Consider the following 69,930-nt stretch of genomic DNA (forward strand, 5'->3'; position numbering starts at 1 on the left):
GAGTTCAATAACATAAAATATTGACACTATTTTCAATCAAAAACCTTAAAATAATAAATTTACGTGTCTTCATCCTTCATCCTTGTATGATACTCAACTTTTTCGTTTTTATCCGATATAAAATTTAGACTTGGAATTAAATTTTTTATTATATATCAGTAAAATCTGAAGTGTGTAACTGGTGCACCACGACAACACAGCAAAAGTAAACCCAAAGTTTGATGGCAAAAAGACTCTTGAAGAGACTTTTTGTAAATTAGGCAGCTTTGTCGGCAAGTTGGGCATAACAGACCCCACTTTTGATTAATGGGAGAGAAATGGTACTTAATGTAGTATTTTTTGGACAGAACTTTTCTATATAAACATTTTGGATGAACAGGGTGTTTTAAGTACAGTTAAAGACTGGTTTTTTCAGAACTGAAATGTATAGACAAAATATTTTAACACACATTTTTTTTCTCCCTATACATACAGAAGAGAGAAAAGACCAGAGAATTTGAACTTCTCACTGCATAAAAAAATTATCTACCAATCATTTCACAGCAATGACACTTTTGTGATAAACACAAGCACTAGGTAACACCACCACCTAAAAACCATTATTAAAAAGCCTTGTACAAGAGTTGGGCCTTCCAACCACTCTTTGTTTTTCTCTGCAGGGTTCATAGTCCCCAATATTCTGTCTTACTCTGCTGAGAACTATATATATATATATATATATATATATATATATATATATATAATACTAAGTTATACTATAGGTAGGTGAAGTAAACAAGATGTGGCGTGTTCTAGCAGCAGTGAGAAGAAACTTTCAGAGCACAAGAAAGAGTTCAAAGGTTGCAGATGAGAGCATGTTTGAAGCAGGAAACGGTGTTGAGTTATTTGGAGATGACAGAAGCAGAAGACAACATGGTTGGGGGTTTGTGTGCAGCATTCTTCAAGCACCAATTTCAATACTCTCATGTGTTTCTCACCCTCAGGTTAATGGTTCTGATGGGGTTTGGGTAACTGGGGAATTCTCACAGGTTTCTGAAATGAACCATCTCATGGTAAGTGATAGCATGAGATATGCAATTTTGATGTAGTAAATATTGTGAATACCAATTTCTGCACCTTCTTTCCAAGGATCATTTTTCTCTTTTCTTCTTTCTTCTGTTCACAGTTTGGATCATATATGTAATACTACTACAACACTAGGTGATTTAATGGATCAGCCAGAGTTATGATATGACCTACTTTTCGTGTTAATCAATGTTTCATTTTGCTTTTCACCGTTTTTTCCATTATATGGCTGTTAAAAGTTGATACCTTTTGTCCATTTTCTTTTGTTTCTCTTGATTATGCTTAAAATAAGAACAAGAAAAGTGTTTTTGTTCTGTCAGCATAGAACAACATATGACTAGGTTCATGTCCTGCAAAGAAAGAGAAAAATATTGAAAGATTTTAGCTTTAAACAGTTGATGCCTTTTCCCTTTTGCTCATTCATCACTAAATGTTGATGTAAAAAGCACACAACACAACACACTTTGTATTAATTTGGTCACTGTTCTTTGTTGTGAAAGCAAAGCTTCTGAGATCTAAGGAGCAGTTTTCACGCTGGTATTGTAAATTTAGTATTTGATGAAGATACTATGAAAAGTGGAATTGTCAGTGTTCTTCTGTCTGATATAGTGATGTCAGATTGAGGAGAAAAAGAATATAAAAAGCAATTACTCTGAGTTTTCACTTTGATTAACCATTTACACTGTTTTTTTTGTGCTCACTATTTTAATTACGAATAAGGAGAAGTGAAAGATCCTCTCTGACAAATAAAGAGAAATGGTCGGTCACAATTTTTAACATATTTTTTTATTATTGTTTAAAATTAATTGAAAAATCACATTTTTTTAGGTCTTGTCTTACCCAAAAAAAAAATGCATGAATGAGTAAATGCATATAGTGTTTGTGAGGTAATGAAGATAAAAATAAATTGGGAAGAGTAATGATTGATTTAGGGTTGAAAATATAATTGCAATATTAAATTACTCGAACATTTATCATTTTGTTTAAGGTGGTGGTGATAGTGAGGCGGCGCAAGAGACACCAACTTTTCTAGAATAATAATTCATAGAAAGCCACATTCAAAATATTCAAATTATTAGTGCCAATGTGTTGTGGATTTTAACATTTTATTTTCTCACGAATAAAGAAATATTAAGGGAAATTCTAACTTTAATTTTCACGCTTCTTTAAAATCATCCAACTAAAGGAACTTTAATATTAAATCTCTCAAGTAAAAGAAATTAATCTAAATTATATAACCATACACTAAATTTGAATACCATTTTTTTTAATCTAATTTTTACCATCTATTTTTATTATATGATAAAAAAATAAAAAATCTTGTGATGTTATGTGTGTATGTGATATTTTGGCGTGTGAGAGCCATTTTCATTACAAAAACGCGTGACCTTACTCATTTCTCCACTATTAAAACTACCTAAGTTCGAAATAGGTGTAACTTTATTTTTCAATAGTGCTAAGATTGCACTTTTTACTAAATTTTCAAAAAACAAAAATTCGTAGTGTTCAATGTATTTTTCTAATTGTCCACATGCGGGTCACTAACTAATGCAAGACAATGAAAATCTATGTGTATTGATTTAGTTAGATGAATAGGCACTACTAAACAAATATGTAGGATACTTTATGTTTTCTCCCTAATATTGAGTTTAAAATTTTAAATATGTTAATTATGATACTAAAAGAAATCATCATTTATCTTGATCACACTAGTGAAGAATTCATGTGCTTCATAAAAATGCTCGGTAAGATTCAAGTTTCTTAATCATGTAATAATATATTTTTCATCAAAAAAAAAAATCTTACGAAACATTTTTTTTTTTGAGAAATATGCATGCTTTTTAATACAAGATAGAGACACATTTGGGTTGAATTTTCTCTTCCTATAACATTACATGTTCTTATATTTTAAACTTTATATTCATTGTGTTTCAATCAAGAATTGAGAGTATGAGTGTTTGTCTCTCAAGACACTTTGATGACTTATAAGTCATTCCGACACTCAAGACGTACGACACTTTGATGACTTATAAAACAATATAAATAACTGAAATACAATCCTAAAATACGTACGAAACATTAAATAAACCTAACAAAATTTCTTTAAAATGACTAAATCTACGTATTTTGAAAGATAAATGACTAAATTGGTCCAAAATTTTGAAATAGATTAATTCCAAAATTCACTGAAAGTTAAAGGATAAAAACATATCTAACCCTAAAATTAATTAAAGAACAAATGTGTATTTAATAAGCAATGCATATTTTAAAATTATCATGTTTATAATAATTTTATCAAATTCTTACTAGTGTGTAATTTTAATATTAATACGTCTATTTTTTAGGTTTAACAATGATGTATACAATCTTTACTTCTAACCTAACACATTTACTTAGCAACATAATATAAATGAAGTTATCATTTTGTCTTATTGTTGGTACATCCCTACAACATATTCTCATCATGAACATTCTAGAAAATTATTTTCACATAATTAGATTTTGTTAACACAAACTTAAATTATATATACAAAAGATAATGGATAAAAGAAAGTCTTACATTAATCAAAGATTATCTATAATGGTAGCTTATAGGCACATTTGCAAAGGTCTCCCATGTTATTGAATAGTTATGAAAAGCACTATGATTTGTAGAGACACATATCTACATAGTCCCATTGATGATCTCCACTTTGATGGTAATGAGTGGTAATGACTACTATGAAGTGATGAAGGACACTTTGATTTTACACATTCACCATCAATAGTAGAAGCTTAGGTGGACATGGTTTTGTGGTCTTCACCCTTTGCTCTCACAATTTATTCAAATTGAAATGTTGTTTGTGGTATGTGTTCATCATAGCAAAAGAAGAAGAGTTATTTTCCACAACAATTTTGGCCACTTATATTTCACATCAACTCTTGCTAATTGTTTGGGCAATAATGGGGGTTGGGAGAAAAATGAAGCAATAGAGCAAAAGAGGAATATGAGATTGGTTGGTAATTTTCTTGTCAACATAATAAAGTGGGAAACAATGAAAAAATAGTCAACCATTATGCCTTTTTTCTTTCTCAATTTTTTTTCTTAGTTTTAATTTCATGCCAAAGTGAATTTGGAAATGATATATCTATGTCGTATCATATTGTATATGTTTTATTACATTATTGACCAATTAAGATTAGTTATATCATATTATTAATTTTAAACTATCATTGATGGTTAATTCAATATAATTAAATATATGAAAACTTGTAAATTACACTAAAATTACAGATTTTTTAGAAAGAAAAATACTAAAATTCAGAAGAAAAAAAACTAAGAGACCATAATCTTGGATAAAAAAAAAATATTAAATGAGAAATAGAGCTATAAATTAGGTATTGATGTATTGATGTTCTTAGTTGGTAAGTACTATTACCCGTACAAATACTGTTATATATATATATATATATATATATATATATATATATATGTAATGATTGGGTTATTGACCTTAATTGGTTTAATTTTATAAATATTAAAATAATTGAAATTCTTATAAATTTCATTGGACAGAACATAATCCTGTTGGATGTGCCATACATATAATAACAAGTTTGAATTTTCAATGAAGGAAAAAAAGAATTAACCGTTATGTTATGGCACTTAGAAGCCACTTTTTCTTTGAAGGGAATTATGAATTATGGAATTATATAATATTTGAATTTAATATTGTTTATGATATTTTTATAAATAACTTGAAATTATTGTTTTAATTTGTATTTTTTTAAAATTAAAGCATGGCAGAATTAAAAACTCTTATCAGTTTTTCAATTATATTAAAATTTATAAATGCCGATAAAAATGTTAAATTTATAAATTTAATTAAGTTTGACATAACTAATTTATGATAATATATTTAAATTGTTGACTTTTTTAACAAGATAAAAAATATACATAAAACATTAAAATTATAGTAAATAAACTAAAAGTTAGATATAAACATATGTATTTCAAAATTATTAGTTTCTGAATTATATTCAAATTTATAAACGCCGATAAAAATGTTAAATTTATAAATTCAATTAAGTTTGACATAACTAATTTATCATAAAATATTTAAATTGTTGATTTTTTTACATGATAAAAATGATACATAAAAAATTATTATAGTAAATAAACTAAAAGTTAGATACAAACATATGTAAATCATAATGTTAAGTGATTAATACCGAGTCTTTTTTGAAATTTATTATTTTGATATGTTCTTACTATTTTAAAAACCACAGCTTACATACATTACTTCTCTAACTTGTATACAATTTTTATGGAGGCTGTTAAAGTCATGCGAGACATTTAGTGTACAATGAAATGTTCTGTTCTAAAAATATAGCCACATATATATTAAGATGAAATATTGATAAATAGAGTATAATTATTCTTTTTGATTAATTTATAACATATGTCGCACTCTACTTTAATATATTTACATTATTCACTTAATTATTACAATTTAGAAGTCAAACCATAAAAAAAAAATCAATGTATATAATGTGATTTTAATATAATTATTCTTTTGCAGTATAATATCAAATTTGAATTTTATGTTTGATTTTTTTTTTTTGTAATATTTCTCTGTTTTTCAAAACACATTTATAATCACTGATTTTTAAAATTTAAAATATATTATATTAAGTTTTTATCCTGAAAATACAATATTTTAATAAGTCCTATTCATCGCATGTGAAATATAAGGTTTTCAAATATTATATTATCGTAAGTAAAATATGTTTTGATACCTTAATGGTTAATGAGAAGTAAAATTAGTTCATTTTAAAAGAAAAAATTTAACTTAATTTATTAGTTTAGTCTCTAAATTTAAAGAATGTGTAAATTTAATTTTTTTAAATTTAGTAAAAATTTTAAATATATTTATTTGTAATATTTGAGTGGTTTATATTTTTTGTTATATATATATATATATATTTTAATGTTATTTGAAAAACATATTTAAAATATTTAATAAATTTATTAAAATTAGGTTAAAAATGATTAAATTTACATATTCTATAAAAAGAGATAAAATTAATCTAAAATTTTAATAAAAAGATAATCTAATTTTTAACCATAAATTAAAAAAAAAACATATTTAATCATGTTATTAATATAATAGTATTAAAAAATGTGATTTAAAAATGGCATTTCTTTAATAAATAACTATTTTTCAGTCTGCGGATTTTCTTTTTGTGTCCCTCTTTTATTTTTATTCTTTGAAAGTGGCATTCCTCACTTTTCCAAAATCACTCTTCCCAGTACACTCACTTCCAATCCCCTTGCCCTTTTGTCGCTTTCGAAATTCTCGAAAGAACACATTCCCTCCAAATCCTGCCGTGGACTCATTTTCCTGTTGTTCTTTCGTGTTCACTGGTTTAGTGTTCTTTGTTCACTGATTTAGGGTTCATTCAAGGTAAAATGACCCAATTACGGGTTTTAGGGTTTTTAAATTCAAGAATTTTTTTGTTTTGTTTTTTAGTTTTCCACTTTGGTGCCTTATATAACCATCAAAGTTCTGTTTGCTGCAGGGAAAACTAGAGATAGTTAAGAAGGGTTGTGACGTTTTGAAGAAGTAATTGTTCCCTAGAGGACGTCGGATTAAACAATTTGGATGTTTGGTATGATTTTGCAGCAAAAACCCATATTTTACCATTGTCTCAAATGAATTCCTTTGTCTTAATTTTTTATGGCTTTTCAATCTGTTGTCTTAAGAGTCTTTTGACCTAGCTAGAAGATTAGCATTGGTGAATTTTGTCGCCAGAAATAAAACCAAGACCTTTTAGACCCAGTAGAATAGTGGCGGGATGCATTTTCTAGAACCATCCAATGGGCAAGGGGAATCACCAATGATGTATATCTTGAGATTTAAGGCATGGCATTTTAGTTAGGATGAGATTATCCATTTGGTTGCAGAGGAAAAAAAGATGTATGGAAAGGTCTTCCTCAGAACAGGAACAAAGAGAGGAGAAACTTAAAGTACGTGTGCTTCCTCTTGTGAGCATCAACATCAGTGAGATTGAGAATTTAGCATAGATATTGAAAAGATTTCAAGTTGGACAAAAGGCCAGAAGTTTAGTACTTGAAGCATTTAATGATGGATGGAAGATTTACTTGAGATGCTTTGTTTGGTCAGAGAGATTCTTTGAAACCTATAACTCATCATCAAATCTAGGCAAAATGTGCCATAATTCTGCTTCGTGCTTCTTCAGTTTACCTGCACCTTGACTTTAACCAGCCACATCTTTCCTTCTACTTTTTTTTCTCTGCCATTTCCTTGGTGAAAACAAAGACCAGTAGTTTAATTAGTCATAATCCTTGCTGCATTCCTGATATTTAACATTACCTATGCGTACCTAGAAAATGAAAGAGGGTAAGCAATATAATAAATTTGTTGATATTACAAAACACTTATCATTGCTAATATACCCAATACCCTCCAAGAGGTAAAAACCATCTTCCACTACTCTATATCTAGATATCATTTTGGATAATTGTTTGAAAAATTATACTTTGACACTATAAAATAAAATAAATTCACTTTAACCTATTCTAAAAATATAAAAAATATGATTCGAATAATATATATTTATAGACAGATATTTGTCAAGGGTTGTATCTTTTAAGGAATGTCAACCTATTATCTCCCTAATGTTGTATGTACCACTGAAAAGTCTCATGGAGAAACAAAAGCCTTGTTGTAACAGTTGTTCAGAGCTTGGTTGTAAATTGGGTTAGCCTTTCTATTTCAATTTTACTGGTATTCCCTCGGCTGGCTTTTCTTGTCCTCACTCCATAACAGTGTGCATTGTTTGCTTCCTTTTTCTTAACAACTGAAAAAACAATCTTTGCATTAAATATCAGGGTGTGTTGTCAGTTAAGTTAGTTAAGATGCAGTTATTGTTTAGCAGTTAAATTAGTTGATTGTCAGTTAATAAGCAGTTATTTTTTATTACTGGAGGTTTGAATTCATTATCAAGTTTATATGTTTAATAGTGAGCTATATACATAGATTCAAGTTTTCTTTTTTCTGAATATTGATGCAAGTTAGTTACCCATAACAATTTAACAAGTTAGTTTCTGAACATTGATCTGGCGAGATTCATATCATGCAAGGCCCTTGAACACGTGCCCTTGACAAAGCAATAAGTGGTCTATTGACAGAAATGACTCCCATTATTCTAATCTATCTTCAACTACTAGTACATGCATACATTTCAGAGTGCTACTCGCAATTGTCCTAATCTTGTTGACGAATTACTAACCAGGGATCACTGTGTAACAGATGTTTGTTGGAAGTTCACAGTGAGTAGGTACCCTCGTTTGTTTCAGATTCCATTGGTGAAAGTGGAGTGGGCACTGGAGTTCTGCTGGCATAGATGGGTTTTGGGACACTGAATTTATCCACGGTTGTCCGATTTGAGGCGACGAATTTCAATGGTTTGCCCCCATCTCGGTCATCTACACCGTCTCCTCATCTATCGTTCTCGAAGCCGTGTTGGGTTGTGAAAACGGAGTCAAATGTTCGGAGGAAAAGGAGGAAGAAGCCGGATCCACATTGTGTGGTATGTGAGGGCAGTGGAAGGGTTGATTGCTTCCAGTGTTGTGGAAGGGGAAGGACAAACCAGACTCATTTGGAAATGCTCCCGAAAGGTGAATGGCCAATATGGTGTAGGACTTGTGGTGGGAGCGGTCTTGATTATTGCTCCCGTTGCCTTGGGACTGGAGAGTATAGGTATATCATGGGCTTCCAGTTCATGAACCACGATGATAATCAATCTCAAGAAAACAAGTCTTAGCCTTTTTTGTCTGGGTTGATGGTTACTAGATTCAAGGTATTAGAGAATGTCTAGGTGCAATAGCTTTACTTGTAATTGCTGAATGACAATCACAGTATGAAAAACCTTGATTTATAGATTGTTTCCAAGTCTCACATCCCAGTACAATTTTATCTTGACTTGTAGGTAATATCATTTAAATATTTTCTTCTTGCTTCTTAGTTTTAGGAGAGCTTTGAAGGATGTCTCTAATCTTCGTCCACTTTTAATGCTACTGTTACTTTCTCTTATAGTTCTCATATGATTAAGAATGGAAATAAATGAAGCACACAACACACCCTGCTTTGCAAACCCAGTTTTACAGTGGAGTCAATGGCAGTTGCTTGATTCTCTTCTACCTACCGGTGGATTTGCTCATTCGTTTGGCCTTGAAGCAGCAATTCAGACTCGCTTAGTGTCTGATTCCAATGATCTTAAGACATTTATCATCCATATATTGGAGAATACAGGAAGCTTACTGCTTCCATTTGTGCACTCAGCTTGCATTTTGCCCAATTTGGAAAACTGGCATAAGCTTGACAAAATATTGGATGCTACCCTAACAAATGAAGTGGGTCGGAAGGCATCAATCTCGCAAGGAACTGCACTAATGAGGGTGGCTTCAGCTGTGTTTTCTGAGGTTCCCTCCCTCAAAACCATGAGAGATGCTTCTCTGGGTTTAGGTACTGTGTCGTTTCACCATGCTCCTGTCTTTGGACTTGTATGTGGAGCACTAGGATTTGATAGTACTAGTTCTCAGAGAGCTTACATGTTCATCACAATTAGAGATGTGATTTCTGCTGCCACTCGGTTAAATTTGATAGGACCCCTTGGTGCAGCACTGTTGCAGCATCAGGTTGCTTCTATTGCGGAAGTTATATTAGAAAAATGGATGAATCGTGCCGCTGAGGAAGCATGCCAAACAATGCCTCTGCTAGATACTGTGCAGGGTTGCCATGGTTACTTGTTTTCAAGACTCTTTTCATCTTAGAAGGCAAAAAGTTGAATATTGCATTTCGTATTCTGTTCAGTTATATCAGTTTCTTGTTTTAGAACTTCAGTGTTACCCACACTTTGATGCGGATTATGTGATTTGGGAATTATTTGTTAGTTAATAGTTATCATGTGTGTATGACACAAAGGTGTGTTCTGTTTTCTTCATTACTTGGCATTCAACGACAAAAAATGTGGCCATTTTTGAAATTTTACGAGACTAATTTGGTAACAAGGATATTGGTGGTGGGTCATTCAATTTTTGAAACTGTGTGAGACTAATATGGTAACATTCAAAGAAACAAGACAATGCTGGATATAGATATATTTTTAAATTTACGCATAAAACATTATTACTAAGATTTTTTTTTTAACTTTAAAAATATTTTTATCTTCTACTGCCCATATGATTTTATTTAAGTAGAAGTTCTGCAGAAAGAAAACAAGCCTTTTCTTTGGAAGGGTTCTGACTGCATTGTTGTTTTATTTTCTTAGTTCTATGACTCTTAGTTTAGACTTTATTTGATATAATAGAATGTTTAATAAAATTCCTTGTATTCAGTTGTTGTTTTGCATTTAAATAACCATTTCTTTTGTTGATTTTAGAGTAGAAATCAATCTAGCTTTGGTTAATCCATAGAAATTTTGGGTTTTGGAGAAAAAGAAATTTCCGCATAACTAACTCGCCAATTTTGGGGAGTATATGCGATTTGCAGAAACTAAAGAAAATTCAAATTATTATTTATTCAAACGATTTTTTTTAAGGACCAATGTTAATATTGAAGATGTAGGATCAACATCACAATTGACGTAAGTTTAAGAAATTTCATATTCGTAAGATAAAAAAATTTGTATTGGTCAAGGGCAGTGGATTTAGAAGTTCGTGAAATAATGGTATCCAAATCACAAATTATAACTCAATAACGAGTAAATAATTGAAATTTAAATCAATATATAATTTATAATAATACTTTAATATCACAATCAACCAGCTTTATTTTGAGTTTTTTTTTTCTTTGTAAAATAATAACATTAAGAATTATTTATTTATTTTCTTTCTTTAATATACTTTATTTTCAGCCTTTTAGTTTTCCCTGTATCTTTTATCTTTTTTGGATAAATTTTATTTTTCATATTCTTTATCGGGAATAACTATATTTTTGTAAGATAAATTACTTACTAATATTTATCTTTTTATTACTTTTCATAAGTCATGGTTGTTTTAAAGTTATAACTAATTTATTGACCTTTTAAAATTAGTTTAATTATAAATTTGAGAATTAAATATCTATTATTATTTACCTTCTGCCAAACAAACCTTTTATTTATTGAGGCAATGTTTTACCTATGATAATCTTAATCTTTTCCAAAGTGACATGTAAAAGAAGAAAATAAGATAAATGAAATGAATCAAAAGTTGATTTATAAAGATTCTCCAATTTGAAAGAGCTCTCCTACGTTACTTATCCAAGATTATGAGAAGCTTTTTACCTTTATCTTTTTGTATAAAATGAATATAAGTAAAGAAAACATAACATAAATTTGGGACAATGTTTTACTTTCTCTGTCCCGTAAATTTGGAACAATGTTTTACCTTCTCTGTCTCTTGAAGGAATTGGTACAAAATTCAAGCAACAAGAAATACAATTCAGTGCAGAAAATACAGAATTCAAGGATTGCATCTTTCTTAGCACCCTAAGCAAAGCATATATTTCACAATGCAATGCAATTAAGAAACATCATAATGAGAATTTTTTTTCAGAAAAGGGTTTGAAAAACTTGCAAATAGCATCTAAACATAGCATTTAACAGTTTATGGTTCTATGTCCAACACAACAAAAATATAGGTCAAGGATTCCCAGATAAAGCCATCCAATTTTGACCACATATTGTAAGATTGGCACAAGTTTTGGCTGATTTAGCATACAAACCCACATACAAGAGAAATAAATACTATATCATCTCAGTTTAACTTCAGCTTTCCACCATTAATCTGACAATGGAACTATTACTTGGGACCAATGTCGTTAAGGGCACAAATCTGCTCCTCTCCTATAGCAGACATAACAGACACAACCAGATCTTTCGCCTCAACAAATCCATCCTTGATCTGCATGATGCAGATTAAAATTAGTATAAGAAGGAGCAAATTATGAAAGCTTAACAGATAATCAAGATCATGCCAGTTTCCTCACTTTGTAAGGACAAATAATGACATCACCAAATATTCATTCTTCATAACCATAATGTCAATTTTGTGCAAATTTCAACATAAAAAGCAGAATAGGTATCAAACAATCTAACCTGCGTAAGCAGATTTTCATCGGTTGGAAGTCTAAGGTCATTTTCTTAGTACCAGGGTCTTAGTCAGCAGACTCACCTAACATATTCAATGAAAGGGTAACAAACATTATTAACCAATTGTATAACTATATTAACCACAATATCAGAAAGACGGTGAAAAACGAAACCAAAAAATCATATGGATATGATAAAGATGAAATTTCAATCATATATATGGATATGATAAAGTTGAAATTTCAATCATATATAGTTTATTCACTACACATGCATCAATCATTGATCTGGCTACTTTAATCATTTGGTCTGATTCTGCAACTTTTAAGAAATTTGATCATGAAATAAAGTAATCCAAACATGCAATCAAAGAAAATCAAATAACCATTTGACCTACCAAAACAACTTTATTTACATCACATCAAAAATCACGTTGGGGTATCAATAGAAAAGGGGAAGGAGTAACAGATAAGTGTAATTGAAATCTTACAAATCCATCATCTGATATATCAATGCGCTGGTAATCAGTACGATTGACATGAGGAACCTGTTGTAACCACAAAAACACATAAATCAAACCATAATAAACATATTAGTGTTCTAATTAAAAAGGTAAAACCCAAATCCAAAAGACACTCATGCATGCATCACAGTTATGGGAAGATGGCACAATATCCTCAAGCTTTTTGCCAGTGAAGATGTCAATTCTAACAAAGTGACACTTTCAGTGTCCATGCTTGCCAGTTTTGGAAGTTGAAACCTCCACAACGTGTCCAGCCAACACAACGTGTCCATGCTCATAGATTTTGGAATTTAGAAAAGCAGCCAATAACATGTAAGAAAAGGTTAGAATAAATACTTACTTCCATTAGAATAAATAACATGTAAGAAAACCCACTTCTGTTTAAAGTTCTCAAGAGCAGTTGTCTGTTGCTGTTGTTTTAACTGAACCGGCATTTTCTTTGGCTTCTAACACGTTGGCAGCAGCAGCAACAAAATTTTGATAGGCATTATTCAGAGAATCAATACGCTGTCCTTTGGGCTGCTTGTGTTAACCAAATAAATTCTAAGATTCTTGTAACTACAGATCCTAAGGAAAAGTAACACCAATGAAATTAAAGCTCAAGAACAGTAGCTACTAATATTTCAAAGCTATTTGTCTCCTATCTTGATACTGTTCACGGAAAATACACGTCATATTTATATGCAAGACGAAAACATCACTATGAAACAAAGCACGGTACGAATTGTTGAATTATCAAAAAGAGAAATGTGGTAGGAGAAACACTGCTATACCAAGCATCTATAAATTGGGGATATAAATATTATAACCAAAAAAAAGTATCGGATCAGGAATAGAAATATTATAAAGTAAAACAGAATTGCTGGTTATGAGTCTAATACAGTAAAACTAAAACCTGCCAAACTCTGATTATATAAATTACTCAATTAAGAACATTTTGATTCAACTTACAATTGTTTAAGGCACAGTGAACATGTTCCACAATAACCATTCAACATAAATTTTAATTGATTGAGGCAGATTCTTATGACATAGACATTGAACTATATTTCTTCTCAAGAAAGGCATTCAGATTGATACCACTGTTATCACCAGATTGATCAGCAGCATTCTTAGGATATACACATGCTTAAGAAATCCACTTAATCATTGAATCTCATTGGCCTATTTCAGATGATGAGGTGCAAATACGACTTTTAACTTAGAAGGCCACCGGAAAACAAACCAATGGACAAGCACACCTTGGATTAGTTTAGTTTATCTGACCGAGCATCGGGGAAACAAAATTCAATTAAACACTGTTTAATATTTCTATATTTGAGACAATGCTAATAAAAATGTATCATACACAACCCCAATTTGCAGTGACAGACAAATAATCCTTACCCTACCTCTAATTCACACCAAGAAAACATATATCATTGGCAATTCATGATGCAGAACACAAATCTGCTGAAGAGAAACCGTTTCGCTTTGGCGACTGGTGCAGGACCGAAGGCATTGTTCCACTCCATCCTTAGTACCCTTATTCATGTGACCAGTTTATCATTTGTAACATTGTCAATCAATACCTTCAAATTAAGGACAAGTTCTTTTTCAACAATACAGCATGGAGAATAAGGTGATGTATAAAAGCTATGTCAAATATCATAGCTAATGTCAATCCAGTGTGATAAATAATACAAGGTGGAAACATAATTTATTTTCCAATGCTTCCACAAGAAAAAAGGGGGAGGAGAATAAAAGGTACAAGGATTGTTTAAGAATAACAATTTAACAGAAAAACTAAAATTAATGTAGCCCATTTTCCAATAAATGGTTAAAAATCATAATATCCTTACCAAAATTGGGTAAACCATGTTACATCTTCAACACATTGATTGAACACAGACCAATTGTCCTTAAATGAATATTCTATTAGATTCTATCCTCAAATCAAGAAAGTCCTGTTCGGAACATTTCTTCGCTCCATCGCTTAGCCTCGTCTTTCCTTCCATGATTTAAGAAACCACGTACCATGATATCATACGTCCAACCATTAGGTTCATAACCCTTTTGACATATCCGAGCGAACAACAAACGAGCTTTGTCCATATCACTCTTGGATAATTCTTTAAGCAACAGATTGTAGGTGAAAATATCAGGCGGAAAGCATGTCTCTATTAATCGTTCCAAGTCCGAAATATAATGGGTCACTCTGAGACAACCAGAAAATGCACCAATCACCAAGTTAAGTGTTGAATTACCAGAAAATCCCTCCTCTTCCACTCCTCTTAAATAAACGCATGTATCGTAGAGTTTTGGTGAAATCAAAGAATGTTGAAGAAGTACATTGCCGATAAAAGAACTAATTGGGCGTCCCATTTCCTCATATGCTTTAACAATACGTATTGCTTCCTGATATCTTTGCAATGAGCAAAGCTTCTGCACAAGAAGCTCATAGCATTCAAGACTTGGATTCAATCCAACTCTGAGCATGCTCAAAAAGAATCCAAGTGACATGTCTATCCTATTGGACTTGCAAAGACCAACAACCAAGGTAGTATACAACGTCTTGCGTGCCAAACCCTGGCTCCGGACAACATTAAAAAAACTCAGAGCATCAGAAAGTCTCCCACTGAGCAAATAACCTCGCAACACAAAAACACGAGAGAGCAAGTTGGGTTCAACACCATTTCTTTGCATCAATTCAAATACTTCCCTACACAAGTCAGGCTTCAGGGCACGTCCAGCTCCTTCGATGAAAAAGTTATAAGCGTGACGAGGAAGTTCGCAACGAGTGAGCATCTCCAGTAAATTGAAAAAGCGCCCTCTTGAATTATCCATGTTAAGTAAGCAGCAAATTACAGCTGTACACAATGGATAGTTCAGCTTATGACCCTTCATTTTCATTTCAACAAGAAGCCGAGCAGCAATATCTCCCCTACCCAACTTAACAAAACCCTTAATCATCTTAACATACGAAGCCCTGGCAGCAACAGTCTTAAGTTCCCCATGTACCAAATAACCATCTTCCACTCTCCCAGCCTGGCACAGAGCAGATATGAACTGATCATACATTGAAGCAGGAGGCACGATATTCCGCCCGACAGAAAGATTCATCAACTCTTTCATCTCATCAATCTTGCACTCCCTACACAATGCACTCCCAAGCGTGCGAAGTGTCTGCGCATCAGGAAAATAACTCTTGTCAACCAAGCTTCTGAGAACGTTGTACGCCTCCACAACACCTCCATCCCAACACAAAGTAAGTATCAAATACTTGCATGCCAAGTGATTGAGAGACAGACCAAACTCAGACCGCGAATTGTACAACTCCCGCGCAACATCAGCCATCCCCACTTTGCAAAAAAAGCACAAAACAGCATTCATGGTAACCGCATCAGGGGGAATGCAACTTTCATTCATATCCATCAACAAATCATGTACCTGATGAAGCCGATTCTCCCGCAAAAGCCTATAAATCAAAATATTATACCTAAAAGTGGACATACAATACCCTTCAGAATCCTTCTTCTGAGAGAAAAACTCCAATGCTTCATCCACCCTACCACCTTGAACAAGACCCTTTACCCAAGCCCCATAAGCATGATCCAATGGAACCAACCCCGAGCTCCCAAATTGCTTAACCAACTCAACCGCACGCTCAAACCTAAAACTCTCACACAGAGCACCAACCAAAAAACTCACTTCAGGCCCTTTTAACCCCTCCCCACGACACATCAAATCGTTGAGAAAACCCTCAGCCTCCTCCAACCTTCTCTGTTTGCACAAATGCTTAAGAACAACGATATTGGTAGCGTGATTCTCGAAACCCCTGGCGCGAATTTGCCTCAAAATGATGTCAAAAGCGTTGAGGTAGTTTTTCTCAACGAGGGAGCCTAAAAGGACGTGATAAGCAAAGGAGTCGAGGTCCAAGCCGATGAAGCGCATTTTGGCGTACGCGTGGAGCGCGTTTTGGGGCTTCCCGGCGATAGCATAGCCCACGACAAGAATGTCATGGAAACGGACGTTGTGGAGGAACGAGCGGCGGCGGAAGGCGTCGAGGAAGTCGAGGACGATGGGTTTGTGGTTGGCACGCACGAGGATGTGGAAGATGGCGACGAAGGTGATGCGCGTGTGGTGGAAGTTCGGTTGGCGGCCGGCCCAGTCGAAGAACTTGAGGCAGGAGAGGATGTCGCGGTGCGTGGCGGTGTAACGGAGGACGCGGAGGACGAGGCACTCGGAGAGCGGGAGGGAGAGCGCGGAGAGTGCGGCGGATAAGTCGTCGTCGTCGGCGGAGGTGGTGAGGAGTTGGTAGATGCGGTTGACGAGGGGGTCCAGCTGGAACTTTCGCGTCGCGAACCACGTCTTGAAGGAGGACGCCACGTCTTTTTTCGTGACCAGAACTGAATTTGAAGTTGAAGGCGTTGATGGAGAAGGTGATGCTGCGAGAGAAGCGCATGCAGCATGGGATGAGCAAGGGTTGATAATGGAGGAGACCAACGATTTGGATCTGAGACGGTGTTTGGTCACATGTTTGATTGGTAGCATAATGGTCATGGATCAATGGGGTTGAATTCTTCTTCTTCTTCTTCCCCTTCTCTCAGGGTACCTCCAAGTGTTTGTGTATATGTCTGTGTGAAACTCCCCGTAACATGAAAAACCTCAATTTCCTAGTTCTGGGTTTAGTGGAGGTTTCACCTTCTCTGAGTAAACAAAATTAACACTAACTAGGTTTACCTCAGCTACACCAAACTTTTAGAATCTACTCACTCTGCTTTTTTACTCCATCCACCAAAACCTCTAATGTCAATATTTGTTTCAAATTTCGCTAATAATATTGGTGGAACGAATATATTAGTCCTAAGGTTATTTGACACTGTAAGAATTAATACTGTGACACTGCTGTGGCAATTTTATTATATTTAAAGTATAATTTTATTATTATTTAAACTATAATTTTATTATTATTATTACCTATACAATTTTTATTTAAGTAGAAGTTTTACAAACAGAAAACCAAGGCTTTTTTTGGAAGGCTTCTATGATCTCACATAAACAACCTTCACATTCCAATTGACGCTTACAATTATATAAGATAAATTATGTTTTAACTAATTAACCATTTTACAATCCACTTTTTAAAAAAAAAAGAAAAAAAATATTAATAAATGATAAAATAATATAGGGTTAAATATGTTTTTGATATTTTAATTTTCAGTAAATTCTGGAATTAATCTATTTCGAAACTTTAGACCAATTTAGTCTTTTATATCTTGAAATATGTGGAATTTGAGTTGTTTTTACTGTTTGACACATTTTTGCTTTAATGCTAAGTCAAATACAATTATAAAACGCGCTTGAAATATCAAATAAACTTAACAAAATTTGATTAAAAGAACTAAATTTATGTATTTCAAAAGAGAAAGGATTAAATTTGTCTGAAGTTTCGAAATAGACTAATTTCAAAATTAACTTAAAATTACCAAAAACATATTTAATCCAATAACATATGTACAAGAATTTCACTTTGTGTTTTTTTCTCTCAAAATCATTCATTTTTATTTTTATAAATTGATCGTCTAATCCAAACACATGCTGACCGTTTTCACTACTTTTTGTTATTTAAAAGTTATAAAATTTATATCTTATTTTCATTTTTATCAAGTTCATAAGCATCTTACTCTTTATTGTTTCATTTTGATCTAGTTACATGTATATCATATTATACATGCTGGGTTAAACTTTTTTTATAAAAAAAAATATTATTAATAATTTAATAATAAAAAGATACATATTTCCTACTTTTTTATTAGCTAACAAAGAAAGTTATAAATTAAATTATGTATATATATTTTGTTTATATACTTAATCTAATATAACTTTTGATAAACTATTTTGCATATGATTTTCACGACCTAATTCAGTTTATCTAAGAGAGGTTCAAATTTAGATTTTGGAGAAAAAGAAGTTTCAGCATAATTCATAGATCAAATAGTTTTTATTTATGTTTACGAGTTTATGCAACTAGGAGTGATGATTGATTGAAATTTTAAAGAGGTATAAAACTGTTTTCTCTTTTTAATTTGGTGAAGAAGCATGAATTCTGGTAGAACCTCTTTGTTAAAGTGTGATATCTTGATTCAAAGTGTTTAAATTTGCAGATTTCAAGAACACCTGGATACAATTTAATAATTCTACTGAGAATAACAGTTGATAAAATAGATTTAAAGAAGAATAGGATCTATTAACACAAATGTGGAATGAATATAGGTATAAATTTGAAACTAGTTCCTTACATGAAAATTACTCAAACTGAAATATTGTTCACACACTGTGTATTCTTCGGCCTTTCCAAGAAAAAAGTTTTTAGCACCACCAAGAGATGAGGACCTTTCTTCTTTCTGTTTTCTTTCCCTGTTGCTACCACCACAAGTTATGTCACAGTTTTCCTCTTTTAACTTCAGTTCAGGTTTTAGGTCCTTCTCCCTATTACCATGATTTCTGCTTGCTTTTTGTTCTTCATGTGTTTGATTAACCCTTTGCTCACTGCTCTTTCTTTCTGTGCTCTGATCAGGAGTTGAATACCATACTTCATCATGAGGACTCTTTTGTCCCTGTGGTTGTTTCTGGTTCATTGAATAATCTGTTACTGTACCTGCACAGGTAGTTGGTACAAGGCACAATTCTTTAACATGTTAACCCACATGTGAATGCAGAAATGAAAAGTTTAGAAGATGATAAAGAACACAAGTTAATATCATGTGTACATGCAACCAGAGGAAGTATGAGAGTATTGGAGTATTTACTGTGCGGAGAAGTCTCAGTGCTGAAGAGGTAAACATGTTCAGCTGAAATGTCTGGTAGTGGGATACTCTCGGTGTTTGTTTCATTAGTGCTGCTACTGGGGCGTGATTCATGGGGGAGGTGTAGTGGTCCTCTTAAACGTGTAATTTTATTGAAACGCCTTACTCTTAATATACCACACGAAAGCTTCTTGAGGAAATACTCCTCATCATTCTTCATTTTCCTGTCACCAGGTTTTAGCAAGATCATTCACTAAAAAAAGTTTCCATTTTACAAACTATATATCAGATTTAACAGTCTTCAGATGAAAAGTTTCAAAAGGGTTATGCTGTTCTTGCATATCTAGTCAATGTATAATTTCACATATAGTTTCTGATAGCAAGTTTAAATTAATCTTATTACCTGTCTAGTATAAGCCATGTTGCCTTTAACTTCAAGGCTGATTTCAGTGCAACTGCCTTCAATGACGACCCTAAAGCCATTTCTATCTTAAATCCAACCTGAAAATATGGTGTGCAAAGTTAACAAGATTAAAAAATAGAGGGTTTATGGTTTTCTTCACTAGTATTTATAAATCATATCACCTTTTCTGATTTGTATTGCTGAAAAATACGAGCAATGTCTTCATTGTTCATATACTGTTCCTTCTTCCTTGCAACTTGTGCCTCTACCATCTTCTGGTTTGCTCCAATCATTAATCTGCAATCCACACTGCTTTTGTACCCCACTACAAAAAATCACGTGTTAAAAAGTGAACTTCAAACCTAATCGACTTATAAGATAAGGTTTGCATCCATTTATCCATTTATATACTGTAAATTGATCTTTATCATCAGTAGATGCAAGACTTTCAACCCATCAGAACCAGAAAAAAGGATTAATATGCTTTAGAGAAACAGACAGATTAATCAACCCAACAAAACACTTATTGACTCATGGTGCTTTGGTTTTCCATTTTCTTTCTTCCAAAAACCATTTCAAGGGGTGAATAGAACAACATCATAAGAAGCTCCCTGCAATCTGAGGAAGATTACTCACTGGGAGTCACAACTTGATGCATGACTGCAATCAGTGTGAGAACATCTCCTGGCAAAAGAGACAAGCTACGCAGAGACCATTCCAAAATTCTTACATTGATTTCTCGAGATGCATCATGAATCACTACCACACTTTGCCCCTCCATTGCCCTACCCTTGTTGAGGAACTCCACCTTTATTTTTTCACTTTTATTGCAGTGTTGTGTAGCAAAGTAAGTTTCAGCAGCTTAATAAGTACGAGTTTATCACCTTCACAAGGTGCTGAAGACAGTGTGTGTCCAAATTCAGATGATATCTTATGACATCATTTCTTGTGCTTATCGAGCATCCTAAGTAACCCCTTCAAAGTTGTTATTCATGATTGGCCTTAATGGCGCAGCTTTGGTAAAATCTAAGCCAATTCCCCTAACCATTGTCCTTCAAGAATTGTCACATAAGTAGGACAAGAAATTTGACCAAACGTTCGATGAGAACGAATGGTTTTTTGGTGAGGTAACGAAATTACCAAGCCTGATTCTTCTGCATGATTATGCTCTGCAGCTGTAGAAGCTTCAGGCTTGTGTACAAATTTGTGTCTTTGACATACATGAAATGTGGGAAATCGTAATGAAAAGGGTTGGACCAAAACTCAAGTTGAATCTGAACCTATGTGATTGTACTATTCACCAAAGGTTCATTCCAGAGACAGCAACATAGCTAGGTAGGGGTATTGTAAGTTCCGTTTTATCTATGTTTTATATAGATTACAAGATTTTGACTGGTTTGATACTTTTATATCAGATCAATACATCAAAAGGTCTTTTTTACCTTATTTAAAATAAAATAAAACCATGATATTAACTTTTAAAATTAAGTTAGTCCATAAACTTGCAAATTGTTCTTATCTTGAAAAAACAAAGAGTGACTTTAATTTAGACAACTTTTCTTTTCCAACTTAATTCAACTGCATTGATCAAACCTACTTTACCATTTACCATTTGTGTATAAAAGTTTGGATGGTCACTGTGATTAAAGATTCTAGCAAAATGAAAAATATTGATGTGTTTTTTACTTAATCCCTTCATTTTTTTTTAATTTTCAATTTCTATAACTACTAAATTTATGGTTTGTTCATACAAATTTTGATTTTTTTTAAATGGGAAGAATCATGCATGTGTGGAAAATGAATACCTATCTAATTTTTAAAACAGAAAGTACTTGTACTCTATGAAAAATCTTTTGGTAACACCTCAATTCAAAGAGCACAAATCACAAATGTATGCTTTGTAGTAATTCAATTTGTTATGTTTTTTAATTAGTAAATTTGTCTTTTATACTTGTCTAGCTTTTGGCATATATATATATATATATATATATAGGTATAATTGAGTGTAATGTATAGTTTCTGGAGAGTATGTGCACAAGATTCAGCATGATCTAGAACGTTTATTATGTATTATGATGGGTGTAAATTGTTTTTTCAATATCTTCTAAAGTTAAAGGACCATAATATTTATTTTACTTTGATCTTTAAAATTAAGGGTCTTAATCATCTAACAAATTACAATTAAGAAACTGAAAACAAAAATTGTTAAAAAAAATCAAAGAATTAACAACTATCAGGTCATCTTGAACAATACTCACAGCAGCAGAGTCATTATATTGTTTTATAAAAATTACCCTTTCGAGTTAAAAAAAGTAATTTTTGAAGGGAAAAGAAATAATTCTATGAGTAACCTTGAATTTTCATTTTAACGAATAGATTTATTTGTTTGAAAATAACTCATTTTGTTATAAATTTTATCTTTTAAAAATATATATATTTTAATGCCTTTTAGTCTTTATAACTTTAAAAGTTAAAGACTTAAAAAATTAGAAAGTATAATTACAAGAATTAGAAAAAGATTAAACAAATAATTAAAATCTACGTGAATTTCAGTTCAGAAGTCTAAGGTTGGGACTGATCTAGGGTTTGTGACTATGCAGACTATAAATATCAATCTTTGAACAAAGACAGAGGCTTTTTCTACTCTTACCACTCCTCACTCTGCACTGCCACTCTTCAATTCAATCACACCGATGGCCGTCACCTTCTCAGATCTACACACCGAAGAGGGTATCAAATCCCTCGATCAATTCCTTTCTGGGAAAACCTATATTTCTGGGTAACACTTATACCATTCATTCATTTTCCATTAAAAAACCAATCTTTTACTGTTTCTGATATTTGGGTGATTGAATCTGTATGTGGCTTATTTTTTGTTTGAGTTCAGGGATCTATTCACAAAGGATGATATCAAAGTGTATGCAGCTGTTTTGGAAAAGCCTGGGAACTCTTTCCCCAATGCTGCCAAGTGGTACGAAGTTGTCTCTTCTCATCTTGCCTCAAGGTTTGTTCCTCTCTCACTTCATTTCCTCTTTTTTTTTTTTTCTGTTGCAAATTCTGCATCTTTTTCTTTGTCGGATTTTGCCATTTTTGTTAATATTAAATTTTATTTGAGTAGCTTCCCTGGGAAGGCTCAAGGGGTTAGATTCAGTGCTGTAGGTGCTCCAGCTGAAGCTGCACCTGCCAAAGCGGTATGTGTTTTCTCTAATCTTATATTTGTGTTGTCTCAGTGTAATTTTCTTTTGAAAAAATCGTTTCTTATATTGAAAATGCATAAATAATTTAGTCGTAAATCGTGAATTTTGTTTATGGGAATGAGAGGCATGGCACTAAGGGACCTGGATTCCCTTCTGTCTGAAATGTAATTGCAGAGGATCTTTAATTGAGCCATTGGATTATGCTGCAGGACCTTGCACTTGCAGTTGCTTTTTGTCACTGCTGGGAATTTGGGTCCTATTTCATAGAAGAGTTAGGAAGTGGCTTGCATGCACTCACAGAGTGTGTGTGAAAGTATAATCTTACCAGTTTTTTTGTTTTGTTTTTCAGACTTTATAAGGTTAATAGAATATAAATGAAAGGACCATCTTGGGATTATGTTTGTAGGGTTGGCTGAATGAAATTTGAATGTAGAGAATCCAGGTCTGAAAGAAATGGAGGATGCTGACAATCATTATCTCCAAAACACCCTCTTTCTAAGGATGGGATATAGCTGGTGTGATAGCGAGGGATACAATAAGTTCAATAAATCTCAATAAAATAGGTTTTGAATCATCTTAAAAATGGAAAATATAAAAAAAAAAATGTCTAAAACAGTTTAATTGCCTCTTAGCTGATTCATTCATAATTTTTACATCAGTTAAGTTAACCCCTCACACTAGTTAAGCAATTCTGACACTATTAAAACTATCTTGATTGGGTTCATCAAGATGTGTCTATTAAGTGAACTCGTTATCTAGGATAACAATATTAGAATCAGTACACGTATTCTAGAATTCTAGAATATAAACTTTTGGCTTTGTAGTATTCTGATACTTATTGTGAAATGCTATATATTATTGTGGCTGTGCAGTAGCTGCTAAGTGGACTTATTCAACTGATGTAATCATTGGGATTTATTTGAATTGTCAGGCTGCTGCTGAAGAAGATGATGATGATCTTGATCTCTTTGGTGACGAGACAGAGGAGGATAAGAAGGCAGCAGAGGAAAGGGAGGCTGCTAAAAAGTCTGCCAAGAAAAAAGAGAGTAAGCTTTCTTAAGAGCATACAACATTGATAGAAGCTGTTCTTGACTTTGTTTAATTCACGTAAAATTCTCTTGCTATTTGGGAAAGGTAGAAGCTAGGCATGTTGCTATACAGTACAATAATAGGTTGAAATTTATGAGAACTTGTCACATACAGGGACTTTTTCTTATCTCTATATTTTACTTTATTGCTGAAATTGTTGGAAACTGTAACTAAATGACATTGTATAGGTGGCAAGTCTTCTGTCCTACTCGATGTTAAGCCTTGGGATGATGAGACCGACATGAAGAAGCTGGAAGAGGCTGTCCGCAGTATTGAGATGCCTGGTTTATTGTGGGGAGCATGTATGTTCAAAGTTTCATAAACTTTTCTCATGCAAATTTGATGCATTCACTATAATGGCTATGAACTGTCTGTAAATTTTCGTATCCTATCAGTCAATCAGAAATCAGTGTTAACATGATTTTTAAGATAATTATTGTTTAAGTCCAAAGAAAGCTACTTTACATAGTAGTTTGTGATTGGATGACATTATCTTTTTGTTGAAAACATTAGAATGTGTATCTAAAATGGCTTGTTTGAATTGATACAGCCAAACTGGTGCCAGTGGGATATGGAATCAAGAAGTTGCAGATCATGATGACTATTGTGGATGACCTTGTGTCTGTGGACACCCTCATCGAAGAACGCCTTACAGTTGAACCATGCAATGAGTATATCCAAAGTTGTGACATTGTTGCATTCAACAAAATTTAAGTTTTCTTGTTGGACTTTGAGTTTGGCCATTTTCAAGCGGCTGATATGTTTGGTCTGTTTCGGTAGTGGTTTTGTTGCAAGAATTGTGAGAAGGAAAAAAACAGATAGATATATCGAGTATCCATGTTATGGTGTAACTTTGAATATTACTTATTTATTTAGATATTAAGATAAATGAACGATGTTCTTGCATTTAATTGTTTATAAGTTTCTCAACTCTAGTTTCATTGAATCTGCTTCTTCAGGGTGTGTAGCATGAAACAGGTTTGGTTCTGACACGTTGTAACGATTATATACTTTCTTTTTAAGCTATTTTGTTGGTGCTTAATTGTTCTTGGAACCAACCAAGAATATTCCCTTCACCAAAGCCAAATTTGCTGACTTTGGCTTTATCAACTTCACCGATTACAGCCACCACTGCAACTGCAGAATTGTGATTTCATTCTTCTGTAGTATATTTCTAGAATTCTTCATACTAAAGTATATTATTATGTAGATTTTACCTTCGACTAAGATTGTAGTTTGGTTGGAATTCAATTTTGGTTTAGTATTTAATAACTAAAATTTTGGTGTTTGAAAAAGTTGGATGACAGATTAATTTATATTATTTGAATTTGAATTTATTTCAAATGAGTACAAATAATGTTTGATATTTTAAATTGAAGATGAGATGAACATACCGTTTTAAATGAGTAAAATATCATTAATTTGTTATGTCATCTTAAAACACAACTTCTTTTTTATATATTTATTTTATTTGTTTATTTCTATTTAATTAATGTTTGATGTTTTTATTTTATATTTATATAGTTATAATTTTTGAGATTTTTTATATTAAATATTTGAGAATATTACTTTTTATTGTGATTTTTATTTTCTATAAAATTATATAATTAATATTTAGAAAAGTAAAACATGATATAAAAGTTTGAGTATATCTGTTTTCTAAAAAAGTTAGAATATATATATATATATATATATTCTAACTTTTTTAGAAAACAGATATACTCAAACTTTTATATCATGTTTTACTTTTCTAAATATTAATTATATAATTTTATATATATATATATATATATAGATCAAAATTAATTTTTATTTCAAAATTAAAATGATCAAATCTAAGCCCCCTCTGTCTCTGATATTTGATGAGTGACAAAATGCTTAAACAAATGTGATTAATGCATTAATAAGGCACTGTTGGATCCATTCATAATTGATGTAGGTCACTTCTATATTATATTATCTGTCTCTTCTACGTGTCTTTCTGGAATTTTTTTTTAATAATAAAATAAATAGTTGAGTTTGAGAGAAATGAAAGTAACCAAACAAATTTAACAAAGTTGGTAAACAGTTGACTTTCTTAAATTTATTATTGTTTAATTTTTTTATTATGTGTACGAAGAAAATTTTGTTTAAGAACAGTTTACTTTGTGATTCGAAGATTATTTATTACTCTCAAGTGTCAATTAAAAATATTTTGATGTAAAAAAAAAAAGAAATAAATGTTAGTAAAGTATTGTTCACATTATTGTTTTAACGTTTTTATAATGAAACTTTATGATGATTTTGTCAAATAACTGCCGAGTTCATTATTTATCAGTGAAATTTTAAAATAAATCCCAGACATATTTGCAGGAAATATATAAAAATATGCTGCTTATGTTTTTAATGTGAATTTTATTTAAATACATTTAAGTATTCACTAAAAAGAATTGGTTGCACAATATTCATAAAATACAATGCATCACATTTTTATTTTCAATTCTAACTTACTTAAGAGTAAAAATGGTAAATGTTTGGTGTTTTTGAATTAAATGTTATTTTAAATGATTTCATCATTTAAAAAAATTCAAAAAATATTAATTGTTAATTTTTATTATTGAAGAGAGTTAACCCATAATTTTTTATTTATTTTTTATAGACAAAACAAAAAAAATATATTAAAATGATATTTTTGATATTAAAAATAAACAAAAAGTATATATTTTTCTGAACTTAGAACTTTATCAGTGATTTCTAAATTCATTCGATTAAAGATCAATTTATAAACTTATTTTAATTTCTTCGGTAATTTAGTACTTAGTTCCAATCCTATGTTCAAACACAATGAAATCTACACCATCCACGTTGTTCTCTTAACAAATTTCTGTCTCATTTTATCAGTTTTTTTTTTAATTATATGTACTTTCAACTATAAAAATGTATTAAAGTTGCAGCTTTTTTAATAATAATATTTTTATTTAGATATTTCAATTTACATTGTACAGTCATTTTCGCTATAAATTTATATTTTTTTATAAATATTAAATTTTACCGGTACCTATTTGACATTGGATATTAAATATAATTTCACATTTAGACTCAATCATATTACTGTAGTAATAGTAGTCAATCTTCTCAAATTTGTGAGTCAACTTCCTATGGTAAGTTGACTGATATATTTAAAAATATTAAAAAATAAATAAACAAGTTGGCCAATTAGTTGAATGAAAAAATATAAAAGTTAGATACTTAGTACAACAATAACACAAATATTAAAAGAATTACATTTTAAAATATTTAAATTTATGAGATACTTGCAACTTAAATCAGACATTTATCTATAAAAAAACAAAGAAAATAGGTTACATAGTATGTATTATTGACACATTAGTTTGATCTAACATATTTATTGTCACTATAATATATGATTTTTTTACACTAAATTAATATTTTAGCATTTTTTAAAAGTCCCTTCCTTAGTATTTTTATTTGGTTTATTATGTTGAAAATAACGTGGAAATAAGAAAATCAAAACCAAATAACACTTACCCCTAAATTAAAAGATATAGTCTATAGTTAAGACACTTAAGCAATTCGGAAATTGAATTCATAATCTTAGCTTTTAATATCAATAAATAGAATCAAACACTTATCACTGAGTCAAAAACTATAACTTATAATTAAGACATAACAATTTTTACTTAAGAGTGTAAACATTTTTCTTGTACAATTGCTCCTCGTTTTCTTCTTAATTATTTCAAAAATTGTTAATAAATGCTTCCATATTTGAGTTTTTAATTAAGGTTTGATGTTCGATTTTTAACTTGAAATTGTAATAGGAGGTACCATTTTATTATATACAAAGAAATAAAAAAAATTTAATCTAATGAGAATAAAATTATGTTTTTATCAATACTATATTTCTTCTTCTTTTTTAACTACAGAATTGTATATCTGCATTTTAAGAGTGTACATATCTAACCCAATTCACTTAATTTTATTGTGTTGTGTTGAAATATATTAGATATTCAAATTTGTTTTATACTTTATTATCCTATAAAATTACAGAGAAGGAATAGAGAAGGAATGTTGAGTTTATATTTTTCATATGAAAAATTGTAGTCATCGAAAGATCATATATATATATATATATATAACATTAATTTTACATACATAAAATTTTTAATATTATTTTAAATCAAAAATTTTAAACAATGAAGTTATGTTTTACTTTTATATAATTTTTTATTTATACTTGAATTATTCTCAAAAAGAAATAAGTGTTTAGATTGAAAATAATATTTTTTATTTAATTAAAATGATTTCTCTTTGGGATCAAGTATTTTTCTTTAAATAAGATACATAGTAAATTAGTCATACTATTTTAAGTTATCTTTTTTATCTGCATTACTAATTTTTATGCTGATTAATTTTTTAATTTTTTTGTTTTTATATTTACTTTTAACTCAATTGATTTTTATATTTGTTAAATATAATTAATGTGATGATTTTCTTAAATTAATATTAATATTGTTTGAAATGTATTATTTGTGTTAAAATTTGAAAAATATCATATGTTAAACTAGGAATCTTAAGTTGAAAGATAATCTAAATTTTAATATTTAATATTTTCTAAACAACGTTAAATATTAATCTATCTGAAAAAATTAAATTGACTATATTGTATACAAGTTTAATTAAATAAAAGATAAATATTAGAAATAAAAACAAAACAAATCAAATCAAATACTTATTATCAAATTATTAATTAATTTTAATTTTAATTTCTTAAAATATTAAGCCATTTTTATTACTTAAATGGACATTATGCCATCACATCACATTATGCAAAAAATGTCGATTTTTATGATAAAAAAATTTATAGAGTAACAAAAAAAATTGAAATAATTTCCAAATATCTAATATATAATTGATTTTTACTTTAAGTACCATAATTTTTTAAGTTGGGTATCAACTAATAAATAACACATTTTAATTTGAGTATTTTTTTTGCGATTTGTGTCATTTTTACTGTTCATAAATCATTAAAGTTAAAATATATGTCATATTATTTAAATTTGAAGTGCTAAAAATTGGTATACATTAAGTCGCTTAAAACCATATTGATTATTACGATAAAATATAAGTTGAGACTGCACAAACATTAAAATATTTTAAAATTATCCAGCATGGATAATATAATATTATATATTATAGACAAAATATAAATAAACAATTTTTTTCATGAATTTAAACCAAAAAGTAAAATATTTGATTTAATAGACACTTAATTAAAAAAAATCACTAAATTTTAAAGAAAAGATAATTATGTCTAAGAAATTTAAATCTTTTTAAGAAAAATGTGTGTTTAAAATGTTATAATTTTGTAAGAAGCTAAATCATATCTTATCATAGTATTCAAAAGAAAATACTTTCTTGGTGTTTCTTGTTAATCCTTACTCTATTCTCAGTATTCAAAACAAAATACTAATTAAAATAAAAAAAATTAAATAAACAAGAATTATATTATTTTACTTAAACGTGAAACAATTTTTTATACTATTTAAAGTTTTTCCTGTCAACAAATTCAACTCATTCATGTTAGATTATTATAAGGTAACAAATAATTTCGTATTTAAACATAGGATTCACAATTGTTACTTATGTCTATGAAGATATTTGTCTTTGCCAAAAATGTTACCCTCGATTTAAGATAGAATCATAGAATGAACTCACAAAAACGCAATAGGAATGTTCTAAAATGATATTAGCAATAAAAAAAGTTTATAAATTGATGACAAAATCAAACCAGATCACCAAATAAATAGTTCCGTGTTGTGTTTAAATTTGATTCATAAGGTTGTACAAGATAACTCGTGTAACTGCAATTCTGCAACAAACACGGTAAAAAAAAAATGGCTGTTTCATGAACTATTCCATGGAAACTGCTGATAGTTTGTGTTGGAAATTCCACTATGTTTCTTTTCTTCCACTAGGAATTTTACTTTAGTTTATTGTATAAAAGAAAGAGTCCCAACACAAATTCTGAAGTGGTAAAAACAAGACTTTTGCATCATTGGAACAAACCTCAGAAGCATAAAAGGTCATCTTCTCTCTCCCTCTCTCTCTACTTTCTCTCTCTTTTCCTAAAACTCGGAATCTTTAGGTACTAACCTTTGAGTTCTTGCTTCTTCTTTTTCCCTTTGATAAGTTCACTATGATGAATTCTGAACCTTTCTGAACTGATGCAATTTTTTTGGGTTTATACCTCTTTTTTGTGGTTGATTATGTATGATTTCGAGCTTAATTTGGCCATTATAGTAACTGGGTATTGATAAATTGAATCCCCATTTGAAAAAAACCTCTTCTTTTTTAACAAGTTTGTTGCTATCTTCTTAATTTAACTTGGGGTTTAGGTATGCTTTCTCTCCACTGTTACTGTTTCTCACGATAAGTGCTCTCTGAATCATGGATGAGTTTTGTTGTTCCTTTATTCATCTTTGATAATTGTTGTAAATCCTTCTAGGAAAACCTTGATTTCATTTCAACTTTTCTATTATGATTGATATGCGAGCATTTCCCCCTTGTTACTGTTGGACCTGATTCCTTAAACTGTTCTTTGTTGTGTTGAAGGATGGAAGCATGGCTTCTCTAGAAAGCAGATTGTTTCTGCAATTGTTCTTTCTGTGAAATTTTACACTGATATCTAGCATCTGGTTTTGATGATTACAATTTGTGATTTGTAAACTGTTGTGAAATTTAGGTGCACTTGCAACAAAATTTCTGTTACATTATATAATTATGGTTAAAATATATTGAAAATCTCTACATTATGAGAGTAAGCCATTAAAAAGGTGTGACCAGCACCCTTTCTTGAGCCCAATAAACTTCAGTTTTTTTTGCAAAAACAATCAAAGAATATGTGGCTAGCTTTTCTTTCATCAAATTTGTTCTAGTGTTTCATATTTTGATCCGAATGTATATGTATAACTCTGGATCAACAACTCCTTTGTTCAGATTAGTCTTGACTGTTGACTTGTCCTTGGTTCAAATTTTAGTGACAGGACAATTTAATGTGCTTCTATGTACTGCATGATTGACTTGGCCTTGACTTGTTCCTATGAGTTACCAAGTTATTCTATAATACTAGCATAGTTAATTGGTGTATTGAATCTTGTTTACTGATTTCAACTTTGTAGCTATTGTTGTGATTAATCAAATCAATGTTATTCATTTCTGAATATGAGGGTGTCTTTCACACAAAACGTTGAATCTTGGTGCAGATTTTACAGACTAAAAAATCGTGTTAAAAAGAAAGATGTCAAGTGGAGCAACACACTGGTGTTATGCATGCAGACAACCAATTGTGCTTGATGGGGGAGACACTCTCTGTCCTTACTGTGATGGAGGTTTTATACAAGAACTTGATGAGTTGCGAGGAGCAGCGCCGGCACCCCAGCACACATATTCTTCATCACAGTCCGGAGAGTTTCATCAAATGCCCGACCTTTTTGATGCCATACATGCTTTCATGGGGCAGAGAGGTTCTGACCAGAGATTCGGGCTTATGGATGCTGTTGATAACTTCATGAGGCATAGAATGGCTGGAAGAAACTCAAACTTTGATGTTAGAGCAAGGTCAGGTTCTTTCCCAGTTCCTGAACAACAGGGTTGGGGTGTTTTCAGTTCTGGTCCTTATTTGATATTTCATGGCCAAGTTCCTGGATTCACCTTGGCCACTGGCAGCCCTAGAGGTGGTCCTAGGCGTGTTGATTTTGGTGATTACTTCATGGGTCCTGGACTGGAAGAACTCATTGAGCAACTCACCATGAATGACCGGCGAGGTCCACCGCCGGCGGCACGATCTTCGATCGATGCTATGCCTACTATTAGGATCACACAGGCACATCTTCGCTTGGATTCTCACTGTCCAGTTTGTAAAGATAAATTTGAACTTGGCACTGAAGCCAGAGAGATGCCATGCAATCATATCTACCATTCTGACTGCATTGTTCCTTGGTTGGTTCAGCATAACTCGTGTCCTGTTTGCCGTGTTGAGTTGCCACCTCAAGGACAGGTTAGTTCCCGCGGTGCTCGAAGTTTGGGAGGAAGGAATGCCAGCACCAGCACCACCAGCGGCGGTGGTGGTGGCAGTGACAGCAGCTCCAGGAGCAGGGAGAACAACAATAACAACAACAACAACCCTCAGAACCATGGAAGGAGAAACCCCTTATCATTTTTGTGGCCATTTCGCTCCTCTTCTAGCTCAAACAATAGTCATTATTCTGAGAATGGTGGAAGCAGCTCTTCAACCACTCCTGATCAGAATAATGGAACAAGTTATAGTGGCTGGCCTTTTGATCACTAGAAGTGTACCATTTCTTCTCCTGGATAAGTATATTTTCCTGTCTAATAATGCTTGTAATTTAAAATGCCTTAAGAGTTTATTAATATTGTATTTCAAACTTAAGCTCATGTAAGGAAGATAAGATAGAGGCTTCTTAAAATCTTTGTACATGAAATTGTCTGCTCAGTTGAATCTCTTTGAAACTTCAACGTTTCACCTGTCATTATGCAGTTTGATTGTTTCTTGCTGTTTAGTTTGTTTGTTTGGTTTCTTTAGGGTCTTGGCAGCAAGCACAAAATGCCAAAGATCATTTGTTTGTTAGATGAATCTCTTTTGCTGAGCATTAAAAATACATTGAAGTTGGTATATTAATTTTTTTTAATATATTTTAAAACATTAAAGTCAGTATCTGTATTTTGAAGACACGACAAAAGAGTATAGAAAAATCTAAAAAAGAATCCAAATTTGAATGTTGTCAAGCTAATTATGTATATATGTGTTAGCTTGATTCTTGCAAAAAGTTTGGTCTAACAATGAAAGAAGCCTTTAGGAATGATTTGGTTTAGTTGGCAAAAAAGCTTGGTATTTTGATAAGTTTGGTTTGAGTTATAGCCAAAATAGAATTGGAAATTTGTTGGAATTCTGCAAATTGTCAAGGAATGTGTTAGACCTTGCTTGCATGCCAATGATGATTAGGTTTCTGTTTGGTTTAACTTTGAGAAAAAAATAAACAAATATTGCACCCATTGACATGACTCTGATGAATAGGTAATTTTTTCTGTCTAAATATCTATAATTCTAACTCTCCTTTGATGCAGAAAAATGTAATACGTACTGCATTGGAAGTTTAATTAACTTTGCTGTATAAAACTGAGGATAAGTCACTATATTCAGTCAATTTATAGATTAAGGAAAGGAGAAAATATCACAGTGGGGGCCAAATTCTAAAGGGGTTTGGAACTTTGTGATGCTTGTTCATATTTGTTTATCTTTATCTTTTAATAATTTTTTGTTTTACCTGACCTTTTCATTCCAGTTTTAACTACAAGTTAAAATCACTGTTATCAACATTCTTTTTTATATATTTTATATTCTATTTAAAATTATAAAAAAACTATAAGTATAAAAAACAATTAAATTGATGAAAAAAAAATAATAGCATGCTTAATTAAGGAATATCGTATTTAATTAACGTTACAAAACTAAAACTTGAGAAAACTAAATGTTTTTATGAAGATATTAAATGCAATTCTTAAAAGTAAAATAATAATGATAAATATATAACAAGAAAAGGAGGAGAAAGGAAGATCATAATTTCTTGGTTTTAGTTTACATGGTAATAACACAAAGAAATGGATTGTGATTCTTATTTGGGTTAATAATAATAAAAGTGTAAATTTGTAAATAATCACAAGATAATATAGTTGATTAAGGTTATATTAAACTAAAAGTAACTTCAGACAAATAAATTTGACTGTCAAAGCTTTTTCTCAAAGCATAAAAGCAGAACCATTAAAACGTTACAATATTATCACTAAAAAGCTCCAAATTAAAAATAACTATCATTTATTGCTAAAACTTTTCTTGTTTATTTTAAACAAATTTATTTCTTAATTAATATTTTTTTCCTACTTTTTTTCCTTATTTTTTTCACTCCAATTCCATTTTCTTTTCTATTTAGGAACATTATCACTCTAATAGAAATTAAACTATGGTTTTGTGATTTTGTGATGTACACAGAAAGACAAAAAAAGTGGGACTTTGTTGGCATGCATACGTTAATTACAATGCCTAGGAGGAGTCACAACCACCATCATTCTCTTCCTCCCGAGCTTTATCTCTCACACTTAATAAAAAAAACATCATGGCTCACACTCCACCACCAATTTGGGAAACTAAACACGATTTTATTGGATAATGACATTTTGACTACTAAATTTTAATAATTTATTCTTATAACCTTAAATAGTTTCATTTTCTTTATTCTTAATATTCTAAAATTTCTTAAAAAATACCACATCATATTATAAAAACAAATAATTAAAATTTAGTAGTCAAAAAATTATTTTTCATTATATATTACCATTTTATTTTCAATTTCATAGTCCCAAAACCCCTTAACTCCACAAAATAAAAAATACTTTATTTTTCTTTCTCATCAAGTGAAAAAAAAAAAACTAAACAAAACTTAGATTATTATACATACTGCAGATTTTACTGTCACAGTTACATGTGTTACTGACATAATTTTTCTGAACATATTCTTATACTGTCATAGAATGAAGCTGGGGCAGAGTAAACAGAGGAAGCATATGGAGGTTCCATCAAACCACTACTTTTTTCTCATATCAGATATTTTTGTACTACTTTTGGCTTTGAATAATTATTGAAAGCAAAATCAACAGTTCTCAATCTCTTTGTGTGCTTTAATTATATGAAAATTAGAGGAAAAAAAAGTTAAAGAATTGACCTTGCAAACAAAATAGAGCCAACTGTGATGCTGCCAACCTGGACAAAACTTTATCAGTTGTTATCAATGGAACCAACACTAGCCGCAAAATGCATAAAGAAAAACCAAAATATCTTGTCACATTAATTTGTCTCTTTATTATTATTATCATTATTACTGCTGCTGTTCTTCCTTTTGAGTGTTTCATCTCCGATCAATTTGACAGCTAGCAGATTCACTACCACCATTTATGGCATCTTTACTGTGGTAGAATTTCAAACTAAAATCTTGATTTTGGCAGTGAAAAGAAAAGGTACTAATGGATGTGACACAAAGATTTTGATCCCACTTATTTGGTGCTTACAGATAAGGTAAAACTGGAGACAGATAAAAGAAAAATAAGACATCATATAATAAATAAATAAATAAACAGAGAAAATGTTATTATGTAAACTATTTATAAATAGTTGTTTGAATAATAAATGTTTTAATTAAGCACAACTAACATGCATGCACACAAGCTGTCTCCATAGTTTCCTCCCACATGGCTGTTTCTGTCTTTTTCAAAAAGGTTACTTGAATTCAGAAAAAAAAAAAATTCTTTCTTACTATAACTGTCAAAATGGGTTGGAATCCACGATTTAATCTGACTCACCACGGGTTCAAACCGGGTTGGATTGAAATTCTTTTACAAATTTCAATATGGATTGATTTTTTATCTAGCTCATCCGGGTTGAATCCTTGGTGAGCCAAGCAAATAAATTGTCATATAGTATTTTTTATTAAGTTGGATTTTACATTTGAATTATGTTAGGTTGTTTTTTTAGCTAACACATAAATAATTTGTATTTTTATGATTTTAGTTTGTATTTGGATTGTATTAAAATTTATTTAGATTTTAATTAGAATTATAATTTAGTTTTGACTGAAAAAAAGTAAAAAAATTGTATTTTTTTTTAATTAAGTGAACCGGTGAGCCAATCCGTTTAACCCACTAACCCCGTGGTGGACAAGGTCGGATTTGAATTCTTTTGACTCGCTAATAAGTAAACCGGATTGAATTGACTCACTAAATGATCAACCCGTGATGAATCGAATAGGATCAGACCGGATTATTCGTTCTCATAACTCCATTTCTTTTAAAAGTGCTTGTGAAAGAATTTGATAAGAAAACATACATAGCAACTAAAAGCATGCAAAAATGTGAAGGAAAAATAGCTGCATGTGACTTTTTCAAAGAGTCTGCAATGCAAACTCTGGTTTAGTTCAAAAAGATGAGTTTGAGTTGAATTTGAGAGGGACAATGCAGCATGAATAACTCCAAAAAGCAATAGAATTGTCAGTGACTAAAACTTGCCATGCCAAAACTGAAAACTACTTTTCAAGAAATAACTATGAGCTGCATATATGTTTGTTGTATAAGAAGATTATGGTGGTCATGAAGAAAAAAAATGAGCAATCAGAACATTAACACATGCAGGTAGAAACTATTTTTGAGTCCAACAATGAGACTATGTGTGTGTCAGAGGTGAAACTAAAGTGAGTTTGTGTCAGAGGTTTGTTCTGAGTTGTTGGGAGATTCACTTACATTAATTCTTGGGTTGAGATCCTTTTTCATAACTAAAATATACAAAGAAGTAGAATCATGTCAGTTCCTAGCCTTCAAAGTCTCCATTATACTTCACAATCTTGGTAAATGGGAACCCAACGAACCAATTCCAATCAAAAACAGGTTTGAGACAAGAGGACCCAATGACAACATTACTTTTTCTTATTACTAGGAAAAGGGTTAGTTGGGTTAGTTAGAAAGACAATTAAGAAACAATTGTATAAAAGAGTAAGAGTGTGAAAAAAGGAATTCCCGGTTAAGCTTTTACATTTTGCAGATGATATTTTATTTGTATGTGAAGTTGATAAAGAAAACATTGTTGTGAGAAAAATTGTATTGAGATGCTTTGAAATGGTGTCACGTTTAAGGATGAATTTTTATAATGTGTATAAAGATATTATCGTTAATTGAAAAATTTTAAAATTTTGAGAATTCAATAGATCACAAAAATTTAATAGGAATTCAATTGAAAATTTTTAAATTTAGAAGTAACTCAATACATAATTAAGTCGATTTATAATTATAAGACTTAAATATAATTATGTAAATAAATTATTATTTAAATATATTGATGTTTATATTAATTTTCTTAACATAAATCTTAAAAAAAGAACAACCACCATCCGTGCGTTTACTATCGTACTAGTTTATTGTATAAAAGAAAGATTCAACACAAATTCTGAAGTGTTGTTTATTGTATAAAAGAAGACTCAACGCAAATTCTAAAGTGTTGATACTAGTTTATTGTATAAAAGAAAGAGTCAGAACACAAAATTCTGAAACGGTAAAAACAGCACATACTATAAAAGAAAGAGTCACCACAAAAATTCTGAAGTGGTAAGAATAAGACTTTTCCCCAAACTCAGGGATCTTCAGGTGCTAACTTTTGAGTTCTTGCTTCTTCTTCTTTCTTTTGGTAAGTTCACTATGATGAATTCTGAACCTTTCTGAACTGAGTTTATACCTCTTTTTTGTGGTTGAATATGTATGATTTCGAGCTTAATTTGGCCATTAGAGTAACTGGGTATTCATAAATTGAATCCCCGTTTGAAAAAAAAAAAAAAAAACTCTTCTTATTGACAAGTTTGTTGTTGTTTTCTTAATTTTAACTTGGGTTTAAGTATGTTTTCTCTCCACTGTTACTGTTTCTCACGATAAGTGTTCTTTGAATCATGGATGAGTTTTGTTATTCCTTTATTCATCTTTACTAAAAAAGAATATTTTATCCCTATTTTGATTTAATGTTTTTACAGAAAACAATTAAATCTTGTTATGAAAAATAATTTACAAAAAATTGTTATTAATTTTTATGCAAAATATTTTGTAACAAATACGTTTTATAGAAAATTTTGTAAAATATAACTGTAAATTGAATAATATTATAAAAAATAATAAAAAAATATTTTTTATAAAAAGTTATAATAAATTTGTAAGAAAAATTTTATGAAAGATGAAAAATTTTAATAACAAATTTTGTATCTTCCGAAAAAATCTTGATTTCGTTCCAATTTTTCTATTATGACAGGATAATTTACCGAGCACGTTATGGTTGACTTTGCCTTCACTACATTTTAAAGATATCTTTGATATCTTCCAGCAGTTTTAGTTTTTTGTTGTGATTTTGTATTATGATTTTTCGTTAGATTTTCGGCTAGATTTTGTATTCAAACATAATTCACTTCTATATAATAACTTAATTTGTACTTTCAATACAATATTTCTTTTTCTATTTTCTCTTAGTTATGCTTGATCACACACTCACAATATCTTTAGTTTAAGAAAAATCATATTTTCACTTCTACAATTTAATTCTTATTTTGTATTTTCCAACATGATTTAGTTTGGAGTATTTTAGGATTTGATTCGTATTTTGTACTTTCAGATATGGTTTAGTCTAGAGTATTGATTAATGTATGATTATCTTTTGTTTTGAAAGAATTAATGCTCAATACTAAGTCACATTAAAGAGAGTATAAAATAAAAATTAAATTGTAGGAGTCAAAATATCGTTGTCGTAGTCGGAATAACTTGTTACTCTGAAGTAGGTTTTGTTTAAACCTACCTATTAATACTGGCATAGACAATTGGCGAATTGGATCTTGTTTATTGATTTAAACTTCATAAGTATTGTTTTGTTAAATGAAATCAATACTATTCATTTGTGAACATGTTTTACAGAGTAAAAAATAAAAAGAAAGATGTCAAGTGAAGCAACACACTGGTGTTATGCATGCGAAGAACCAATTGTGCTTGATGGGGGACACACTCTGTGTCCTTACTGTGATGGAAGTTTTGTAGTTCAACTTGATGAGTTGCAAAGAGCAGCACCATCTGCACCTTCTTCATCACACTTGCTTGCAAGAAACTCAAACCGTGACTCGGTCGGAGCAAGCTCACCTGAACAGAGTTGGGGTTTAACATTTCATGGTCAAGTTCCTGAAATCACCTTCGCCACCGCCACGCCAAGCGGTGGTGCTCCTAGGCGTGTTGATTTTGGAGATTCACCTTCCATCACTCCTGAATTGCAAGAATTTATTCACCAACTCATCTCATTTCTTGTCAAGCCATTGGTTTCTCTCTTTCTTGTCATTATCAAGTTTTTGTCCTCTAACAATGGAAGAAGAAACCTTTAGGAAATAGTTTGGTTTAGTATTTTTACAATTTTTACATGTACTCAACATGAATGTGTTTGTCCTGGCTTGCATGCTGTGCTATGATGAATTGCTTTCTGTTTGGTTTATTGTTTTTCCCCAACTTCTTATTAATAAATATGTTCCTTCAATATACAATCTACATTTGCTAGACACATAGACTAATAATATGCTTCTCATAATATAATCTAAACAGTTCCATCAAACATATAAATAATTTATTTAGGGAAAAAAGAAAGTCAAATGCATATTTTGGTTTTTAGTCCAATTTTATTATTCATGTCATCAATAGAGGAAGTAAGCTTAAATAAATTTTAAAATGTACAACAAAAAATAGTACAGAGGTATTTATTTATTTATTTAAAACTTAAACAATATTTGTAAAAGCCTAACATTTTAGAAATGATAGTGGTTTAAAATTGATTATTTTAATATTAAAAAGTTTTAGTATAAATGATTTTGTTATGAACGGGTTTCATTGTTTTAAAATACATCATTTCTCTAAAAACTACTTTTGTAGAATTCTCGGATTTCTTTCTAGGAGTTTTTCTTGTTCTTTTTTTGCTTGATTGAAGATATGAGACTGTATGAATGATCATCGCAGTAAGTTCTTCAATTTGGATCAATCAGTTTCTTCATATTCAAGTAAGTTAAGTTTCCCTTTTTTCCTTGATCTTCTTCTAGTTTTTGTTGCATGTGAGGCTTTCCTACTTGCATATGTTCTTTTAATCTTCTCTATGAGTCTTTTTTTTATCAGTGATCGTAAGGGTAGGTTCTGATGGTTCTTGTGATGTTTCTATGTGTATATAGAGCATCCTATATGATTCGAGTAGTTTGGTGTTTTAAGAGTTGTTTGGGTTGTTTGGGAAGCCAGGTTTTTTGTTGAATTTTTTTGTGTGAATTTATTATCTTGGTAGTAAATTGTGATGTAGTGTATTGAATTGATGAGTTGTATGTTAAATTGTTTGGTATTTCATTTGTGTTTAGACTTGATTTAGGAAGAAGTATGAATTTGTATTTTGAGTGATTGTGTATCAGTTTTGAACTATTTACAACCATTTGGAATAAAAATACTAAAAAAAAGTGTCAAATTAATCAAATTAGTAGTAGTAGTGTTTCGAACGGGATCTCTTAGTCATAGTATGTCTACATCTTATTTTGACAATGATGCTTACGCAGGTATTTCATCTTATTGTAACTTTCTAAATTCTAAATGGATATTACATGTTATATATATATATATATATATATATATATATATATATATATATATATATATATATTGATTAAAATAATTTATGTTTAACTTCATATTTTTATGATTCCATACTATCAATTCATTTTAAATATTGATTTAAGTTTTACATCCATGTTTTTGTTAACAAATTTTAACATTAACTTCGTTTTGTATTTGATGGGATTCATAATGCACAATATACTTACATTTTATTTGAACTACTATTTGTATATACACATTTCAATTTTCATATATTATATAACTCAAAAGTTTAATTATAAATTTTAATCATATAAAAATATTGTTTCACATAATTAATAATATATTATTATTATTATTAGTATTAATATGATCAATATTAATAAATATTTTTTATTAATAAAATAATTACAATTATTTTTTTATATTATCAATTTTTTAAAACATTAAATTTATAATTATACATAATTATAATAATTAAATATAATTATATAATTAAACTATTTATTTAAATAGAATAATGATTACATTAATATTTTTAATACAAATTAAAAAGAAAAAAAAATCTAACCACACGATAATAACTAATTAAAAATATTATAAAAAACTCATATCTTAACACTTCGACCTCTACCATTTTCATCAATTAATTTTTTACATCAATCACAACTAAATCAAGAAAATATTATAAATAATTACTAAGATCAATTGAAAATATACAATCCACTACATTTATTACATTAATTTTAAAAAATCAATATTAAAATACTATTTATTTATAGTTAAATTATTGTTGTTGTAAAATTATACACAAAAATCAATTTAACTTTCTTATAATTTTAAATTTAAATATTACATTTATAATTAAATATAATTATAACACTTAATCAAATAACGTAAACGACTACTAAAATCAATATGATCTACTGCATTAATTTTAAAAATGTATTAATTCTAAGAAATTGATATTAGAAAAATACTACTTATTTATGATTAAGTGATTATTATTATAAAAATATACACAAAATTCAAGATTTAACTTTCTTATGTTATACAATTCTAAAATTAAATATTATATTTATAATTAAATGTAATTATAACAGTTAATATATAATATTTTTTCAAAAATATAATAATTATTTATTATATATCTTAACTCATAATTAAGAAAAAAAAAAAGACCCGTCAAGACCTAGTTGGTTATAACTTCCACTCTTTTTAACGAATTTGATGTAAGTTTCACCCAATACGTTTATTTTAGATTTAGGCATCAACTAACCATTAGTTGGTTGCTTTAAATATTATTCACTCACAAACCATTATTTGGTTGCTTTGAGTATTATTTGGTTAGTTTTTGTGACTGAATAGTCCGAGTCTGGGGGTTAGAAGGTGAAATTGGCATTTGAGCGCAAAAGCATGCAAAATATTCTCGGATGGTTCACCCACTGAAAGCTTACTACCAACAATCATCAACAGTAGAATCATCAGAGGCAACATCAAATCACACACATTTTTGGGTCTTTTTTTCATTTTATTCATTCAACTTTCTCCCCTCATTTTACAGAGTAGGAGAAGAAACAAACTGTCTCGGTAAACTAAAAAGATCATTCCCTTCAAATGGAGAACCCCAGTCCCGGGAAGCAGCAGATGTCTCAGAAGAAGCTACTGCACCATCTTGCAGTCCAGGCAAGGGAACAACAATACTCCCATTTGATGGAACCGGTCTCGTTGATGATTGAGCAACGACTCCTGAAGCATTTGACTCATACATCTGAGTATTACTCTTTGAAAATGGCGAAAATCCTAGCCATAAACCGTTTGACCTTGGTGAAGCTAAACTTCTATCCAAGGACCAGTCTATGTTAGTATAATCAAACTGCACCGACCCACCAGTGCTCCAGTCAACTGCAGAGGTTGCCCCTGATTGACCAGCTGATCCTAGTCCGGAAAAGAGTCCTAGAGAAGTAGCAGCAGCAAGCGTTGGAGTTGCACCTGTTCTATTCCAATTGCTATTGGTTGCTTGGTGATCTACTGAATTGCTGCTGCCACCAACAAACTGTTGTTGAGGTTGATACTGAAGTTGGTGGTACCTTTGGTTAGAACTAAGGTAGTTTGGACTGGGGCTTCTAGTGCTCGGGGCATGAGATAAAAAACCATTAGATCTCACAGCATCTGGACCATTAGTTGTATACCAATTAGCAGCTATTCCAGGAGGCGATGAACTCATAGTTGTGGCTGGAACTTGTTTAGTTTGGGGCCGCTGCATCATGATTAATGGTTCCCTGGATGCTACAGGTTGAAGGTTCTTAAACTCACCTCCAACAGGCACATATCGAGCTTCAGACTTAGCAGGTGGGGCTAACATTTGTAGAGGTGATTGCAGGGAATAAGAGACAGAAGAATTAGATCCTGAACTTGGCCACTTTTTATCAGCTGGTACAGTAGCCTGTTGGGGCTTTACCCATTCAGACTTAGGTTGTATTCTCTTTACAGGTTGCACATTTCTACTACTGGAATCTGAAGGGACTCCAATTGTTATTGCAGCCTTTGTATAGTTAAATTCCTTGTCATCTTTTTTGGGTTGATTTGGTAAAGGAACAGGTTTTGTTTGTGGCCTTGAGCTCTGACTTGCAACTCCTGACTGCTTAACATTATTATTGATAGGAGGATCACCTGTTTCCTCTGGCTTTGGTGGAGCAGATGGGGGATCAAGTTTCAACTCTCTCAAGGATTCAGCAGCCTTATCAAGATCACCGTCACAGTTAACAACTGCTCTTTCAACCTCCTGTTTCGAGCAATCATACCTGGTTACCATGTCTGCGATCTGAGCTAGCTCATCTGATATGTCAATTTTCAAATTGCCCCTACGTATGTTTGTATCCTTGTTACCATCTGCTTCTTCACCACCTTCAAACAGCCACGCTACTGATTCCTCAACCCTACCTTCATTCAATATCAGTGCCATTGTTGCTCTTTCATGAGAAAAGCCCATTGCAACAAGCTGCTGAGAAAGTGCCTCCAGTTTCCTTGACATAAGATAACCAGTACACCGCTCATGCAATTCCTGTGCTCGCCTTTCTTTCTGACGTTGATGTTTCTTCTCATTTTTCTGGCGGATTTTTTCTCGTTTGTCATTATCAGCTCCTGGTACCGAGTCTGATCGAACAGGGGCATTAGAACTTTTCTCTTTATGTTCCTCGGACTCACCAGACCAACTACCATTGTTAGAAACAGAATCATACTCAACACCAGCAACCACTGAGTTGACAGGATGCTCATCTGTTTCATCTATGTTCCGAAATCGACCATTAGCATGTATAGGTGAGGTAGGTGTCTGCGAAATGTCCAGTGTATGGAATGTTCCTAATAAGGGGTTATATGCACTGGCTGGAACACCAGCTACTGCATTACCAGATCCTGTAGGCTTTGCAGCAGCTTTCTGGGCTTCCTTGCTAGCTTTTTTGTCTTTAGACTTGGATCGGGATGCAGGAGACATCATTACAACAGCCCTGTAACATTTAAAAAAAAATTATGGTGAATTGCTTTACAAATGACTACCAAATAAATACAGGATTACATGCATCAACAAAGATAAACAAAAACTCCCAGTACCCCACAGAGCTAAAAGTCTCTTCATATAACTTATAAATAACATCATATGTGTAGATCCTTTGGCAAACGAGTAGCCACTTCCAGTAACACACTAGGCACTACTAAGGGGAAAACAAAAACATATGAACAGAGGCAAAAAGAGAAAGCAAAGAAGACAAAACAATAAGGGCATGTTATAAAATTAAACAGCACAAAATAGTCAAACTTCTCCCTTTAACCAAGTTTTAGAAAAAAAAAAATTAAGAATTAGGAGAGGGAGGGGAAGGATTTCCTGTCCGTACACTCAATGTATTTTGTGAACAGAATATAATCACACAATAGTTCTTTCACCAACTGTTCCTTCCTAACTTCATCTATGTGAGTGCAGCTGCAGAAATTTATACAATTACACATCTGGGCAAAAAAAAAAGGCAGAGCTCTCACTGCACAGGCATTGCTAGGTTTCAAAATCGAGAACGCCTCAGTCAAATTACAGAAAAATGCACATTACTGGCTATTAGTATTTCACACAGATATTGAAAAGACAAAACTGAGAGGGTAAGTATCACACAGTCAAGTATCATTTTGCCCAAAGTTTACCCATTCAATCACGTCCAAAGTTTTAAACAATTAACTGTAAGACAAAACACCAACATTCCATGTTCTCCTGTTTTCCATTTCTGCATTAATCAACACAGTAAACAAAAAGAATGGTTTTCTAAGAATACACTGAGACGCACAAAAACAGCAAAGCTTGTAGTCTTAACTGAAACAAAAGCCTAAAAACTCCCAAACTTTCACACGATCATCCCAACCTGAACAAAAATTCAAGTTCCCATAAGCAACCAAACCCCATAATTCCCTATAACACTGATATGTAACACCTCTGTCTAAACACCGAAAAATTTCCATTTTCTGCCGAAACCAAACATGTTGCCAAGAGCTGGGAACTCAACATGAAGAAACCTATAATCACAGCTAACTCAAAATTAAAAAACTGCAATCAAAGTCAAACGAAAAGTATCAGCATGAGTATCACGCTATTGCCTCTCGAGGATCCACTGTATCCCCACTTCACAATCTAAACAGACCACAAATTCCCAAATCACACGGACGAAAAAATAATGCTGAATCCGAATTACCCAGTTCCGTGATTGCACGAAGTTCAAAACCAGACAAGCGGCTACGAGCTCCCCGACAAACAAGGCGACATAAGATCGTAGCTGTAGTTTGAGATTGAAGGAGAGAAAAGTGAAAAAAAAAAAAGTATACGAAGAAAAAGAAGAACAAACCTAGGTTTCGGCGACGTTGTCAATGATGACAATAACGACGATGGAAGATCAGCTTTGAAGGGCGAAATGGTTAGAGAGAGGATGCGGACAGAGAGAAGAGAGATAGGTTTTTCGAGGCTCAAACTGAATTTGGTAGAATTAGGGTTTTGAAGAGACAGAGAGATCTGAAAATGATAAAACCAACAAAATTATTCAATACAAAACTAAATAAAAGGGAAGGAGAGAAATAAACTGAACTACAGTATTTATTATTATTACATAAATTCTACATTTTTTTAATTAAAGGAATAGATGTTTTAATTCTTGTAATGATTTAGAACTGAGTGTTTTAACCTGTAATAATATAATAATAATAATTATTATTATTATCAAATTATATTTTTTTAATTAAAAAAAATGTTTTAACCCTCTTGTAATAATTTAGTTGAGGAGAATTTAGGCATTTTATTTTAATAAGTTAAATTTCAATATTTATACTAATTTTAATTTTATATAGTTATTTAAGTAGAAATATGTATTAATAATTTTATTTTAAATTCAAATAATATTATAATTAAATTATATATTTAAATGAAATAGGTAAAAACATAATCATGTTAAGTAGTTACTATGTGTTCTCGTTTACTTGGATAATTTCTCTCTCTATGTCGGTTTAGTTATTTGTTTAAATTCTATATTTTTTAACTAAAAAAATATTTTAACTTCATGTAATAATTTAATTGATAAGAATCTAGATATTTTAACTCTGTAATCGTAATAATATAATTATTATTATTAAATAAATTATATATTTTTTAATTAGAAAATAGATATTTTAACTCTTAGTAATAATTTAGTTGACAAAATTTTATGCATTTCTTTATTTATTTATTTTCAAATTTAAAATCTAAATTAATAATATTATATAGTTAATATATATATATATATATATATATATATATTAAAATTTAAGTTTGTCTCATAAACTTAATATAACAACAACGATCCTATTCTGTGAAGGAAGTGTTATTCATTTTATTTTTTATTAAAATAAAAATATTTATCATGTCCAAAGTTAGTATTTACCTAAAAAAAACAAAACACTACCAACAATATATTTTTGTACACATGTGTACTAAAGATGCATCTTTATGGTTGGATTATATGATTTTATTTTAACAAGCTAAATCTCAATATTTATACTAATTTTAATTTCATATAGTTATTTTAATATAAATATGTATTATTAATTTTATTTTAAATTTAAATAATATTATAATTAAATTATAGATTTAAATGAAATATAAAAAAACATAATTATATTAAGAAATAATTATGTATACTTGGATAACTTATTTATTTAAATTATATATTTTTTAACTAAAAAAAGAAGTGTTTTAACTCCTTTCATAATTTAGTTGACAAGAATTTAGACCCTTGTAATAATATATTTATTATTATTATATAAATTATATATTTTTTAATTAAAAAATAGATGTTTTAATCCTTGTAATAATTTAGATGACAAAAAATTCAGGCATTTGTTTATTTATTTATTTTCAGATTAAAAATCTAAATTAATAATACTATACAGCCTATTTAAAAGAATATATATATATATATATATATATATATATATTAAAATTTAAGTATGTCGTGTAAACTTAATATAACTAATTGGATTGAACTTTTTATTTTTATTAAAATCCAAATATTTATAATGTACAAAGTTAGTTTTTTTAACTAAAAAACAAAACACTAGTAACAATATATTTTTGTACAACAAAGATGCGCATCTTGATTGTTATATGATTTTATTTTAATAAGTTTAATTTTAATATTTATACTAGTTTTAATATTATATATTTATTTATATTAAAATATGTATTGATAATTTTATTTTAAATTCAAATAATATTATAATTAAATTATAGATTTAAATGAAATAGAAAAGGACATAATTATATTAAAAGTAACTATGTGTACATTTAACACTTTATCGTCTCTATTTTCTTTAGTTATTTATTGTTATATAAATACCTAATTAATAATTTTAATGTTTTAATATATTAAAATTTTAAAATAAACTATATATATTTATACCTTTTTACAAAATAATTTTTCCTTTCTCTAGTTTTTATATCCAAACATTCTATATCATGTACCTTTCTACAAAATCAATTTTACTTACTCTTATATTCAAACATTCTATCATCTAATAAATCTTACAAATGCAATACATAGTTTGTCAAATAATTAAATACCTAAACAAGGTAATGTGAATTATTGTTATATTTTAATATATTATATTTAATTTATTCATATAAAAAAAGGAGTGTAATTTTTTATTGAAAAAGCCTTAATTATCAAGTAATTATTAATTCTTTCGTGAATGTTATATGTTTAAATTGATGTTTTATTTTATAAGTCATTTTGATGTATTATTTTTCACACTATATTTTGTAATCTATATGTAATAAATAATAAATTATACACTTGAAATTTTTCTTAAATTTTTTTAATTATTATATTTGTAACAAATAACTCAAGAAAATATATTATTATTATTATTATTATCGTAGATTAGCTAGTTGAGGACACCTCAACCTACTAAAGGAAGGGACACTCTGACCTAAATAGAAGAAGTTCGTATCATTTGGTTATTATATCTTAATCCCAAACGTTAGGGTGCACGAACAAAAGTTGGGGATATCTCGACGTATAGAAACAAGTACATCTCGGCCTAAAGAACATAACATATCAAGTCCCATATTGGGAGCTAAGTACATGTCATATTCGTACCTTAACTCTCCAATACCAATCCATGTAAGCAAAATAACAAATCACAAAAAATATTAAGAATAGTTAAGCAAATTAGGAAATCCTAGAACAAGGTATCTCTATAAACCCTAAGCCCAATTAGCATGACCCATTCAGGTATTATAAATAGTCATTGTTCGCTAGGTATGTTAGTAGAATCATACGTTACAGGATTGCTATTTTACTGTTAGTAACTAACTTAAGTGTCAGAGTATCTTTGCAGGCTCCCTCGCTGACATCATCCAGCCTTCATCGGAAGAAGACACCTCGGCATCAGTAAGAGAGTAGGCACTTGAAGACCTTGATATACTACGATGTGTAGGAAGATTTGTGTGCTTTTAGGCACATCTCAACCTAATAAGAACATTTCACACATCATGGGGCTGAGTTGAAAGGATAGACATGGTGTCTACTAGAAATATAGCAAGTAATAGATTCAAAACACAAGCTAAAGAGACAAACCAAATGACAATGATCATAACCCTAAAAACAAGACTGGCAAAGTTAAAAATTGAAAACTATAAAATGAATACCAAGTTCAAGAGTGATGAGGAAGAAAGGGGTCATCCTCGACCTAGTAAAATTCATGTAACATCCCCACCTATGCATGTCAAAACGATAGGGGAAAGTGCACATGGGGCCAACCCCCACACAACGATAACTGCCAATACCTCCACTTTGCTCTTATCGCCACAGAAGCACCCGTTTATAGAATCATATAAGCTTCACTACCACCAAGCTAAAAAGCTCTCCCAATTGAAAGATATGATGGCATGACTCATCCTGACGAGCATGTGCACATCTATTTCACCCAAGTCAGCCTATACACAGTGGAAGATGTAATTTTATACAAAGTGTTGCTTACATCTCTGAAAGGAAGACCTTTAGTTGGTTTGCCCAACTCCCTCATTTTTCCATAAACTATTTCGACACCCTCGCTATCCAGTTCGAGACTCAATTTGCCACGTATAAACCTTATCACCTTACATCACTAACACTAATTAACATATGCCAAGAGAAAGTAGAGTGCTTGAGGATGTTTCTGGAGCACTTCGGTAAGATAGCTCCTAACATTACAAACATCAGCCCTAAGGTTTGATGATTGTTTCTCAACAACCATTTTCCAAAAAAGTGTACTGATACATAGTAATATCAACAAGTATCATATCCAAATGGATTTAAAAGGTATATTGGTAGTTCGATTTTGGGTTGTTGGTTTTTGATAAAGAGTGCAAGTAAAAGTAGATAATAGTAATTAGATATATTGAGTGGAGTAGGAAATATAAATTGATTTCATCTCATATTCTTTTATTACACCGCTACTATCTTGTTTACTTACTATGCAAATCATTTAATGTCTTGGAGTACTCTTTCTATGTACATCTAGGTTCATCCCCGAATCACTATAACCTAAGGACTTCAAACCTAGTGTGATTGCTCAACTTTTGGTAAAATGAATCCTTGTTTGCTTTAATGTGCAAGATTCGTTGAATGAATCCTTGCCACATGCAAGATCCCTTCATCTAGCATTTCTTTTGGCTACTTAAATAATCACCACACCCACCGGTACAAGTATGATGATTTGATTGACCATAATTTGAAACCAGTTTCCCAACTTAGTTTTCGCTCAAGAATAATACAAACACTTTTTATTTTTCTACTTATGTTTCACCTATTTTATTTGATGTCTTAAAGAAAAAAATTGATATACTCTAATTGATTTTTATATATTTTTTATTTTATAAATATTTCATATGAGCATTTTTTTTAGAAAATAAAATAAAATCTCAATAAATTTCTCTTTTGGTAATTATATTTAGAATTTTAATTCTGATCGAATAATTTAAAAAAACAGAGGGTATGTCCTTTTTTAATTGTTATAATATTTATATTAAATTATTAGTAATAATGATTATATATATATATTATTTAAAAGAATACTTTGTCTTTGATTAAAGTATCTATCAAGAGTAGTTTAAACAAGTGGATTAGTTAAGAGTGACCGAGATCAGGGATAATTGTTTTTTTAATAATACTTAAGATATTTAACAACTAGTGATTAAATATTCAAATAATATTTAAGTTTTTAACTAAAATTGGTTATTTATAAATAATAGTTAATTTGTAACTTATAACAATAATCTACAAATTTAAATTCGTACGCTTAATTAGAAACTAAAAATAAATATAAACTAAAATATTAAAAATCATAGAATAAATATTTTATCTTTCCCTAATTATTGTTTATTAAATATTAAAATATCACTGCAATGTTTAAAAAAAATAGAAATTAATAAACTCATATTTAAATAAAATAACCTTTAACTGAATTTCTATCAAACCAAAATTATCTCGTCGAATAACTTGATTTCAGATAATACATTACCAAAAAAATAAAATAATATTTATTATATTTTATTTTTGCTCTCAAAGGAACTTTTAGAATTAGACATCTATCATTTTTTTTTTGTATATATCTTCGTTAAGTTAAACTACCACCAAATAGAATTAGCCTCATCTATTTGATGTCTTTTATTTTTAAAATAAATTAAGGTAAAATATTATTTAGAAAAAATCTAAAAATAAAGTTACGTTTTTAAGTGAACAAAAGATGTATGAAATCTATGTAGACAATTATATGTTAACAAGAGAAAATGTAAACACTGAAAATAAAATCACTTTTATTATTTAATACAAGCATTGAATTGAAGTATATTTTTATATTATAATTTAAAATCAATTTCACTTTATTTAAAATAAAATTCTGATTTATGAGATAAAAACCAGTTCAATCAATTGAGATCATGAATCAAAATACAGAAATATCTAACATAAAAAATACATGTAAAGGGTACAAAATATTTTTTTTAATATAATTTATGTTATCCAATCTTAATTTTTTTCCCATCATTTAATTTTGTATTCAATTTGTTCTCTCCATTAATAAACAGCTTCATTGAATTTTTCAAAATTTAAAAACACAGTGACGTGGTTTTCTCAATATTTAATTAAGTCCATCAATTCTAAAACTACTAATGTTTTAAAATACGAGAATGTCAAATTGAATTAAATAGTTAAATAATAAAAATAAATCGAATAAAATAGCTATATAATAAGACAAAAAAGTAAATAAACCTAAGCTTTCTAATTAAGAAATATTTTTTGAAGATATAATTTATAGTTTAAAATTATGATAAATATTTTATATTGCAAGATGTAGGTATTTGGAATCATTGATAATTTATAAAAAATATTAAAATTCAATTTAAGAATAAAAGAATGAAGTAATAAATTTTAAGAAACCTCAATAAAAACGTCCTGGATAAGAAAAAAAATCTTGAAAATATATTTATTTAAAATAAATATTAAAAATACATTTTATTAAAAAAAATCTTAAGATAAGTATTCTAGTTTAAATCTTTGAAAAGTTAGGTTAAATTTGAGATTAGAAAGCAAATAAAATTAGTGTTTTAGAATGGAAAGGAACGGTGAATATGAAAAGTTTGAAACAGTGTAAACCGTAGAAGACTCCTAAATTAGCGCTTCGTGGAAGGGGGAAACACTCCAAACACAAACACACGACAAAACAAAAAATTAAAAAATATAGTTTTTATCCCACTTTGCTTCTCCGTCTTCTTCAACGTTAATCTTGTTTGCTTCCCCTTTATAAAAGGTAAAGTGGGGTTTGGTCTTCTTCTCCAACCGTTTTTTCTATTCACAGCATGAGGAAGAAACTGGATACTCGTTTTCCTGCGGTAAGTGCTCTCTTTCCCTTTGTTCTTTCATGTTGAAAAGGTTGTTCTGTGTTGTTTTCATTCTATATTTATTATTTTTATTTTGTCATTAGGCTGATTTTGTTTCCTTGTGTAAAATGGTGTTTTTGGGTAACATAGGAGATGGTTTTCTCTTGGTTTTCGGTGTTCTGTGGTTCATGTGTTGACGTGTCTAATGCTTTGTATTAACATTCAGGCTTTACAATTGTTTTGGCCTTGAATTGTTGTTATGTTAATGAATTATTTTTTAATGTGTATGTTTTGCTGGTGAATATTGTTTTAGGATTTGTGCCCATTGGACGTTTAGTTATTTTGGATGATATAGGTTTTCTTTCCGAAAGACAAAGAAATACAACCACTTATCGTGCAAGTTTGTTCTTTCAATCACATCTTTTCTATCTGAAAGTCTTGATTCCGAGAAATCTTAAGGAATCCAAACGTAGTTCTATTAGAACAAACTATTTGCTGATTTTTAATGTTTTGAAGGAGTGATTGGTGCACATCTTAATTTTTTTTTGTATTATGGCTGTCTTAACTGAGATTTCTTGGTGTAATTTTTTTTTCAATTTATTGTCTTCCTATTTTGGAAATGGTTGTTGCCCTTGTAAAACAATCACGTGCTTTGATTTGGTTGTGGAATATCATTTATCGATTTTGGGATGTAAAACTTTATCTTTATTTTGGCACTGCTTTATGTCATATTTTGTGTATTGGAAACTAGGACAGAATGTTATTTGTAGTACTTATTCTCCTTCTAACCTTTTTCCAAATTTGGTATTACATGTCTATTTAAAAGAATTCCCTGAATTTGGTACCCCTCAAGTAATGGTACTTTTTTGAAGGGATTGTTTATTCCTTTTTAAAGCATCTGCTTCCAAGTACTTTCTATACTACTATAATTTGTGAGGATTGCATATCACATATCAATATCATACATTCTTAAACAGAGTCCTACATTGCCATTAGTAACAACAAAAGTCTTTTTCCTACTAGTTGTAGTGGAATATATATGAATCAAACAAAGCTTCAATTTCCTATTATAAGTCATGTTCATAGGGTAATAAAATCATTTAAATATAAATATAGTTTTTCTTGATCACTCCCTTTTTCTCACTATGGGACTACCCTCCATCTTATGTACTTTATTTATCTGGATTCTATTGCTTTTTCTCCACACATACCTAAACCTTCTTCATGTGGGAGATAGACTTGTGGGTCTTCTGTGGTCCACCATGTGTTCTTACACTATTGTTGACCCTGTTGTACGTATTTTTGATTGATCAATTATGTACAATACTTGCTTAACTTTTGTACTCTTACTCTTTTCTTCTTTTAGGAGGGTAGTGGTGGAATTTGAGCATTGGTTACTGTTGGGGGGTTAGGACAAGCACAGTTTTTTTCCCCATTAGGCAACTATTTATTTAGTTTCTTTTAGTTGAAAATTTGCTCTTCATTCGTTGGGGTGGAATTTCCTTAGTTGAATTAACCGAATGCTGTTCTATCTTCCATGATCTGGTTTTAGTCATTTTAGTAATAATTGTGTTATCTTATAGAATTGGTATTTGACAGGCCAGGATTAAGAAAATTATGCAAGCTGATGAGGATGTAGGGAAGATTGCAATGGCTGTGCCTCTTTTAGTTTGTAAGTAATTTTACATGCATATTCTATTTTTCTTTTTGCCTTCCTCAAACATATTTTACTTTTGTGCTTTTGGGAGTTTGTGATAAATAGTCTCTGATTTACGAAGATTCATGTTTATGCGTTGCAGCTAAAGCACTAGAGCTATTTCTACAAGATTTGTGTGATCGAACATATGAGATAACTTTGAGGAGGGGAGCCAAGACTATGAATGCTTTTCATTTGTAAGTGAAATTCCTATTTTTTATAGTTTCAAATTTGTCTTTGTCATGTCTGTACGAAGTGGTTACAAGTTTTACAATCCTGCACATTTCTCTGGTTTTGGAAATGTAGTTATGAGAACATCACATCAGGTCTAAATTTCTAATGATAATATGCTCAGTCTCATTTTGATGTCTTAGGATTCTTCTACAGATTTAATATTCCATTATGTGTGACATTAAATTCCCTCTTCTGCCTAACATGATTAAACATATTAATAACATCTATGGAAGAAAATGTTAGAATGGTCTTGCTTTTAGAACACATGCTTTTTACCTTCTCTTTCTGGTTTCTAAAAGGTCAAGTTTCTTCCATCCTTTGCCTTTGCAGAAAACAGTGTGTGCAGACCTTTAACGTCTTTGACTTTCTGAAAGATATTGTCAGCAAGGTTCCTGATTTAGGTGGTTCTGTTGCAAATGGTGATGACCACACTGTCAAGAGGAGGTTTGTGCTTTGGTTAATACTCTTGTTAGCGGAACTAGTTTCGGTATGCTAAGTTTTGTCTATTTTATATTAGGAAAGTTGCTGAAGATGATAATGATAGCCACGAGGAGCCCAAAAGAAATAACAAGGTAATATATCAACTGTATTCTTGTGTGATTACACCTTTTGCTACACTGAACCTTTTTACTGGTTAAAGAAAGAATTTACTATATTCATTAGGAAAGTTTACTAGTGGCTGGTAATGAATTCATCTACATATAGTCTTCAAAACTTTATGAAAATGTTTGGTGAAAAGCATTGTTGTAATGAGCAAACAATAGAATAATAGCACCTAACATGGAAATTATAGCTAAGAGATGCAGCATTCTAAAGAGCATATGCCTGATGTTAAATGCTATCTGAATAATGGTTTTTCTTTTTTTCATGATTTGAACAGGCGGAGCCGGGACAAACCAGCGGCAGAGGAAGGGGTAGGGGAAGAGGAAGGGGTAGGGGCAGAGGAAGTAGAAATGTAGTAGATCAAGAGATGAGTTCACAAGCCAAGTGTGAAGAAGATTCTGAGGCATTGAAGCAAAATGAAAAGCAGAGTCAAAGCAATGAAAGCATGGAAAACGCATCATCACCTGAAGAAGTTAAGCAGAGTTTTCCGGTGAGCAAGCCGGCTCAGGTGTCGATTCGAAATTTTGACTTAAACATGGACCCAGATGAGAATATGGAATCGTTAACATCACCAACTGCTGTTCCAACCAGTTCATCAGCAAAATCAATATCAGAAGAGAAACATCATGAGGAATATCCTGGATGGTCCTTGTCTGATATGGAAAAAATGTCCATTGATCCCATTCAACTAGCTAACATAAATGGAAGGATTGATGAAGATGAAGAGGATTATGATGAAGAAATGTAAATAGACATGTGTGTGTTTAATGATGACTTCTCATATAGGGCAGTGACTAGAAAACTCTAATGGATAACTAGAGTAGACTTTTTAGGAGCAGTGTTAGACAGAATCCTTAGTAGTTAGCAAGATTAGGAGGGATGATAGGCCATTCATTGATTACTCTCTTAACAATCTTTGTTTTAGGCCAAAAGTGGAGATATAGATTGTTGCAATTAGAAATAGTGTCAAGGTATTGTAATTTGAGAAATTTTACATGAAGATTTTGGGTGAAGTGCGGCTTAAAATTTCAAGTGTTTTATCTGTTATGATTTTGTTCTTTCTTAATCAGATTCATATGCAACGGGACGGGCACGGGTTTCGCTATCCCATACCCATCCCCCCGTAAAAAAAATTCATCCCCATACTCAAACCTAACGGGTATTAAACTTTTGACCCATCTTCATCCCTACCGGGTAACGGGTATAATCTCGTACCTATACCCATATTCATTTTCTTACTACTTCAATATTAATTTTAATTAATTTTTATAAAATAATAAAATTTATATGATAAAGGAAACATAATATTATCAAATATTCAATATTAGAATGATGATTGTTTCCTCCATATCAAATACTTTAAAATAAATTATAATTGTTTACATTTTATATAATAATATCAAATAAAATTTCATGAGAACTAAAACAATTATTAAATTTGCAAATATTAATGAAACATAATTGATAAAATTTAAAAATATTTTTTAAAAAATATAAAAGAAAAACAAATATTCAAATTAAAATATATTTTAAATGTTTGTTTACTTCAATCTTTTAAATTCTAATAAATCTTTTTTTTATATACTAATAAAAGTTATAATACATCATTTGATCAAAATGATACAAAGAACAGAATTGATATTTTAAATGTTTGTTTACTTCAATCTTTTAAATTCTAATAAATATTTTTTTTATACACTAATAAAAGTTATAATACACCATTTGATCAAAATGATACAAAGAACAAATAATAATCATAATATACGTTTAAAATAAATTATAATTGTTTACATTTTAGATTATAATACAAAATAAAGTTTCATGAGAACCAACACATTTATTAAATTTACAAACATTAATGAAACCTAGTTAATAATATTTAAAAATATTTTTTAAAAAGTATAAGCGAAAAATAAATATTCAAATTAAAATATATTTTAAATGTTTGTTTACTTCAATCTTTTAAATTCTAATGAATATCTTTTTTATATACTAATAAAAGTTATAATACATCATTTGATCAAAATGATACAAAGAACAAATAATAATCATAATAAAAGTTTAAAATAAATTATAATTATTTACATTTTAGATTATAATACCAAATAAAATTTCATGAGAACCAACACATTTATTAAATTTGCAAACATTAATGAAACCTAGTTGATGAAATTTAAAAATACTTTTAAAAAAATATAAAAGGAAAAAAATATTCAAATTAAAATATATTTTAAATGTTTGTTTACTTCAATATTTTAAATTCTAATGAATCTTTTTTTATACATTAATAAAAGTTATAATACATTACTTAATCAAAATGATACAAAGAACAAATAATAATCATAATAATAAAATTTTAACATAGATCTTGTATCTTTTGAACTTCAATTATGTTGGATGGTGATAAAAAAATATTAATGACAATTACATTAAATTTTTATATTGTAGTAAATAAAAGTTATTTATATAATTATAGTGAAAAAATTACAGTATGATTGATAATGAGTTAAAAAATAAAAAATAATTAAATAAAATATATCGAAATAGTATTATACATAATGAAAATAAACAAGAAATAAAAATATTAAAAAATTAACAAATGTTTACAAACAATTTGAGAGACTATTGAAAGAAATCGCACAAAAGAAAATAAATGTATAACTAAGGGTATGATAAATTGAAAAATATCTTAAAAATCTAAGAAAACTTTTCAAATATCAACATATATACTCAGTAGTTGAGAAATAACAAAAAATGTTTTAGTAAAATAAAAAAGTTATTCAAATGAAACAAAAACTAATAATAAGAATAATAAGTAAATGATTTTTTTAATATTACCTAGTAAACGAAATATTTATGCTACTAAATACTTAAATTGAGAGTATTAAACATTTTCATGTGAAAGAAAAATATACATTAAATAAAAATATTAAAAAATAATAGAAATATTCAAATGTGAGACATAAATTTTTTTAATTAACATACATATTTTGAACATAATTACATAAAGATTATGATAAGATAAAAAATATAATTGAAATGCAAATGAGTTTCATGACAAACCAAATAATTAGAATAAATAAAAAATAATATATATATATATATATATATATATATATATATATATACGTGGTTATTTAATTAATAAGTAATATTTTAATAATTTAAACGGAGACGGGTAATATGGCGGGGATATGTACATCCCCATACCCATCCCCATACCCAATTGAAAAAGTCGGGGATTCCCCGTACCCATATCCAGTCAATGCGGGGATTCCCCGTCAAAACTGGGACAGGTTCGGGCAATACCCACGGAAACATGTTTATTTGCCATCTCTACTTCTCATTGTTTCACATGCTTTCTTCTTCGTGTTTTTGAGAGAGCATATATATATATATATATATATATATATGTGTGTGTGTGTGTGTGAGAGAGAGTAACAAACTCCCTTTCTCCATGACAAAAATGATTTGCATGCATCATTCTAAATTTTTCTTAAGATGAACTTATTGCACCATGGATGTGTGTTTTGATTTTATTTTGTAGATCCTACCAATTTTTGTTTTCCATATGTAACACAAAGAGGAATAAGTGTATTTTCCTTCAATAGAAAATATACCATTTTACTCATTCTCATTTCGTAAAAGAAAAATATAAAAAATAATTTAATACATTTTTTTAAAGGTTTTGTTACATTTTTTTAAAGCTTTTGTTACATTTTCTTTAATATAATTATTGTCGATGCTCTTAAAACAATACTAATTTGATTTTAAAAATTTCAAATTGGGTCTGAACCCATCGATAATAAAATAGACACGCATGGTGACAATGTCAGTGATTTATAGAAGTAATGTGACAGTTAAAACGCCGTGTTTTTTCTTCGTTCTGTGTTTTCCAGCGTCACAATTTGAACGGGGTTGTGATACTAACGGAGTTGAATCTAGCAAATAAAGGTAACAACGGCATTTTTAATTATCTCAAATTCAAGCACATTTTGTTGTTTCACGTAGACATCCCTAAAAAACATCATAACTCACTGTATCAAATATTGATTATTGAATTTTTACCTTATACAACACTGTTTTATTTACAACATACATAAAAATGTTTACTATATAATTTATAAACTCAACTTACCAAATTAAAAAGAAAAAAATAGTTTTTTAATCCTTTCAGAAGAATGTTATTAGTCCATAAGAAATTAAAAAAAAAGAGTTAAAGTCATTTAGTTAAAAAAAAAATCATAAAATCAATTATTATAATCGGATGGATTTCATTTTATATGGTGATTTAATCAACTTTTTTTTTAACCAAGAAACATTCTCTTATGTCAGAGCACATGCCTTTTATTTTCTTGTATATGTATCGATATTCTTCTTCAACACCTTAACATGATTTTTTACCTATCGTTAGAAATTTGTGTAAGTTTTCTTTTTTAGAGGAAAGAAACAACAATAAAACTTGAATATAAATTATAATTAATATAAATTGAAATCATTTTTTAAAAAAACTAACAATACAACAATCCTACAAATTAACATGTATATACATAAATTTTAATTTATAAAAAAAATCATTTTTTTTCATATCTATTTTCTTCAAAGTACTTGTTTGGGATAAAGGGACATTTCTTACAATAGCCCACAGAAAAATAAGAGATTAGTCTTTCATTCTCAAGTAGCATTAGATCAAAGAGTGAATATTGTAATTTCCCTCTATTTGGGTACAATAAAACAGATATAGAAGAAAAAAAAATTATATAGAATAAAATAAAATCTATAAAAGTTATATAACTGTATGGAATAAAATAAAATCTATAAAAGCTACATGGCTGATTTTCTACAGTATAAAATATGTAAAAGAATAATATAAAAAATAAAAAATAAAATAAAATTTGTAAAGAAGACTTTTTAAGGTTTCAAAAAAGGATGGACAATGCCCACCTTTTCGTTATAAGGACCATCATCATGTTTCTGTATCCAAATCAAATCACCATAACCAACTTCGTCTTCTTCTTTTTCAGGTTTTCTCTGCTCCGAATTTTCTCTTGTATTTCCCAAATTCAACTCCTCTAGCATGGAAAAATCATCTGGTTTTTCTTGCGGAACCTTTGGTAGATAAAATATAGACTCCAAATACCCATTACTGCGTGGAGAACGTGGTTCATAGCACGGGTTAGTCACAAACTCAGAATTATCTCTCAGAATCATTGACTCGTCAAATGCTAAATCATCACATGATGGTGGCAATGGAGGCAGCGCTGACACCGAAGAAGGGCCACCTGAACATGCATAGTTATCATACATGCAACCTCCCGGTAACTTATCACTGCATTTATCAGTTATGAAAACTATGTTATTTTGAGACGAAGGAGTGACTCAACAATCATAAAAAGATTTCAATTCAACCAAGAAAAAGGCTTCAACTTACAAATCATGAAGTTCCATGCCTTCAAGTTCATGAGACAGTTGCAGTTGTTCAGGTACCTCGTAAAATTGTCGTTGTTGATCAGGTACCTCAGACATATGTTGTTGTTCAGGTACCTCAAAAGGTTGCCTTTCTTCAGGTACCATAGAAATTGGTTGTGCATAGAGTGGTTGATTCTGAGAGTTACTGGAATTGTTGAACACCACACGTGGTACACAAGATGATGTACATGCTTCACGTGGTTGTAGCTCCTGAGGTACATCATGCATTTCTTCAGGTTTCACAGACAGTAATTTCATGTCTTCATGTAACGTAGAAACCGGTTGTACACAGAGTGGTTGATTTGGAGTAGTGTTACTGGGATTGTTGAACACCACATGTTGTACAGATGATGATGTACCTGCTTCAGATAGTTGTAGTTCTTCGCGTAACTCTGACAGTAACTGCATTTCTTCAGGTGTAAAAGATGGTTTCATGTCTTCTCGTACCATAGAAATTGGTTGTGCAAAGAGTGGTTCATTGAACACCGCATGTCCAAATGATGTACCACCTACTTGTTCCTCACGTTGTATTTCTTTAGGTATCACAGACGGTTTCATGTCTTCACTACGTACCATAGAAATTGGTTGCACACGGAAGGGTTGATTTTGAGTGTTCCCGGAACTGTTGAACACCGCATGTCCAAATGATGTACCTACTTTTAGTTCCTGACGTTGCATTTCTTGAGGTACCACACACGGTTTCATGTCTTGACGTACCATAGAAAATGGTTGCACACAGAGGGGTTGATTTTGAGTGTTCCCGGAATTATTGAACACCGCATGTCCAAATGATGTACCTACTTTTTGTTCCTGACGTTGCATTTCTTGAGGTACCACACACGGTTTCATGTCTTCACGTACCATAGAAATTGGTTGTACACAGAGTGGTTGATTTTGAGTGTTGCCGAGATTATTGAACACCGCATGTCCAGATGATGTACCCACTTGTGAATCACGATGAGTGTAGGAAACTAGATTGGTTTCTGAGTTGTGAGCATTAACCACAGGTTTTTTTATGCCATCTGGGTAGAGTTCTAAGCCAATTCGCCTCCTTTTCTTTAGTCTGGTGTTCCAAAAGTTCTTGATTTCGTTGTCTGTTCGTCCAGGAATCTAAACCAACACATGAAAGAGATAGCATAGCATGTGAGTTTTTGAGAAAAACTATGAGAAGTAAAAGAACATATTCATACCTCTTGTGCCATTTTGGCCCATTTATTTCCCATCAATGCATGCAACTGAATGACTTTGTTTTGTTCTTCTTTGCTGAATGCACCTCTCCTCAAATCTGGTCTCAGATGATTTGTCCACCTTAAACGACAACTTTTGCCACAACGAAGAAGTCCAGTGTTTTGCTGCACTATGTTCCAATTTCCTGGTCCATGTCTTGTCACATATGCTGCTAGTATTGCATCTTCTTCCGCTGTCCATGGCCCTTTCTTTAAATTATTTTCCGATGACTGATTGTCATTACTTCTATCCTCACCTGATGAGAACGAGGACATGTTGCTATAAAGTAGAGAACTCAAAGCTACTGAATAATCTAATACATTAAGATAGAAGTCAAAGTTAGTGAATAATCTAATACATTAAGATATAAATAGGGTTAGTGAATAATCTAATATATTAAGATATAGGGTCCAAATTTATCTAAAACACATTTACGTTGATTTGTGACCTAATGTAACAATATTATACTAATTTTTTTAGGGTTATTATTAAATTCGTAATGCTTCATATATATTATTTCGTTTTTATTATAAGTAGTAATTTGTATCTCCACATACATCATTATATTTTATTTAAAACGAGTCAACATTAGCTTAAATCAAGCTTTTAATTTTGACGCGAACTTAATTGGATGTAGACTTATAAAACTTTAAGAGTCATATTACATTATGAAATATTAGGGGTATCATAATTAAAGCATAAAATATTATGAGTGTTAAAACTTTGTAAATATCTATGAATAAGAGAGATATAAGATATATGATAGATATAAGAAATATATTACAAGAAGAATGTATTATTTTATTTTATTCATCTATTTTCTTTATTTCTTTATATATAAAACAAAATGTAACATAATATAAAATAAAACTTTATTTGATTTTTTCTAAAAATAAAATCATAAAATTATTTATCCAAAATTTTTTTCTTTTCAAACATGAATTTAAGCGAAATACAAATTTAAATGAGTATAAACTTAAACGAATGTTTAAGTATATGAAACTATGGTCTAATTAATATCTAGTTTTAGACAAAAAAAAATTAAGAGAAACACTTGTACACTCTTAAGAAAAATTTAAGAGATTACCAAAAAACACACCTTTCTCTTCACCAACTAGTTCAACCTATATAACTTATATAACTTCACTGACACTGATTTCTGATACTGTTGAAATCCTGCAACTTTGAAAAATAAAAAACAACTTGTTCAGTCAACTTTTTAAATCATGACACAGCAAAATGGAAAGAAGTACATTTGCATGATGTAACTTCGAATCAAAATTATGCACGTAACAATAGAACTAGCATAACTAGCTCTTTATTCTTTAGAGTAATGAAAAGTTTCAACACAAATATATATTCAAATATGTATAGAATTGACTTAGTTACTATAAACCAAATGAACTTAAGCAAGAAACCTAATCATTAATCATTAATTATGTACCTCTAAGCAAGTAGAATCAAGGTTGCTGCCATGATTATAGTAATCATAATGGAAATCATCATAGATCACTTTCACTCTTCATATTTGGTGTGTGAAGAACTAGTTTGGTAAATTGAGTAGGATATTAATTGTGAGGGACATGATGATTGTATTTAAATGAGTAACACCTGAATTTGCTACATCTTCTGTTATCTATTAATATTATCATGATATAATAACTGCTATCAGTATCTTCAATCAGTTTAAATATCAATATTCATATTATATTAATATAACAAAGATAATGAAGTTTAAGTATATCGATAAAAAATTTAAATTTTAAATTGAGGTTTAAGTAATGATATAAAAAATTTAAAATTTAAATTGTAAACTAGGTATATCTTAAATGGTCTAATTTAAATTTTATCTCAAAATTTTAAGAAAAATTATAAGAAATAATTTTTTTATCTAGTGGGTTAAGATTTATTAATTAAATATTACCAAGAGAATATTCATTCTTTTGTGGTTAATATTTTTTAAATTCAAATTCTGAGGAGAGATAAATGTCAATATATATATATATATATATATATATATATATATATATATATATATATATATATATATAAACAAATATTTTTTTTTCACATTTTATAATTTTAATTTTATATTTTACGATATATATTTTAAAAATTAACAATTACTTTACATTTTTTCTATACAATATTATCTATTTTCTCTCCTTTTTTTCTATTATTTTCTCAATTTTTCATTCATTTCACTTTACTTTTAGTAAATATAAATTTATTTTATATATTAATTTGATAATATTTATTTCACTTTATTTTAACTATTGATATAACATCATGCATATTTAAAAAAATATGTATACAACACTATATGTGATAACATATGTGTTTATCCAAGTATATATATTTCTAATCATTTTAAAAAAAAGGTACTACTACTAGCTTAAACACAGGCACTATCGCGCTTGTGTATACACATTTTTTAAATATGAATGATATTATATTAGTATGTGATAATAGTGTAATGTTATTAAGTTAATATATAAAATAAATGTATATTTATTAAAAATAAAATGAAATGAATAGAGAGAATAATTGTTGATAAATAAAAAAAAAGAAAAAAAAGAAAACCGTTTTATAAAAAATAGATAAGAGTAATCGTATATTTTAAAAAATTTAATATATAATTATATTGTAAAGGATATAATTGATATTATGAAATGTGACACAAAAGAGAAAATCTCTTTATATACTATTATAAATAATGATTACATGATAAAATATTCAATGATACAATGAGTCGGTTTCCTGTACAATTTGTTTTTATTTTTTTTTTTAAAATATAATTAAGATTCAAATAAAAATATTAATTGCTATCCGTTTATATTTTGTTTACTTTTTAAATTTAATTAAGAATAAATTATAAACATAAATATTTAAAAAAATATATATAGATAGTATATATACGGCAATTAAAAAATTAAGAAACATTTTTTATTTATTTTTATTTATTCAATATAAGAAGTGTCAAAATGTAAAAACTAAACAACGAAAAAAAAATTATATCTACCGGTATATATTTATAATCTATAATTATATATAAAAAAATTCTCTCGTTTATGTTTAAATTATTTATTTTTAATTTATTTTTTATAATATAATTATTTATTTAATTTTTAAAGATTAATAATTACTTTAACATATATTTTATAAAATTATCCTAACATTTATTTATTTTTTATTAATTAATTTTTTTTATTTTCTTCATTTATTTTACTTTTTCTAAATAAATATAAATTTACTTTATTTATTAAATTAATAATATTATAATAATATTACTTCCTAATATAATATGAATAAATAAATATAAATTCATTTTACATATTAATATAATAATATTATAATAATATTACTTATTAATATAGTATCATATGTATCGAAGACAGGTGTTTATTATAACCGTTATAGTTATAAAACATAGTTATATATATTTAAAGATAATTTTGAAAATAAAAATTTATATAGATACCAATAGTTTTAATCATTTAATAAAATTATTCCAATATCGTATTTGGTATAAGTATACAAAATTTAACATAAATATGTATATTTATTATTATACATTTTAGAATATTTTTTACATTGATAGTAATTTGTATATCGTTAATGAAAATATATTTCAAGAAAACATGAATTATATCATAATTTTTTTAAAATTACAGTATTGGTTATTAATTTCATATGACAGTAACGTGCTGATTATGTATATGATGAATTTTGAAAAAGATTAGAATAAAAATAAAGGATAGAAATATGTAATAGCTATATGTATGCCTTAAACCCAAATAATTAATTTCTTTTATAAATAAAAAATTGGTTTGACCGAAGGTTAATAATAGTAGATATTTAATTCTCAAATTTATTATTAAACTAATATAAAAGTTCAATATAATATTTATAACTTTTAAAGGATCATGACTCTGAAAAATAATAAAAGATAAATATTAGTAGGTATTTTATCTTAAAAGATATGATTACTGACAATACTGATACATTACATTACTGATACATTTTCAAATATATACATCTTTAACTATGATCTCAAATTCAAATACGGAGCACTCTATCACTTCACACATATCATACAATGTGATGGAGATAATCAACTAATTATGACAAAACTATGATAAAACACTTAATGATATCCTAATGTAAGTGTGCAAGTAACGGGTTACTCAAGTTTAGACATACCATAGCGTCTAAGCAAGATGAAGTCGAAGATGCTAAATTGGAAGAGAAGATAAAAAAATAATGGAAAGACCCACATTAAAGCCACTACATAAGAAACCCACTTGGTTTTGATGTCAAATATGAGAAAGGAAGCTGCAGTAAAAGCCAAAACCATAGCACCAACCGAGATGATTAGTAATGGAGGTCCGAAAATCAATCCAGGATGTAAGGTGACAAATTCACTTTCTGAGAATCTTGAGGAAGTGAAATTTGACAAGAAAGATAATATAGACGCAGAAGAAGTGAACAATGCGACTGTATTTGTTAAGATGAAGACAATGAACCAATCACTGTTCTTGTTCTTGTCACCGCCGGGAACCGTGAGAACAGCTGCAAATGCTACTGTAGCATCAAGTGTAGCCACAAGCATCCCAGACTTGGCTGTTACTTTGGCTGCACCTTTTATCTCTTCAGATAATTGTTTGTGTTCATCATAAAATACATCAACTGGTCTCTTCCCCTTATTGTTTCTCATTCTGCTTAGTTCGGAAGGAAAGCTCCTCTCCATACTCTGCTTATCATCGAAAAGTGTGCATTCAGATTTTGTCCAAGTGATGTCACAGAGCAGAAAAGTGGCAGGAAAAAGAATAAGGAAATGAATGGATTCACCTTGAACCATTGGACCTCATTCAGCATTTGCTTGCTTGCTCTTAAACCGGAGAATGATTGGAATTGAAGTGGCAGATGAGCAGCCAAGTGTAGAACGTTGTTTCCATCATTGTCTACTGCAAATAGTAAATGCTCTTTTTTACCATGTACACGTTTGATAGATTTATCAGGATGTCGATATTGAACTAGCAAGTGCAGTAGGTTCCGTCCATTACTGGGATCCTTTATAGTCATGAATAGTTTAAGATTCTGAGTAATAAGCCATCCCGTAGCGTCAATGTTTCCTGATTTTATTGCATCAAGCAGCACCGCTGAGGGTTCATTAATCAACACCATAACCTTTTCTTTTTCCAATAAGCTAACATTCACCCATAACAGCATGAACAATGCCAGACCCTTTGGTGTTGATCCTTCTTTATCATTGTCTTCCACTAATTCCATGTGTAATTCCATGTGTAGTTGGTCAAACAAATTATTAACATGAAAAAAATGGAACAGTTAAATTAAGAATTCATCTTATCTGAATCCCCAGTTTTTTTTTTTTTTTTTATGTTTTCAAGACATATATTCGGAATTGCGAAAGCTTACACAGAATTTCTGAAGGCTTCCGCGCCAGCATATGCAAAGCTGTTAGCTTCTCTTCATCTCTTGCAATGGCGAGTTCAGTTGGACGTTGTCGAAACAATTCCATTGACACACCTAAGGCGCAAAAATTAAATAGCAAGGTTAACGACAAGGTTGTTTGAGATAGTAATTACAAAATGAAAAGGTAAGTAATAAGACCCGGTAATAAATACAAGTTACCAAACATGTTGTTGCTGATGGTCATAAAAAACAGTTTTTCAATATCCTTGTAAGTCATTTTGTCGAGCAGATGGTGGGAGCATAGAAGTTGAACTATTCTGTGATGGGAAGATAAAGCAGCCAAGTGAACCGGAAGCATCTGATCTGAGTTTGGTCTTAGCACATCTTCTGGATTCATAAGCTTAGCCAACTCTTCAACAAAAGTATAGCTCCCTGCACCTGCTGCTACATGAAGAACTGTGTCGTCTCTTGCAGTCAATGGAATGCGTACGCTATTTGGATCCTTTTTAACAATGTCATGCGCTTCTGACCACTTATCCATACGTGCATTCCAGTACAGTTCATAAGAACCTGCAATCCTTCCAAACTTTATTCAATCACTCTCATTACTTCTCCTGTAGTTAATCCTTTTCAACAATATATATAAAACTTACCCTCATATTCTGTACGCTTCATAAATTCATCTGCCGTTATTTTTCTGTTTAAATTTTGGTAATGGTTCTGATCAGCTGTTATTGTAATCTGAATATGGGGCACATCTGAACCTTTCACATCAGGATTCATCATTTTCTACACATAATTGTGGCGGTAAAACCAGAAACTTCATTAGTTTTCCATACATATATAACATTTAAAAGTTTAAGTATCATAATCTAATGGAATATATTATAAGAGTCAAACTTTAATTCAAATTGGAGAATAACACAAATATGGAGAAGAAACGGGAGGCATAGTTGAAGCTAAAATTACAGAGAAGAAAGAAGATAACTTGAAAGTGAGAATTGAGTTTACCTGAGAAATTGAAGTGGTTACAGCATGGTGATTCGTGTGGGCGATGACAGAGGCTATTTATAAATTATAAGATGAAGCATAGTTGAAGCTAAAAACATACATAGAACAAAGAAGATAAAGGTAGGTGCTTCAGTTCTGATTCGATGGAGAATAATACTCTCATATTCTGTTTTAGTCTATTGTTGTCTCAGCTTCTTCTTTGCCTGTCTTTCTCTTTTTTTTTTTTTTTTCTTTTGATAATGACGTTGGAAGCCACATTGATGAGAGATAAAACAATTTATATTATATAATTGTGGTATAAATCTCAATTTACAAGTCGGTTTTGTGAGAATGAATTAGACTTAAACTCACTTCTAATATAACATCAGAGTCAGGTTAGAACCTGTCTTAATGAACTTTTCTGGACATTCTATTTTATACATTATAGGATCACTTACATACCATCATTCTTAGACCTATGCATGAGATATATATATCTCGACATGGAAGTGTGTGTTAAAAGTTTCACATCGATTAAAAATAAAAACATTTCTAGTACATAAAATACCTTTTCTTTTACTTCTGTATTTTTCTTGGTCTTATAGGTTATTTTCTGGAATAAAAATACTCTTTTCAAAATATATAAGAATTGAAAATTTAATAATAAAATACATGGGAAAAAAATTGAGGGTAATATAGTTATAGTAGACGATTTAAGTGGAAATGTGTAATTACTGTTTTTCTTTTTCTGATATCAAAGGTTCTGTCGTGATTGATTGGGACCAAAAGGTAACAAGAAGAAAATCCGAAGAGATATGAGAGATGATACTTTGACGTCTTGTTAAGTTTAAAGTACTTCCTAACAACCTTTATAATATTTATTTATTCAACCATTTATATCTTAATCTAATGTTTTATTATTAATCACAGTTGTCAAATGGTTTTATTTATAAAAGTTGGTGTTAAAATATTTTCTTACATAAGAATTAGATTCTAAACTACATTATTTGATGAACTAGATTTGGTAAGTTAGAGTTGGATAGGAGAATAAAGATAAGTTCAAGCTTTATACTTTTTCAATGGTGTGGACACAACTTTCCCAATGTTTATCAGCATCTGTGTGTGATGTCGGTGTCAATATGAAGCTGGATTATCAGCAACATTTATCAGCTACCATCATCTTTTTCAAAGGTTTTGTTTATCATATATATATATATATATATATATATATATATATATATATATATATATATATATCGGCAAAAAATTGAGTCTTCATTATTATATTATATGAAAGATTTTCTTGACTTAATGTGAAATAAATAGTATCGAGATCAGAAAATCTTTCTAACCATGAAAGTTAACATTTAATTTATAGATTAATATTTTGGAAGTTAACATTTAATTTATAGATAAAATCATTGAGAAAATAATAATCAAATGACCAAAATATTCACTCTCTCCTATTTTTAAAAATATTAGTTAGTTGAAGGACGAACTTAGGATCAATTCTAAGACCATACACTTCAGATTAATTTTGGAATGTCTTATTTATATTCAGGAATTAAGTCGGACGGTACAATATTCATTAACACTCATTCCGGAAACATAAATAATATAATTCTGAAAAATTATTGATTTAAAATTGGTGTAACCAATTTTAATTTAAAGGTAAACTAATACAAAGTAATAGATTTGAATGTATCAAGTAATAAGTGGTGGAGTATCGACCATAAAATGTTTTGTTCGCCTTTTAATAAATAAGGAAATACTTATGGTGCCCCAACATGTATACATATGTATAGAAGATAAAAGAAAACACATTAAAGTCTAAAAAAGGGGTGGGGTGCAGTGCATTAAGGTAGAGGTGCAACAAATGGGAATGCATTCAAGCCCAATAAAAAAGTAAACAAACAGGGCTTCGGGGATGGAAATAAGAGGGGTGCGCGAATTAAGAATCAAAATGGCCCAGAACACACAATGCAACCAACAGGAATTATAATGGGGGTGCACAAAATAAGTATAATTAGCCCAACAAATAACATGAAAGGTGGAGGAAGCAAAATAAATATAATTTTATGATAACGTAGTGGAGTTGATGCTTAAGTTTATGCGAAACGTATATGCCGCATACATCGTAGGTAACATGAATTACCTTTATTTATACCATACATGCATACTTAAGTAGTCTTATTCAAAGAGCGAAAGAGGATTAAAGAGCAACATCCACAGGCTTGAAATCCAGCAACTCTGTGGAGTTAATCCATGACCTCTCCCACACCTTCGCTTCATACACGTTTGTACTCTCACCATCTTTTGCTTCCAAAGTTATATAATACATGAACCCTTCCACCACCTGTTCCTTTGCATCAATCACCCTCACAAACTCCAAATT

The 69,930-nt window shown here is 29.9% G+C and overlaps 12 protein-coding genes across 18 annotated transcripts in view; 7 read left to right on the forward strand and 5 right to left on the reverse strand.

The window, feature by feature from the left end:
• Nucleotides 1-717: 717 nt before the first annotated feature.
• On the forward strand, nt 718-1,251 carry LOC114193840. Its single transcript, XM_028083787.1, has one exon. The coding sequence runs from the start codon at nt 780-782 to the stop codon at nt 1,086-1,088; it is 309 nt and encodes a 102-aa protein (XP_027939588.1). The 5' UTR covers nt 718-779; the 3' UTR covers nt 1,089-1,251.
• A 5,081-nt stretch (nt 1,252-6,332) lies between these two features.
• Nucleotides 6,333-10,023, forward strand: LOC114195309 (urease accessory protein F). The gene is made up of 3 exons (XM_028085727.1): nt 6,333-6,512; nt 6,628-6,717; nt 9,168-10,023. The coding sequence occupies exon 3, from the start codon at nt 9,185-9,187 to the stop codon at nt 9,902-9,904; it is 720 nt and encodes a 239-aa protein (XP_027941528.1). The 5' UTR covers nt 6,333-6,512; nt 6,628-6,717; nt 9,168-9,184; the 3' UTR covers nt 9,905-10,023.
• On the forward strand, nt 6,628-9,039 carry LOC114195311. Of its 2 annotated transcripts, none has more exons than XM_028085728.1 (2): nt 6,628-6,717; nt 8,382-9,039. In XM_028085728.1, exon 2 carries the CDS (start codon nt 8,476-8,478, stop codon nt 8,893-8,895), a length of 420 nt encoding a protein of 139 aa, XP_027941529.1. In that variant the 5' UTR covers nt 6,628-6,717; nt 8,382-8,475; the 3' UTR covers nt 8,896-9,039. The 2 variants fall into 2 exon arrangements, with proteins under 2 accessions (XP_027941529.1, XP_027941530.1); XM_028085729.1 differs by having other exon boundaries at nt 6,630-6,717; nt 8,365-9,039.
• Nucleotides 10,024-11,575: 1,552 nt separating the features above from the next.
• On the reverse strand, nt 11,576-17,523 carry LOC114195401 (pentatricopeptide repeat-containing protein At1g71210, mitochondrial). Of its 3 annotated transcripts, none has more exons than XM_028085859.1 (6): nt 14,569-17,523; nt 14,119-14,298; nt 13,068-13,246; nt 12,695-12,751; nt 12,211-12,286; nt 11,579-12,016 (listed from the first exon to the last, which is right to left on the reverse strand). In XM_028085859.1, exon 1 carries the CDS (start codon nt 17,267-17,269, stop codon nt 14,663-14,665), a length of 2,607 nt encoding a protein of 868 aa, XP_027941660.1. In that variant the 5' UTR covers nt 17,270-17,523; the 3' UTR covers nt 11,579-12,016; nt 12,211-12,286; nt 12,695-12,751; nt 13,068-13,246; nt 14,119-14,298; nt 14,569-14,662. The 3 variants fall into 3 exon arrangements, with proteins under 3 accessions (XP_027941658.1, XP_027941660.1, XP_027941659.1); XM_028085858.1 differs by having other exon boundaries at nt 13,068-13,294; XM_028085857.1 differs by having other exon boundaries at nt 11,576-12,016; nt 13,068-14,298.
• A 1,473-nt stretch (nt 17,524-18,996) lies between these two features.
• LOC114195156 lies at nt 18,997-20,699 on the reverse strand. The gene is made up of 5 exons (XM_028085547.1): nt 20,555-20,699; nt 20,101-20,243; nt 19,919-20,016; nt 19,480-19,739; nt 18,997-19,367 (listed from the first exon to the last, which is right to left on the reverse strand). The coding sequence occupies exons 1-5, from the start codon at nt 20,697-20,699 to the stop codon at nt 18,997-18,999; spliced, it is 1,017 nt and encodes a 338-aa protein (XP_027941348.1).
• A 1,770-nt stretch (nt 20,700-22,469) lies between these two features.
• Nucleotides 22,470-25,226, forward strand: LOC114195552 (elongation factor 1-beta-like). The gene is made up of 6 exons (XM_028086060.1): nt 22,470-22,697; nt 22,806-22,922; nt 23,037-23,109; nt 24,047-24,161; nt 24,393-24,506; nt 24,755-25,226. The coding sequence occupies exons 1-6, from the start codon at nt 22,612-22,614 to the stop codon at nt 24,916-24,918; spliced, it is 669 nt and encodes a 222-aa protein (XP_027941861.1). The 5' UTR covers nt 22,470-22,611; the 3' UTR covers nt 24,919-25,226.
• A 4,806-nt stretch (nt 25,227-30,032) lies between these two features.
• LOC114195194 (probable E3 ubiquitin-protein ligase RHC1A) lies at nt 30,033-32,783 on the forward strand. Of its 2 annotated transcripts, none has more exons than XM_028085584.1 (2): nt 30,033-30,286; nt 31,467-32,783. In XM_028085584.1, the coding sequence occupies exon 2, from the start codon at nt 31,502-31,504 to the stop codon at nt 32,549-32,551; it is 1,050 nt and encodes a 349-aa protein (XP_027941385.1). In that variant the 5' UTR covers nt 30,033-30,286; nt 31,467-31,501; the 3' UTR covers nt 32,552-32,783. The 2 variants fall into 2 exon arrangements, with proteins under 2 accessions (XP_027941385.1, XP_027941386.1); XM_028085585.1 differs by having other exon boundaries at nt 30,056-30,349.
• Nucleotides 32,784-37,407: 4,624 nt separating this feature from the next.
• On the forward strand, nt 37,408-39,372 carry LOC114195334 (probable E3 ubiquitin-protein ligase RHC1A). Its single transcript, XM_028085757.1, has 2 exons — nt 37,408-37,504; nt 38,767-39,372. The coding sequence occupies exon 2, from the start codon at nt 38,787-38,789 to the stop codon at nt 39,219-39,221; it is 435 nt and encodes a 144-aa protein (XP_027941558.1). The 5' UTR covers nt 37,408-37,504; nt 38,767-38,786; the 3' UTR covers nt 39,222-39,372.
• A 2,509-nt stretch (nt 39,373-41,881) lies between these two features.
• On the reverse strand, nt 41,882-45,536 carry LOC114194325. 2 transcript variants are annotated; one of them, XM_028084467.1, is made up of 3 exons: nt 45,339-45,531; nt 45,189-45,229; nt 41,882-43,964 (listed from the first exon to the last, which is right to left on the reverse strand). In XM_028084467.1, exon 3 carries the CDS (start codon nt 43,952-43,954, stop codon nt 42,014-42,016), a length of 1,941 nt encoding a protein of 646 aa, XP_027940268.1. In that variant the 5' UTR covers nt 43,955-43,964; nt 45,189-45,229; nt 45,339-45,531; the 3' UTR covers nt 41,882-42,013. The 2 variants fall into 2 exon arrangements, with proteins under 2 accessions (XP_027940268.1, XP_027940267.1); XM_028084466.1 differs by lacking the exon at nt 45,189-45,229 and having other exon boundaries at nt 45,339-45,536.
• Nucleotides 45,537-51,697: 6,161 nt separating this feature from the next.
• Nucleotides 51,698-55,445, forward strand: LOC114193593 (dr1-associated corepressor-like). Of its 2 annotated transcripts, none has more exons than XM_028083464.1 (6): nt 51,698-51,892; nt 53,480-53,552; nt 53,680-53,773; nt 54,141-54,254; nt 54,328-54,382; nt 54,691-55,445. In XM_028083464.1, the coding sequence occupies exons 1-6, from the start codon at nt 51,860-51,862 to the stop codon at nt 55,159-55,161; spliced, it is 840 nt and encodes a 279-aa protein (XP_027939265.1). In that variant the 5' UTR covers nt 51,698-51,859; the 3' UTR covers nt 55,162-55,445. The 2 variants fall into 2 exon arrangements, with proteins under 2 accessions (XP_027939265.1, XP_027939266.1); XM_028083465.1 differs by having other exon boundaries at nt 51,732-51,892; nt 53,464-53,552.
• A 9,790-nt stretch (nt 55,446-65,235) lies between these two features.
• On the reverse strand, nt 65,236-67,763 carry LOC114195592 (ankyrin repeat-containing protein ITN1-like). The gene is made up of 6 exons (XM_028086111.1): nt 67,557-67,763; nt 67,199-67,334; nt 66,765-67,115; nt 66,549-66,659; nt 65,961-66,391; nt 65,236-65,862 (listed from the first exon to the last, which is right to left on the reverse strand). Exons 2-6 carry the CDS (start codon nt 67,329-67,331, stop codon nt 65,293-65,295), a joined length of 1,596 nt encoding a protein of 531 aa, XP_027941912.1. The 5' UTR covers nt 67,332-67,334; nt 67,557-67,763; the 3' UTR covers nt 65,236-65,292.
• A 1,823-nt stretch (nt 67,764-69,586) lies between these two features.
• Nucleotides 69,587-69,930, reverse strand: part of LOC114195594 (multicystatin-like) — a 1,345-nt gene continuing 1,001 nt past the window's right edge. The window contains exon 2 of the mRNA XM_028086112.1: nt 69,587-69,930. This exon is cut by the window's right edge and continues 6 nt beyond it. Coding sequence (XP_027941913.1) covers nt 69,748-69,930 — 183 coding nt within the window. The 3' untranslated portion in view covers nt 69,587-69,747.

This window comes from Vigna unguiculata, chromosome 8 (assembly GCF_004118075.2).
Source record: "Vigna unguiculata cultivar IT97K-499-35 chromosome 8, ASM411807v1, whole genome shotgun sequence".
NCBI classification, from domain to species: domain Eukaryota; kingdom Viridiplantae; phylum Streptophyta; class Magnoliopsida; order Fabales; family Fabaceae; genus Vigna; species Vigna unguiculata.

Bases quoted from the DNA above. Each gene is read 5' to 3' on its own strand.
- LOC114193840 (XM_028083787.1), top strand. From the start codon at position 780: ATGTGGCGTGTTCTAGCAGCAGTGAGAAGAAACTTTCAGAGCACAAGA.
- LOC114195311 (XM_028085728.1), top strand. From the start codon at position 8,476: ATGGGTTTTGGGACACTGAATTTATCCACGGTTGTCCGATTTGAGGCG.
- LOC114195309 (XM_028085727.1), top strand. From the start codon at position 9,185: ATGGAAATAAATGAAGCACACAACACACCCTGCTTTGCAAACCCAGTT.
- LOC114195401 (XM_028085857.1), bottom strand. From the start codon at position 17,269: ATGACCATTATGCTACCAATCAAACATGTGACCAAACACCGTCTCAGA.
- LOC114195156 (XM_028085547.1), bottom strand. From the start codon at position 20,699: ATGGAGGGGCAAAGTGTGGTAGTGATTCATGATGCATCTCGAGAAATC. The intron at 20,244-20,554 runs GTGAGTAATCTT...GATTTTTTGTAG, and splicing joins GCATCAAGTTGTGACTCCCA to TGGGGTACAAAAGCAGTGTG. The intron at 20,017-20,100 runs GTGATATGATTT...CCATATTTTCAG, and splicing joins AGCAATACAAATCAGAAAAG to GTTGGATTTAAGATAGAAAT.
- LOC114195552 (XM_028086060.1), top strand. From the start codon at position 22,612: ATGGCCGTCACCTTCTCAGATCTACACACCGAAGAGGGTATCAAATCC. The intron at 22,923-23,036 runs GTTTGTTCCTCT...TTATTTGAGTAG, and splicing joins TCTTCTCATCTTGCCTCAAG to CTTCCCTGGGAAGGCTCAAG. The intron at 24,162-24,392 runs GTAAGCTTTCTT...GACATTGTATAG, and splicing joins GTCTGCCAAGAAAAAAGAGA to GTGGCAAGTCTTCTGTCCTA.
- LOC114195194 (XM_028085584.1), top strand. From the start codon at position 31,502: ATGTCAAGTGGAGCAACACACTGGTGTTATGCATGCAGACAACCAATT.
- LOC114195334 (XM_028085757.1), top strand. From the start codon at position 38,787: ATGTCAAGTGAAGCAACACACTGGTGTTATGCATGCGAAGAACCAATT.
- LOC114194325 (XM_028084466.1), bottom strand. From the start codon at position 43,954: ATGATGTCTCCTGCATCCCGATCCAAGTCTAAAGACAAAAAAGCTAGC.
- LOC114193593 (XM_028083464.1), top strand. From the start codon at position 51,860: ATGAGGAAGAAACTGGATACTCGTTTTCCTGCG. The intron at 51,893-53,479 runs GTAAGTGCTCTC...GGTATTTGACAG, and splicing joins TGGATACTCGTTTTCCTGCG to GCCAGGATTAAGAAAATTAT. The intron at 53,774-54,140 runs GTAAGTGAAATT...TTGCCTTTGCAG, and splicing joins ACTATGAATGCTTTTCATTT to AAAACAGTGTGTGCAGACCT.
- LOC114195592 (XM_028086111.1), bottom strand. From the start codon at position 67,331: ATGATGAATCCTGATGTGAAAGGTTCAGATGTGCCCCATATTCAGATT. The intron at 66,660-66,764 runs GTAACTTGTATT...TTTGCGCCTTAG, and splicing joins CATCAGCAACAACATGTTTG to GTGTGTCAATGGAATTGTTT. The intron at 65,863-65,960 runs GTGAATCCATTC...GATGATAAGCAG, and splicing joins ATGAGGTCCAATGGTTCAAG to AGTATGGAGAGGAGCTTTCC.